General features: G+C 44.5%; 1 protein-coding gene across 2 annotated transcripts; it reads left to right on the forward strand.

Moving 5' to 3' along the window:
* Window positions 1–40,321: 40,321 nt before the first annotated feature.
* On the forward strand, window positions 40,322–58,071 carry DMBX1 (diencephalon/mesencephalon homeobox 1). Of its 2 annotated transcripts, XM_065746281.1 has the most exons (5): window positions 40,322–40,480; window positions 52,062–52,227; window positions 55,524–55,702; window positions 56,849–57,203; window positions 57,671–58,071. In XM_065746281.1, the coding sequence occupies exons 1-5, from the start codon at window positions 40,322–40,324 to the stop codon at window positions 58,069–58,071; spliced, it is 1,260 nt and encodes a 419-aa protein (XP_065602353.1). The 2 variants fall into 2 exon arrangements, with proteins under 2 accessions (XP_065602353.1, XP_065602362.1); XM_065746290.1 differs by lacking the exon at window positions 40,322–40,480 and having other exon boundaries at window positions 52,074–52,225; window positions 55,507–55,702.
* Window positions 58,072–68,653: the final 10,582 nt, after the last annotated feature.

Here is a 68,653-nt window from a genome sequence, read left to right on the forward strand (position 1 = left end):
TTCCTGCTCTTTAAGATATCTGTACGGTTGTCAAAAGCAGTCACTTTTGCAGATGTTGGGGCTTTTCTTACACTAATCTCCGAGGAAAGCCTGAGCCTCAGAGATCACTTAGCAATTTTTAGATTTAAGGAGATGAGAAGAAAAAGCCAGAGAGCTGGTCCCTCTTAGGGTTAAGTCTTATTTGAATTCAGAGATCTCTTCGTCTGACGTGCAACAGTGTCGTTAAAATGACGGCTAATTAATGCAAGATGACTTCAAGAGATTGCATTGAAAAAAGAAAAAAAAAAGTGGAACTTAAAGAAAAACCAAGGCTGGCTCCTCCCCTGGGAAAAGCAACACCACAAAACTGTTTCCACTGGGTCACCAACAAACCATCACCAAAGCTAAGAGCCTGCAAAAACTATGCCTTACCCAAATCAAAGGTGGATATGTTACAAAATGGTTTCACTTGGGCACCAGCTCTCGGGTGTTCTCTCCAACCCATAAATGACAGCAATGCAACCCTTCATTTTGCCTCTAGTTGCAAAGGAATTAGGCAACCGTCCTTATTTTGGATCAGTATTAGTTCTGTATTTCTAATTTGTCAAGTCTTTAACACCTTTTTAAGCTTGAGGAGCACTAAGCCAGATTGGTTCTTCTCTAATCACATCCGCTTATTTCTGATTTCCAGAAATTACAAGGAACACAGCCAGAGGAAAGGGCATGATCTGTTGTAAACATGTAATGCTGTGTTGTTCCTGTCCCAGTCACCCCACTCTCATCTCTCTCTTTGCACTGCTGGGAGTTCCTTCCCTCCAGTGGGAGCCAGCAGGGAAGCAAAAGCAGCACCTGACCCTAAAGCCATACCCAATGTGCTCGATACTCAAGGCACTTGGGAATATTTGCTACCAGTCCAATCCCTGCAAGCAGATGAGCTGCTCAGACTGACAGATAGCTCACTAACCCCAGCATCCTCCTCCTCCTCTTGATTTTATTTTATTTATTTATTGTTTTTAAAGCAACACAGGTTAAAGGAAGCGTGATTCCATTTGGTATCCACTTGCAAATTAGCCATACTTTCCTAATGTTACTGTTATTGAGTATTTTTCTCCCACCTCTTCCTTTTTTCCTCTTACCCCATCCAACCCAGACATTTAAAATGGAATAATAATAAATACATATGCACGGTAACTGTATATACATGTCTATGTAACAATTAAAACCAATCCCAAACTATGCCCAAATGTATATTTCTCCCTGTCTCATAAGTCCTTTAATATCTGATTAATGTCTATTTTACTCCTTCCCCTGGAGTATTTAGCGTGTGCCTCACTGTATAAATCTGCATATATTTTGCAAATCTAGCAGAAGAACTGAAAAAAAAGCTCTTCTGGAAAAAAACTTGCTCAGAGGAGGCAGGTCATAGGATGGGAGGGTTTTTGAAACAGAAGTCAGTGACATGCCTACATCAAGTGTGTAATCAAATAATTAATTGATTATAATTAATAAGTGTAACATTAACATACATATTTTCCTTTTTCTTGGAGAAGGATAGGAATGGTGCTTCCCATCTCTTGTCTAATTTGGCAGCAATGGTTATTGAGGTCAGTCCCGACACAGCATGGTGGAATCTGTACATCAGTGATACTTCACTATGTGATTTTGTGAGGAGGGAAGGAGCAGTTGGGTAGGGGTGCTGACATGTGAAGTCACACACCTTTCTGTGTCTGCAGTACACAGTGGACTGCAAGGAATTGGATTCTCTCTGGGTGCTGCTGCTTGCAGCTTAGATCTCAAAAGAGAAACTCTGATCTTTGCACTATTGATATTTTCAGTGGCAGCCTCCTATTAAATGATTTGTTCCTTTCGATATTCTTGGTCTGATTCTTCTCTGTCTCAGTTCGAAACAAGCCAGCACATAAAGGTGAACAATAGCTCCTCCTCACGCAACAAAACACCTTGGATGATTTGATTTTTTCACTCTTAATAACATTGCAATGAGCATAGTATTAAAAAATAGCCTTACAGCAACTTCTTCCAAACAGGCACTTTGGAGCCACCAGCTTTGGGAATGTGAGTGCTCCCACTGACAGACATTTTGTGGTCACACCATAGCATCTGTATCATTACTGCTGGATCTGATCTCTTCAAAACCACAAAGTAGTTTCACATTTCAACTGCTTTATGACTGTAGAACTACTATCCTTTCCTGCAGGAAATTTACATTTTACATTACAATTTACAGGGTAAAAGCGATAGGATGAGAGGTGATGTCCTCAAGTTGCAGCAGGGGAAGTTCAGGTTGGATATTAGAAAACATTTTTTCTCCTAAAGAGTAGTGATGCACCAGCACAGGCTTCCCAGGGAGGTGGTGGGGCCATCGTCCCTGGAGGTGTTAAAGAAAAGGATAGATGTGACCCTGAAGGGCATTGTTAGTGGGCACGGTAAGGTGGGGTTGGATTGGATGGTCTTTGAGGTCTTTCCAACCTTAATGATTCCATGATTGTCTGATTTACTGCACCAGTAGAAGTTTAAAATTGCCACCATTATCTTGTGATTGGCTCCAAAGACCTTCCCTATGCCCATTTCATCCCAAAGCTCTTCTAAGGTTGGACTGTAAATACTCCAGAGGTCACTAGAAAAGTACAGCTAGCTGCAAACATTCCTTTTCCTCTGAGTCAGTTTACAGCAATTAGCAAATGGCAACTGTAATAACAATTGCGAGATTACTTTAACTATTACATGCTTTTCTAAGCCAGTTTGGATGACTTCTAATTTGTTTCTCAGATGTATATGTGATACATGACACTGGGAAACTCATTTTTATACAAATGCAAATTAAGTTTACTCAGTTCAGGAGGCTTTTAGATACATATAGCCATTCACAAAACTCACAACAAAATCCAAAGTGTTGGCAGGTATTAGAACCACAGAATATCCCAAGTCAGAAGGGACCAATAACAATCACTGAGTCCAGGTTGTGATTCCATGCAAGGAAACTCTGCTGTTGTCCTTTCCCACTTGCCTGTGCCACACCCCATAGAGGGAAATTATGATTGCGTCCGTCACAAATTAGGTGTGGGTATCACTGTTCTACATGCATCTCTCCCAAAGGAAACCCAAACCTTGAAGGGCTTTGCATTGATCTCCATTCTCCAGAATGCTCTGAACATCAGTAGGAGGAACCCCATCACCCTACAGGTCCTGTTCCTCAAAGGACTGAACTTTGTCAAAAATCTTAGATCTTTTAGTAAATAAGTTAATGAAAACAAAGAGACTAGACCCTTGGAGGTGAAAAAGGTGAAAGGAGGTGATTGTAGCTGGTTTTACCTGTCCTCAACTTGGGTGTTAATGGAGTTAAAGCCATATAGAACACCTAATAGATGTACAGAGATAAAATGAAAGTGGAGAGCACAGTGCTGTCAGTTCATCTCTGAGCCAGGATAAATATTAACATTATCAGACCACTGTGAAAAATCCCAGAGAGGGATTACAAGCAGAGATTCTTTAGAAGAAGCAGGAAAATAAAAAGGAGAGAGATAAATGGATGCCTTTCTGAATGCTCAGAGCTGGTGAGTAACACTTTCTCTCAACACACTGTCAAGCTCTTTCACAGAGCAAATAGGGCTTTCATTTCACAGCCTCTTCTCCCCACTCAAGGGCCATGGGCAGAGCCTGGAAAGAAAGAGGATTTCGGAAACTTGTCAAATGACAGAAGGGGTTTTCAATTGGTGTTTGAAAAAGACTTAGTGAAATCTGATCTTGTGTTATCACAAGCACCTCTTTCCTTCCCAGCCCTTGCTCTTCTTCTCCTTCCCCCAAGTTCTCCTGTCAAAGGGAAGTTCAGGAGAGCTATGCAAGGTGATGGGGTCAGGTTTGGGCATTGCCTTTATGATTGAATGAATGCTATGATCGTGGGCTGAGGGCCACATGTCTGCAGCTCTCATAGCTGAATGGGAAGGTCCTTGCCCAACTGTTGGAGCTCCTCACAGCCCTCCCACCTGGAGCAACACTCTGCAGCTCAGAGTAGCTAGAAAAAGAAAAATAATTTTTCACCTTAATGCTGTTCAGTCTATGGAGCTCCTTGGTACCGAATGATTAAAGGCAACTGGAGAATTTAAAGTAGAAAATAAATCCATTCTAATTACATGAACAGTCCCTTGGGCACACTCTCTGGGGGTCTTGGGAGAGAGCATTCTGGTGAGGGAGGTCTCTGCAGGTTTATTGTGCTACATTCTTTCATCAGGATTCACTGCTCTCCATGTCTGGAGGGTTGATGCTGATGTGGATAAGTCTTTGAATAGATATTGTCTACTTTTATTGGCATTTTAAAGATCTACTAGAAATGGTACTGCCATTTAAGATTGCACTAATAGATAGCATGCTCATGTCCATGGTTCTAGCAAAGTCCAGGTCCCTCAACAGTTATTCCAACTGACACTACACCCACCAACTTCAAATGCACAGCTCAGGAGTGAAATGAGCTCCCTCTTCCACACCCTCAGCTGGCAATGTGCTCCTCAGTGACAAAGGAAGATCTGGATTTCCAACAGCCTCTGCTCTCTCACCGATCATTAAGCAAAGACTGATTTTGCTAAGTGCTGGGTACAAACAGCCTCTACTTAAGCCAAAAGGAGCTGTGAGCTTTCAGGGCCTTCCATCCATCTCCAGGAGCAACACAAAGTTCGTCCTATTCAGATAAACGTTCTGTGGAAAATGGGTGTCTTAGCAAAGCAGGGCCTGCTCAACATGGGGACGTGTTTTGGATCCCCACTTCTGAGGAGGAAGGGTTGACTTCAGGCTGTAGCATTAAAGATTCCCCACCGGAAAAAAAGGAAAACTTTCTCCCTTGTTTGGTTCTGTACTACCCCATAACATTATCTTCTCTCCCTTGCCTCCAAGCCTCCCTTGTGCTCCTCCCAGAGAGGAGGGGCTGACAGCCTTCTTTAAAAATCCCCTCCTTCTGTATTTACTTCGTAACCCAAATGCCAGGAGACGGTCGACAGCTGGCTTAAATCTCGCAGCTCAGGAGATCAGTCCTCCCCCACTACTTTTCTAATAAAAATTAATTTATTATGATCCAGAGAGTTGAAATTAATCTGCCTCCGGAGAGACTGTGTCTGGCGAGGCCTGGTGAGGAGGGAGGCAGAGGGCTCCGGAGGGCACATTAACAGTATTGTTGTGCTTAATGTTGTGTGGCCACAACATCTGCTAATTTAATGCACGAGCAGCCAGCTGCCTCCGACAGCTCCTAACAAGAAGTGGGCAGTGGGGAGAGGGGGAGGTTTGCAGGAGGATGGAGGTGCAGGAGGATGAGGCTGCACCCTGAGCACCTCTCTCCAGATTTAACATCAAGTTTTGCTGATGGACCCATGATTATATCCATGGGAAATCACCCCAGCACAGAGCTGCTTGTTGGGCAGATGGAGGTTTTAAATATCCCCCACGAGATGTGCTGCTCTAAGAACAAGTGCTTGTCACACCCAGCAATGCTTCCATTTCATCCCAGCTCTCCATCTTCCAGGAAAGGCCCAACGGTTGACTCCATGTGTCCTATGGTCAGAGGATCCAGCACAGACTGGGAGATAACAGACACTGGAGAAGAAGCCAGGGTTGAAGAGTAATTCTGATTTCCACTGGGAAACAGAAAGCCTTTGAGATTTGAAAATCAGGACAAAGAAGTCACAACACATTTCCTGGTATTCCAGACACAGCTGTGTGTTGTCGTATAGAAGACCCGGGGCAGGTCACCTTGCATCAACTGCTCTACTCTCAAAGAACAGATGATAAATCAAAGCTGCTTGCTATTGTTGTGGAGGAGGAATCAGCTGTCTAGTGCTCCAGGACAGGTTGGATGGGACTTAGGGCAACCTGAGCTAGTGGAAATTGTCCCTGCCATGAAAAGGGGGGTTGAAAGTGGGTGATATTGAAGGTCTCTTCCAACCCAAACCATTCTGTGATTCTACAATTCTACCTGCAGTATGAAGTAATCCAACAGAAAGAGTGGATGGGAGAAGCCAAGGCTATGAGAATCCAAACAGTTGGAGTACACATGCCCAGATATGAACCCCTATAGGAAAATGAGGTTCTTGGTCCTTAAAATTACTGGGATACTACCCCTCCCTCCCCCCGCCCTTGGGATGAACAGTTTGAGGGCCCTGGAGGATCCTTTCTCCAGACAAACCAACAGCAACACAAACAGAGAGCAAAGACATACTTCAATGGGCTCAAAGACTATGGTAAACCTCTTAGGAAAGGAAATGAAATGATTTTTCTCAAATAACCAACATAAGGATTTGAAAATGAACATCTCTTAGTATTAATTTAATTAAAGCAGCATGCTGTCGTTACTTATAAAGCTAGAAGAATCAGACTGTTTAATGGGTTCTCAGCTAATCAAAAATTAATTAAGCGTTTAGTAGGGATTCCAAATCCCTGAATTGGATTTAAAGAAGCCTGTTTCCATGTCTTTTTCAAGTGTTGCTTGTTTTACTATAACAGGAGACGTGTTTGATTGTGCAGACCTCCCATTATCCCTGGCTTGCAGGTGATCAGCCTTGAAATTCATTCTTGTTAGTTGATAGCTGCTCCGTTTCCCGAAATGACTGTGACAGAGCATCACTAAGTCTCTGCCAGCCCTAAAAGAGAGCTCAGAGCTTTCCTTTGAACACTGCACTGCACATCTTCTTGCAAGCTCACAGGTGACACAGAGCAAATGGTGCTGAGAATGGGGAAGAATCCCCCTTATTTCTGAGGGTGTTGAGTTATGCAGTGCATTAGGTAGGGTCTCTTTCTCCACATCCCTGCCTGCCCTCCTGCTTGTAGATGTGCTAATTCCCCTAATGTCAGTGAATATTGCCTATTGCAGCCTTATTCCCTTCTCTTTGAGGCAAAACCTACCACTGAGGGATGGAATCCACTTGCACCCAGGCAACAGTTACCCAAGCCTGGCCCTGAGTTGGAAGAAGATGATTTGCAGCACCAATGCATATTAGAAAAATTCTTTGCCCAACAACTTCTCCCTCACCCTGCCCACCAACTGTGCAATCCCTTCACCTCAGTGCAGGAAAACATCCAGGGATAGGATCTGGCTGAAAAGCACTGCATCCATTAAAAATAATAAAAGTAAATGATTTAAAAAGATGCTTCAGTACCTCTTAGTTCTCCATCCCATTTCCCAGTGCTGCACTGGGGGATGCGGTGCTGCCCGAGCTACCCCCTGCAATCACTACTCCCCAGCCCACACCTTGCAACAGAAACCAGAAGCCTACTGCTGCAGGCAGCTCCATTTGCCTTTCATCTCTGAAGATCTTTTTTAGCTATTCAGCCTGCTGACAATGTAAATAATACCGATAATAATCATCCTAAAAAATATCTGCATCAAGTGTCGAGCAGGATGCAAAATTTTCCTGGCTCTTTTTTTGGCTGGGGGGTAAAGGGGTGGAAACTTAATAATGCTCTACCTGAACCCCTTAAAGCACAACATCTTTGAAGTAGCAAACTGGCAAATACACTCAATCAATTATAAATGAAATAATCTTCTTAAAATATTAGAGATTTGGGTGCTAAGCAATACTGGAAGATTACGGAGAGAAAATCAGTTTTAGAGCTTCCTAAAGTGACAGAAAGAGAATAATCGGAAGAAATGGTGAGAAGTTTAAAACGATTATGTAGATTTGTGTCAGTGAAAATGTCCCAGCAATCCTTAGCCGATCTCTCGTACACTGGAAATAGATTACGTTCAATCCTTTCTTAAAGGGGCAGGTTTCTTTCAAGTGTGGGGGTTGTTTTATTATTTTTTTTATATATTTTATTTTTCTAAGAACTTCTGCATTATTTTTAACCTCCAAATGAGGCAAAGCCCAAGGGCATGCCTGTGTTTTTTTCCTTTGCTGTCCCAGTGGTGGGCACACAACTCTGCCAGGCACATTTGTGGGCACAGTGAGCCCTATAGGACCTCCCAGCAGTGTGACACTCCACAGGAGCAGCCACAGCTGGAAGTGGCCCTGTTTAGTTGGAGATAGAACCACAGAATCTTTAAGGTTGGAAAAGAAGTCTAAAGTCATCCAGTCCAACCCCAGCTCATCACCACCATACTCACTAACCATGTCCCTCAGTGCACATCCACCCTTTTCTTGAAGGTTTCTTGTCTGATCCTTTAGTGGCTCTGCACTTAATATTTACAGACTCAGTGCAGGTGGTTGGAATTGTTTTGGAGTTCATACACATCTGATTTAAACACAAGCTGCAGATCTATCCCCAACACAAATTGTTGTCTGATCTGGAACATCAGGGCTGCTGTTCAGAATGATGCAATTAAACAGAAGGGTTGGTGAGAGCTTTCATTAATTGATAGCACAGGACAGGAGCCTGTCTCCAGGGAGAAGGAGGTAATGCAGGTAATCTTCAAAGAGGATTTGCCTAAAAAGATGGAGACTTGGGAGTGAAATTCCTGGAGTCAGGTAGGGGTGGGAGAGGAGGATGAAATCCAGCTTGTCAACAGTCACCCAGGAATGGACCCATGAATATTCAAAAATTATTTCAGTAGGGAAAAAAAAATCTGTTTGTGAATGAGACACTTCCAGTCACAAAAAAAGTGACAAAGTGCATTTTTTTTTCACTTCAAGAAGAAAAAAAAACAAGTTCTGGCTGCACTTCTGTTCTGCTCAGCCATAAACATCCACTGCTTCTGGGGTATTCCCATCTACAACAGCTCCAGGGATTCAGACAGCCAGAAATAGCAGCTCCTACCTGCTGCCAGTGGAGGGGGTGGGCAGAATTAGTTAATGTTTGTAAAGCTCTTAGCAGATGTCAGTGCTGTTGTGTGGTACTAGTCCCATAGTACAGCTGGATGCTGCTTGATCGTCAGGCATGGAATCAATTTTTGAATAATGGATAGTAAAAACATCAACGATGACACCCAGCCATAATGCCTGCCACACACTGAGTGCCTGTATATTGTTTCACACACTTAACATACAGCGGAGGCACTGTAATTACTCCTCACTAATCTCCACACTTTCTAATCTGCCCTTATGTTCAAAACCTGGCTTCCTCTTCCCACCTCTCTGCAAAGATTTCAGAGCGTGAGCTGCACCTAGCTGTCACTGTGTTCATACACCACTATCTTTTCCCCAAAATATTGTGAATTACCAAGCAAAGATTTACCAATTGCACTTATCTGGATCCCTACACCTGCTCTCATCCTGCATCTGTTACCGGCTGTCACTTAGCATCAGTGGGATGGAGCAATTGTCTATCCAGAGAGAAAGGCAGAGCTTCCCTCCCAGAGACTCTTAAATAGATATAGTTAGAAATACATTTATTTGCAACATAAGCTCTTGGCAATGCCATCGCAGAGGGCTCAGCCTCAGATATAGCTGTCTGAGAAGGGAACTCTGGGTCCAGGCCAATCTAGGCAAGTCGTCTTATCTTGGTTTGTGTTCGTTTGGGTGTTGAGCCAACCTCTGCTGCCAGTGTTTACTGTCTTTTCAGTTTAATCCTGTTTATGCTGGAACCCCCCCATTGATGTACAGATGAGACAGGACAGGGACACTGGGGTTAGTTGGAATTAACCATGAACATCCCTAGGCTAGGAAACAAGAAGTTTCCCAGCAGCAGAGATAGTTTGAAACAGGAGTTCCAGTTGGATAGACAAGTCTGAAACAGCCAGGCTGGAGCTCAAGCACCATGACATTCCTGCCCACTGCACAGGACACTACACAGGATTAGATGTTCCTGAAGCCAGCTTGAAGAGCTACAGTAACAGGAGGCACATCCTGATAATAGGACAGAAAGGGGAGAATTCCTCTGGGATGATGTCTGGATTCTAGACCTTGAGGTCCATCTCAGACAACACGCAACTCCTTGGAGGTATTAGGACTACAGATGAGGTGAGATAAGCTGCCACAGCCTAAACATAGAACCTCACTTGGCTTTCATAATAATCTGCTGTTGTTATGCACCAGAGAGGCATCACCTTTGTCTTAAAGTAGGGCAATGGTGGTGATTAACTGCAATAATAAGGGTAAGCTGAGGCACTCTATGATAGAGGAAGAATCATAACCTGAACCTTAAGCCTCAGTGTTTCATCTGCAACTTGCCTCATTTTCATTTTAGTGGAAATGTTTGTATTTTCATGTGATAATGGCCAGAGTAACCTGGGTATGGAGTGAGGCTCTGGGATTCTGCATGCTGGCACATAGCAGAAAGCCAGTGTACAAGTGTCTCTCATTCCTCAGCCATACTGATCATAGAATTGTCTAGCTTGGAAAATACCTTCAAGATCACCAAGTCCAACTAACAATCTAACATAAAGAGTCCCATCACAGAACCACATCCTTTAGTGTTGTTGAAAGGCTCAGAAAATGGAGAAGCCTACTTGCAAGACAGTCACAGAAGGAAGAGACAAAAATGCCTTCAAGCCTGTGAAGTGTACCACTTCTACACATGCTCTGTCCTCTGTGCTCTGCCTCCCCAGCAGGAAAGTCATGTATAGGGAAAGCCCAGCACCACAGCAGGCTGACACTTCCAGGCCTTGGATCACAGCAGCTGAGGATCTGACTGGCTTTACTCCAGCCTGGAGCTGGGGGCACAGGCTGACACTCGCCTACTCCAGATTAACAGAGCGGGTCAGCCAGCACTGCCGTGTGCAGTGAGACAGGCAGCACACTGGCCAGAAACAGCTCCCAGCTCAATTACTGCTTAACTTCCTTGCCAAGCCTCCAGGTCCTGCTGTGCTAAATCATTCCCCATCGATCCATTCCCATTATAAAGCTCCCATCTTCCCCCACGAGCATGTGACTCCATGCAACTTGACTTCCAGTGCAATTGAGCTCGGACCCTAAAAATCAATATTGCAGCAACCCAAGGATCAGAGGCCAATGAGGTCTTTAACAAACGTGTTTGGTGCTCTTGACTTGAGTAGGCTTCAGCCTACTTTGAGGTCCTTTCTGATCCATCATGGGTTTGTTCAAGTTGTCATAAAGCAAATTTGCAGGCATTGATCCAGGCAGAATGAAGTTGTGAATATCAGATGGGGGAGGGGGGGTGGGGGGGGAATAACCCTAGAGAAAGAGTTTTAATAGCTTATAGGCAACACATGTCTGAGCCAGAGGAAAGTAAATTAGGAAAATGCAAACGAAATAAGCTTTTTCTATTTTTTTTCAACTTTTCTTTTCTCCAGAGAGGGAAGCTGCATTGGCTCTCAAGAAAAACCAGAGGAAAAAATAAATATTATTCACTATACTATGGGTCTGGGTTGCTTTGGAATAGATGAGGGCTATGGGTGTATATACTTCAGTTGTTAGCTATAGAGCATGTTATTTAAGGACAACTTACATACATATATTGAAAATAATAGGCCAGATCCTTCTCTGACATGAAACCATGTGGCTCTGCTGAAGTCAAATCAGCTCCTGCCAGCAGATAGCACCCAGAGAAACTCATTTCAGAGCAAAATAACTGAAGAGGAAGGAAAGTTACTTTCCATAAAGTACGATTCTGATGACAAATGACCCAAATGCCTCTGAAATGTATTAACGAGGCTTCGCTATGCAACAAATTGCACAAAAGCCAATTGAATTTAATATAAGGGTCATTCATCTCCCTGGCTTTTTGTTAGTTTTAATTCAGCTCCAAATCTTTTCAAAACTCATTAAATGAAACATAATCAAAATTCACATTGCTGTACCTTTTCTTTGAAGTCCAAATCAAGACCCCCAGGAGCTGTTCACACAACCCCTGCCCTGGCATTTGCCATTCAGTGTGCCATGATATTTGAGACAAGGCAGTTCCTGATGGCAGCCTCCAAGGGCCTCTGGGAGGAGCCAGCCAGCATCCTCTCCATTTCTCCATGGATTGGTATTTTGGATGGGGAGACAATGTTGGGGCTCTGCATCCATTGCAACCCCAGCTCCACGATTACTTATGGATGCAGTTCAAGGTTGGTAGAACCATGCATCGTGAACCTGCATTATCCTCTTGTCCGATCTCTGACTGGCAGCTTCTGCCTGCCTGTGGCTTTCCCTGTCACTCAAGATTTTTCTCTTAAGAAGTCCCATTGAAACTACCCTTGGGTTCAGTAGTCACTGGTTAGGCCCAGAAATCCCAGTCCAAGAAAGCATTTTGACTTTTCTCATGTCACTCACTGTGCCTGAGTGGTGACAGGATTGAGGCACAGGTTTTTGCAGGAAAACCTGTGATTTCATTTTTTCCTGCCAGTCCAAAGCGTAATGAAAACAAAAATCCCTGAAATTTATAGTGCTGTTCTTTCCTACAAAATAGAAGTAAGCTAACGTAGATTAAATTAAGTTTTCTTTACAGTTTTGTTCACTTTCTTCACAATATGTATTTGCTTTGATGTTTATCTTAAACCAAAACATCATAGAATCTTAAAATCATCAAATCACTGAGGTTGGAATAAGTCTCCAAGATTGTCCAGTACAACCTTCCACCTACCACCAGTATTTCCCCACTAAATCCTGTCCCTCAGTACAAATTCAAATGCTTCTTGAACACCTCCAGGGACAGTGACTCATCCACTTCCCTGATCAAAAACAGTCTATTCTGTGTTAATGAGGCCAAAACACAGTTCCTTTTCCTGATAGGTTCTTCTCTAAAACCTTTTGTTCATGTCATATTAACTTTATTATATAAAATAAATTACCTGGAGATGCTTAAGGTCAGGCTGGACAGGGCTCTGAGCACCTAATCTAGTTATACTTGTCCCTGTTCATTGCAGTGGAGTTATTCTGGATCACCTTTAAAAGTCATTTCCAACTCAAACAATTATACGATTCTATGATTCAAAACTAAGCCAAGAGAGAAATTTCCATCTTGGAGCATTTACCTGTGCACACACCTGGCCATTCTCAAGGAGGTCATCTCCTGGCAGTGGGGCTGTAGCACCTGCAGTCTCCCTGGCTCTATTGCATATTGTGGTGATGAAGGAGCAAACAAGACCTCTCTTCCTGAGAGAGTTAAAGCTTGCTTTTGATGCCCTTGATCCATTCATCTGAAAACACTTTTGTCTCAAATGCATCCCCCTTTAGAGCCATCTTTCCTCTGTTCAAATTGCTCTTTAATTCCTCCTTTTAGAGTGCACCTGACTACAAGCTTTCCCCCATATCCATCAGTTCTTGTGCTCACCGTAATGGTCTTCAGGACCGTTTGCTGCTGCTATTACTGCTGCCTCCACCTTGCACTCGTTGCTCCATCTCCGTCTCTCGCTTTGCCCCGCTGCCCATCTGAGAGTGGCTGCACACACTTCTGCAAAATGTTATCTCATTATTTCAATTCTATCTGCTAAAGCGTTTGCAGAGACCGTGTATTAAAGACACTATATAAAAATAAATTGAATTGAGAGAAAATCTATATACCTGAAGTTGTAAAAAAAAATAGTCTCCCGTGATGACTCTATTTCCAGCAATGGTGTTGTAACAAGCCAGAACCCATCTCCCAGCTGAATTTTAAATAGATCTGCTCAAATGGAGAAGAACTGAGCAGGCTCGTGGGGCTGGGGGCTGTGTGAAAGAGAATAGGGGCTCAGGAAACTGGGCACGGTTCCCCCATCCAGCATTCAGTCCACCCCTAATGCTGAACCTTGGTAGCTGCCCCCTCTTCATCCCTAGGGAATGATTTTTAATTGAAGAGAACTGAGATTTAGATCAGATGGAAATTGTTCACTGAGAGGGTGGTGAGGCCTTGGCACAGCTGCCCAGAGAGCTGTGGATGCCCCATCCCTGGAGGTGCACAGTGCTGGATTGGGTGGGCCCTGGGCAGACTGAGCTGGTGGGGACACTCAGACCGTGGTAAGGGGCGTGGAATGGCTTTAAGATCCCTCCCAAACAATTGTAAGATGAATGGATCCATAGCAAACCATGGAATACTACCCGCAGCCCTGACAGCAGTGACTTGAGAAGTTTTTCCTGCACCCTTTCTCTTTCTTCCCAAAACCTGAAGTTTGGTGGCAAAAATACTTTTGCCATTTACTGACTTGTTCAGGGAACGCCTGTTTGTTGCCTACATCCCAGGAACAGCCCAGTTCTATGGCTTTATGGAGGTGGAATCCAGGGGATTATTCCCTGAATTAATCAGGGATATCCAACAAAAAACACTGGCCCTTTATAGCCATTCAGATTTGATTTTGCGCCAATTCAAACCAATTTATTAGGATTACTGTACTGTTCCCATCCTGCCTTATATGGCTATGCATTCTTGTCTGCTTCTGTGTGCTGAAAATGCGTGACATTTGTGTCAGTTCAAGGAACTGAGATTCTTCTGTTCCCTCTCCACCACAAGTCTCCCTGGAGGCATCACATCCTTCTGGACACGGCAGAAAGTGCAATCCAGGAGTCCATGTAGCCCAGAGCTGGGGGTTTTCTGACCATTCCACACATAACTGGTCTCCCTCTAAGGGGCTTATTCCCCCAGAGTTGTGTTTTTAAGGTCTCTGGAGAGTTTGAGACCTGTCAGAGGACAGCAGTGGTGGCAGTTTGTTGATATCCATATTGTTTGGGAGCTGAAAATAAATATTCTCACCTTAGTTTTAGTTGAAAACCTGTAATTTTCTGCTGCAGCCTTCACTTCTTTCCCTAATTTCCCTCAAGACCCATTACTCCATTTCCTTTGTTGAATTTCCTCCCTGCAAAACACCCCTGGTAATTTGTTTCCATCTATCTGTGACGTTGGTACTCCATGCAGTGGAGACTGTGTGTCTTCTTTGCATTCATGGCATTGTTTGCATCTGAATCTTGATTTGACTATCAAGGTGAGGGGCAAGTCTTAACAGGGTTGGCAGCAGAGTAAGCCTTTCTATTGGGAGCTCCTGGGACAGAATATTATCTCCTAGCTTTGTGTGAAATGCCTCGGAGAAGGGACTGTGCCAGGTTGCTGGAAAAACACTGTAATAAATTACATGCCTGATGGTCACAACAGGCAAGGGAGTACATATGACATAATCAGGGGATAATAAAGAATCTCACCAGGCTTTCAGGAGCGTGGGGCTCAGAAAGACACAGAGCAACAAGCCAGCACCACTGCTGGGCTCACTCCTCGCTGCCAGGAGTGAAACCACTTCATCGCAGTCACTGGGAGGTGGTTTGCGAAAGCCTCCGATATATTCACCAGGGAGAAAATTACCTGTCAAAAGAATGATAAAGTCACAGTGTGCTTTGCTCCTGGAATCCATTTGTTCTGACTGGTGATGGAGAAGGGTTCAGACTGCGTCACATTCCCCTACTAAGTCTGTTGCTGCCAAAAGGATGGATGCAGAGGGAGGTATTAAAATGTACTGTCAAAGTTTAGAGCACAGTGAGATATGTTATTGAAAAGTTGTTGAGTCGTTGAATCATAGAATCATTTGAGTTGGAAAGGATCCTTAAAGGCTGTCTAGTCCAACTCCTCTGCAACAAACAGAAACACCTACAGCTCCATTAGGTGCTCAGAGCCCGGTCCAGCCTGATCTTGAATCTCTCCACAGATGAAGCATCCATCACAATTCTTTATTTCAATTATGCAGTCTTCAGCATTTCTGTTCATAAGGTTACATGCATCTGCAAGTAGCAGGTACTTAGTGGGAAACTGACATGGTATCTTAATGTGGCTGCACCAGGGAGAAAGCACTGTGCATACAAACCAAACCATCTGCAGGCATCATTTGTTCCAGAAGAGAACAAGGCAAATTACATCCACTCATACCCTGTCCTGGAGCATCTCTGTTTGCTCCTGAAGATATTTCACAGGCAGTCAGGATGGTTATGCAGTGTGGGTCACAGCTCCACAGATGAGAGGGTGGCAGGCGCTTTAGGAAGTCACTTGGTCCCAGGTTTCTCCCATGCCAAGACCAGTCACATAGTGCTAATGGAGTTTGCATTTTTTTTTTAATCTAGACACTGTTGAATTAGCAAGAGGATAGAGGGCTCTTTTCTTTTCAGCTGGGCTTCTTTCCTCTGGAAAAAAGGACCAAGAGAAGGTCTAATGCTGCTCTCAGATAACTGGAGATGGCAACAAAGACAACACAGACAAATTTTTCTCTGAAGTGCCAAGCAACAAGACATGAATCAACAGCCAAATGCTTCTTGAGGATGATGCAGCACTGGAATGAGACACCAGAGGTCGAGGATCTCTATCCTTGGAGGATTTCAGGCCCCAGCTGTGCTCCAGGTAGGGCCCAAATAATGAACTATCTGAGGGTGAGGGGTAAAATAAAAGCTTCATAACTCAGATAAATGATTGGAAAATAGCAATGGGAAAATAGAATTCAACACAAAACTCTTCAGAGCAGCCAGGAGGAGAAAAATGAAAATGCTATTGTCATTCTTCCACATGGGAAAAGTGAGAAAGACCTCTCTCCTCACCCTTTTGGGTGCTGCCTAGATTTTCCAGCAAGGTTGTGTAAATAAGCAGTCAGCTGAAGGAAATGCTGCATTTCAGCCAACGAGAAGAATAAGCGGACTTTCTATCAGGATTCTTCACAACAGAGCACTCATTGTGATAAATGAACTGAAGAACAAGACTAATGAATACAACCTACTAGTGTGCAAGGATTCATCAACTCAGAGAAAGCTTCTGAGAGAGGGAGGGAGAGAAAAAGACTCTGTATAGAGAGCTTTGGGAGAAGGAACACAGTAAGATTGCACTGAGCTCCTAGGAAGCACATGGATTGAAAAGACCTCTGCTAAGTGCCTCTAGGGATATAGCCAGAAAGTAATGGAGGATGCCACTGGGCTGTGGCTAATCAAAGCCTGTGTTGGACAGTAAGGTGCTGCACTTCTTATAGGACAGCTCTTTGTGGCCTAATCTTGACTCTTCAATGTGTGCAAAGCAATCACATCAAAGATGGTTGTTCTTCAGTGGGCATAAGCATATGAAAATCCCCAGCAACTTTCTTCCCTATGCCATCCCATTGTTCTCCAAGTGAGCTCTGGGCAGACAGGACTCTTCATCCATAGATGTTCCCTTGTACCTCTTCTCTGCTGCTTCCCTTGTGCTACATACAGAATCAAAGTCTCCTTCACCTGGTATAAAGAGATAATCTAGATGACAAAGTCATAACACCCAGAGGTTGGCAACAGGTGTCAGGAACACTCAGACCCAAAACTCATGCAAAACTCATGCAGCCATGGCAATTAGCCACTGACAGTCAGGAAATCAAAACTGAGGGCTTTCTAAAAGACACAGCCAAGCTTGGCTGACCAATACTGTGAAAAATCAAGAAGGAGAAGGAGGACTTTTTTGTGGAGTGACCCTAGAAAATCACAGCAGGCCTTTCTGGTTCTTTAGGTGCAATACTGCTTGGTCTCATTATGCCATTCTGCAGTGACCAGACAACAAAGAGTTAGGAAGGAGTCAAATTCAACAGGAGTCAAACAGAAGGAATTGAACTTGCATCTATATCTAGGATTAAATATGTCTGTGTTTCACAAAGAAATTTAAATTCATACCATTGTAGTTCCTAGGGTGTTTTTTTCTTCATGGTGTAAAAATAGCCTGCAATGAGTCTATGTTTAAAGCCATGGAGTTAATTTTCTATAGTAATTGTTAACAGTTGGAATTTTTCTTTCTTTAAGCTCAAGGGAGAAGCATGGACAGATTTATTAATGGTGTCCCCCAAAGTGATTGATGGGCTGTTGAACAGCAGAACTTCACACCTGAAAAAACTTGAAACAAGAACACTTGTACTAAAAATAATGTCTGTGCCTGGTACCTCTGCAAGTCTCTGTAGCGACACGTGGCCTGGCCTTCCCAGGGGCCTCCCTTCTTCCCCAACAGTTCCTCTGTCAGCGTGGTGCTGCGGTCTGTGCTTCTGCTGCTACAGAGCTGGATATGCTCACAGCATCACAAATACAGAGATGGATGCCGTGAAAGAAGAGAGATCACCTCTGAAAAAAGCAGTGAGCAGACAGATGAGATTCTCTCTTGGGTCAATTACCATAGAAGATTTTCCTACAGCACTGTTGCCCATCAGAGCAAGTGAGACTCACACACAGTTTCCATGTGGGCACCTAGTGATGCATTGATTTATATTAATTTTTGTGCATATTCCTTCCACCGCCTTTGGTAACAACTGATAACAACTACACTGAGGTTTTGCATCTCTAGAACAGTTTACACACCTCTGCTCCAGAAGGCACCACCAGCTCTGAGGTCAGGTTGGGCTAGAAGGAGTAGGATAGCCAATTTCAGCAAGTAAGAGGAGTGTGGAACAGCTCAGGCCTTCAAACTAATCATAACTTCTGCTCCAATGGCAAAACTAATCTGTTTTAATAATCTTAATAATCTTCCCCCAGTATCCTTTGTCCATATGTCTGGTAATTTGGCTGCTTAGGAATGAATTAAAAAAATCCTCAAATAGGGATCTGATGGCTTAGCTCAGAGAATCAAAGAAATAATAAGCAGAGAAGCCCTATCAGGCCACTTAGCTGTACAGGGACCTTCGCCTGCTGGTGGTCTACAATGGGTTTTTAATTTATTTAACCATTGGTAAACAGATGTAATCAACATAACCTTCCCCATCTCTCTGGCACCACATGAGAGCCACAGGCAGGCTCCGCTGGGGACTGGCCGTCAAGTTAGGATGAGGCTGGGAAGCCTTGAGGTTATGAGACTACTGCTGTGAGTTTTGCCCAAATCTTTACATGCCCAGTTGGTCTCAGCAAGACACCATTAACTTACAGAGTAAGAAGAAAGGAGCCCCATCTGGAGCTTAGAAAGCACAAATCTGCCATTCTCTCTTCGCAGGCTGGGGCCATCTGAACAGAAGGTAAAGGTTGCAGGGAGATGCTTTCATAGGGAACAATGCATGGGAAACACAGAGACAATACGATTTTCTCTTTCCGCCCCCCAAAACTATTTATCCCCAAGAGCAGGTACCTACAACCGAGGGCAAAGAGAACAGCAAGTTAGCAACATCAGTCCTACTTTCAACAATCCTTCTTACACTCCTCTCTGAGCTAATATTATTTTGCAGTATTACACCAAGTCCTCTGATCAAGTAAAATAAAAACCAACCCAGAACCATAAAACACGTCAGCAGCAGTCACTGTGGGCAGTGAATTGCCCTGATTTCCTCGGATGCTCTAAATCCTCTCCTTGGTGTGGCTTAAGAAGTTTCTTTACTCCACCCCCCCCATGCTGCTCAGCTGATTGATCCAGGCTGAAATCTGCCCTAAGACCAAAAAAAAAAAAAAAAAGGAAGGAAAAGGGCATGTTTAAGCCATATTGTTTTGGCCACTGAGATATCAGCAGTGCCCTGGTGCACAGCAAGGCAGACAGAGGTGCAGGCAGAGGGGAAGATGTTGGCTTCTCAAACCAACACGATGCTGGTGGTTTCATTAAACACTGATATGAGAATTACGCTGCTTGTGTTTCAAAACATTCTCTTTTTTGCTGCAATTTTAGCTGCCAGGAGTTGCCAGATTCTCTATGACATATCTGATCTCAGCCAGGAACCAGCACCAGTGACTTCAGCAGAAGGTACCATAATGGTGCATGATGGCAAATGATCCGTGACCACATGGAACTACCCTAACACCTGAAGATCAGTTTAAACCCCAGAGCATGAGGTCTCATCTCCCTTGCAAATGTCTCGCTAACTGCAGACATTGAAGGTAACTACAGGAATATCCAGGTGTTGGCACCAAATACCAAGCTCCTTTTGATAACACATTGCATGGATGGAAAACACTGCTACTTATTCTGTTGTGTTCCTTTTTTTTTCCCCAAGATCTGACATACTCCTCATTACTGAGCTATAATTAGGTTTATTCAATAAAATTACACAGAAATATTGCTATTCAGAGTTTACAGCATAGGAAACTGAGGCAAAAGGCAACCAGTACTGTGCAAGCAACCAGCAAGCACATCAGTCCTCTTGCCCGTGAACAAACCCCAGCAAGTCCAATATAGTGATAGATAAAATTTGGACTTCCGAGTGCCACAATTCAACAGACCCCCCCCCCCCAAAAAAAAAAAAAAAAAAAACACAAAAAACCTAGAGGAATTCAGTAATGAAGCAGGAAAAGGAAAAAAAAGGGAAATCCGGATGCATATCCAGGAGGGGAGAGAGACCAAAGACAGAGGGATAATCATAAAAAATAATAATAATCTGAAAGTAAATGCTTTTTAATTATCATCATTTCAAGGGAGCACAGAACAACTCCACGTGGTCCCTCATGGTTGTAGAGAAAGATTCAGGTCAGGGCAGAGGGCAAAGCCAGGGTCAGATTCTTATTGAAAGTGAAAATTGTCCTTATTGTGCTTAACACCAGCTTTAAGAATATTAAAGAACAATTTGGGTTTTGTCAGTTAATACACTGTGGCCTGGCTTAATGTGGCTCTAAGATTGATTTTTCTTTCTTTAAAGGCTACTAATCTAGCAAACACCTCTGCAAATATAATGTGAGTCTAACATATTCCATCTAAAAATTACCACCAGCTTCACTGGCTGCTACAAATGTAATGGCTGTGATCTTCGGGTCATGTTCGCAGAGCAGTTACAAAGACTTTAGATGTTTATTTAAAGGCACTCTTGCTTTCCTTGTTTTTCCATCACCAGAAGAGGAGCAGTGGCTCTCGGAAAGCCTCCAGTCCTCAGCTTTGCTCAGATCCACACTCATCCTCACCATTGCTCTGACAACAGCAGATGCCATTATCAGTGGTAGTGTCTCTACAGAAAGCCTACTCCATTATCCAGGACATCACTTATCTCACAAAGCACATGGTTGGATGGGCTGATGAAGACATGAATAAAGTCAGCTTTGCAGCCATGTGTTGGTAGGTTCTGATTTCTAGACATGAACCACATTGGTTTCATCTTGAGAAGCAGCTCCATTTCCTAATGAGAAAACATAAAAGCAAGAATACAGCATAACAGTGGGCCCACTATAATCACTGCGAAGCATGGATGGCCCATCCCTGCTGCACCAGCAGAAGCTTTGGCTGGAAACGTTGCCAGTTCTCAGGAGAGAAGTACCACCAGAGGCTGAAATCCTGCCTAGGAAATCCTCCTGGGACTTTCATGCAGCACAATTTAGCACTGATAGTTTGTAAAAACATGAGAACAAGACCATGGGGAACGGACAATGGTTCCAGTTGCCCACCGTTTTTTTTTGTCTTCTACCATTTCATTTCTCCTCTTTCCCATAGCACTCGAAGCTTACATATAAACTCTCTTGGTTTCATCCTCAGCTGGGGCGCACACTGAAATTAGATGGTTAGTGTTGCTGGGAGCATTGATCTCTTTTTCCTTCCCATCTGTCTCTACTGCCAGAATTTTATTGCTCTTGCTTTTTTTTTTTTTTTTTCCTTCGGATCCACATCTCCTTATGGCACATCCAAGTGGCCTTAGAAATAAAGGATGAGACCTCAAAAACCTGTAAATAAACAGTTTGGGCTGGCAATCAATGGGCAATCTCTCTAAACCGTGGGATTGTTCAGTTAGATTAAGCCTTCCTAATGAATTCCTCATTGAGCCACTGAACAGAAATGAAGCCTTGTTAGCTCATTATCTTTCTAATTAACCCATTCTAAACCTGCTCCTTCCTCACCAGGAGGTAGCTGTGCTGTTTGGGTTTCACACTGAGGTTTATCAATGACCCCCTGAGAGTCTTTTGTATCAGTAACTGAGATTTATTTGAAATGACTGAGGAAGGCAGCTCCCAGTTTATTCCCTCTGCCAGATGAAGGTCCAAATACTGTTATCCTCAGGCTACAATTTTCCAAGGACAAGCCATGTGCTGTGAGCATCTCCAAGCCCTTTTCTGCCGTGATGAATGCTTCCCCCAACCCTTGTTTGCATGCAGATTGCCGGGCTCGTTAAGCTGATGAAGGGGCCTGCCCTGCCTAATGGGGGCACAGGGGCTGCTGTGTGTCTGCCTGCGGATAGCAGGAGTATTTCACTGCTGGCATTGCCTGCTCTTGGCTGTTTTTTGTGTTTACAACCAAGGTCCATTTATGGCCAAACACAGCAACATGTCTAAGAGATGGAGTGTCTTCCTCTCGGTTATTTGGAGCAGCAACCCCATTATTTGGGCCATTTGGAAGAAAGTAGACCATATAGTAATGTCCAGTGAAGACTAACCCTGCATAAGAAACAGGATGAAGCAATCAGCCCCATTGGTTCAAGCTTGCTATCCCCACAACCCATCAGACAGCAATCTCTAGTTTCTTGCTGGGAAGAACGAATACAGAAAGTACATGGGACTGTGCACTCAGAAGCCCCAGCACGGAGACCATCCTTACACACTGGCAGGCTCCAGTGTCTCACTGCCCTTGATGCTGTCCCAAGTGTTTATCAGCATGAAATTCTGCCAGACTCTCAGTATTCAGGACAGAGGTGCTGTCAGGGTTGGAAATCACAAGGGAATTCTCCTGGGGTTTTCTCCCCTTTCTCCTGATTTCAGGTGACACTCTCTTTCAGCAGGGTCTCTCCCCTTTGAGATCTCCCTTGGCTTTGCTCCAACTAGGTTCAGGACCTGACTGACAAACTTCCATGCTGGGTACTCAACTCTAGAGAGCACCTTTCCAAGTGAAACAGCAGCCATCAGCATCTCTCAAAGCAGCAAGAGAAGCAGCAGGATGCCTCCTCTCTCTCCATCTCTTTCTGCATCTCTACAACACACGCTGGACCTGCTCAGGAGTCCATATGCAGATACAGTTTGCTTTAGCCAACCTTCAGCCCAGCTTCGGAGGTACAGCCCAAGGCAGGAGCTTCCCTGGACATCAGCTGCAGCCACAGGCCAGCGTTGCATCTGCTTCCTCCCACACCTCCATCACTTGCCATTCCATGCCTGGATCCTCAGCCTAACGACTCTGGCTGATCCACCACGGGCATTTACATATGGATTTTAGCCCCTTGTACATTTTGAATTACCCAACATAGGTTTAATCTTCAGCAAAGTGAGGCCAGTCTGAAAGCTACCCATAGGATGGCATCAGAAACCCTTCTGATGCAAATTAAAAAATGAATTATTTCAATTTCCATTCTTTCTGTTGTTTTGAATTCTGTTTCTTAACCCTTATATTTCTTCCTGCAGCCCCAACTCAGCCTGAAAGGCTGTGACTGTGATCCATCTTTTCAGGTCTCTTCAGAACCTGTCTCCAAGAGCAGCATTTTAACAACCCACCAGCCAGGGATAGCTAGATCTCTCTCAGGAAAAGGGGTAGTGAGGATATAAACAAAAATATGCTTTGCCTAATTGTTTCTTATAGTCACGAGCAGTAGGAAACAGATCCTAGAGTGATAACCATTACATTTTGTAACAAAGGGCTCTAAATGAGGGAAGCCCAGGCAGAACAGCAGTCAGTTCTGGAGACAAGCCTGACATATAAATCTGTGCCAACCACCCCCACTGCAAACCCCAAATGCTCTCACAAGACCTGGAACCTGGCACAGCAAGAAAGAAATTCCAGCACGTGCCATGCTAGGCTCTCTGTTTCTCGGGATACCCAGGGGCTGCAGGAGCCCTCGAGGAGGATGCTGCTCATTCAGTCAGTCACGCTGTTAAGTTCACAACCCACACGTTCCCAATGGATTTTTACCGTCTATACCAAGGACTGCAGGCTGGCCAACAAGCTGGGAGCTGGGGCATATACTCCAATGGCTGATGTGTGGGGACACATTTTGGGCAGGGGAGGTGAAGAGGTGCATGTTGAGCTGCAATAAGCACTTCTCTGCTTACACTTCTCATATATTTTCTTCTAAATATTGGCTATAGCATCATCAGGACTTTAAGAACTACATTAAGACACATACTTTTTTTTTTTTTTAGTATTGGTGCACAGGAAAAACTGCAGCTAGGAGCTCTTCTGTAGAGCAACTTTGAGGGGTAGCAAGGAGAAGACAACACAGCGACACTAGGTTGGCAGAAAATTTCAAGTGCATTTTCTGACTGAGATAATTCATTATCCAGGGGATTTCTGAGTTTTAGATTGATTTTTCCTTTTCTTTTGCTTAATTCAAGGAGTCCATATTTGCCTGGGGCCTCTCCCTTCTCCATCTTTTCTTCTTTCCCTTCGCTTTCTTTTTGCTGTCCTATGATTACGATTGTCAAATAACCTTGCAACTGTCATAGATTTTCCTTAATGCTCTCCAACAAGATATCCTTGATATCCTCAGCAGTTGCCATACGCCCATTGACCATGTACTTCAGTGCCACATCCCCACAGTTCTGGAACACCCCCAGGGATGGTAATCCCACCACCCACCCAGGCAGCCTGTGCCAGTGCATCACCACTCTCAGAGAAAAAATGTTTCTTGATAACCAACCTGAATCTCCCCTGCCACAATTTACAAGGCCATTATCTCTTTCAGTAGTTTCAGATAATTGTTTGTCTTTTGAGTGAAGAGGCAAGGACTTGACCCTGAACCTCAAATATCAGGAGGAGCTTGCTCTCTCATTTCCTTTCTACCACCTTTACTCTAGGTTGTGTAGAAGGAGCTCCAAGTCAGTGGAGGCAGACTTTTGACTTCTATAGATGTTTTTTCTAGAAATTCTGTTTAACCCTTTTGTGAAGAACATCCAGCTCAACCAGGCTCCGCGTGTAACTGAAACAATATGTGTTGTTACTTCTATAAAAGGAGCAAGACAAAACGTAACACAACACCATGCCCAAATGCTGCAACAGCCCAAGGAAATCAGCCCATGTTCACTCTGACAGCATCCACCTCTTCCCCCTCTACCTCCTTTGCCTTCAGTTCCCCCCATCCCACCCCTCCAGACATGTCCAGAGGGATCTTTAAAACTCTATAAAAAACATAAGAAGCTGTTTTTGACTATTAAGAGAGACTGCTGATAACACAGTTCCAATAAAAAAAAAATCTATATATGTGTTTTCTACAGCTTCTCTTGGAAAATAATTCATTTCTCCCTGCATTATATTTCATGGTAACCTAGAGACTCAATATGTTCTGGATTACTGCATCCATTTCTGTTTCTGCTCTAATGGCCCACAGGAGTATGAACCTTCCAACCAGAGTCCCCTAAATCTGGTGACTGGGGAGCTAGTTGTACTTTCTTGTTTTCCACTTGATAACTAGCCCCTTCCAGCATTGCTTTTATGGCAGTAATCTTCCTAGGCTGGTTGCAGATTGCTTGTCCTGTTTTTTGTTTTTTTTTTCCTTCCTACTTGCTTTTTTTTCTTCTTGTCCTCCAGCCACAGGAGCCAATGGTCACTGTGGACTATCCATCACATTGTTTTTTATGTCAAGCTGGAGTTCCCTAGGTCTGTTTGCTCCTTCCCTTCCCCCCCTATCCAAATGCCACTGCAGAAACACAGTGACTTGGGTCAATGATCTGCCCCTGCCATGGAGGGGGAAGGGATCTCATATTGTCCATGCTTACCAATAGGTTGGGATATGCCAATTTTAATTATACAGCTTCATATTACAAACAACGTGGCACAACAGAGAAAGCTAAGCAAACATCTACCTTCCCTTAGTACTCTGGAAAGTACTAAGCATGCACCTGAGCCCCCCTGGGTTGTCCTGCCTTCCCACCAGGTGCTCAATCACTAGTTCAAGCCATGACTTAGCATCTCTGCTATAGATGGAAAATGCCAAGATAGTGGAAAGGAGTAAATGATGGCATAGGAAAGTAGACTGTAGGAAAAGCAGGGCTAAACTTCCGTTTATCCATTCAAGCTCAAATCTGAATGCACAATGAGATTTAAAAGTTATAGGTTAAAACTCTTTGCCCCCAAATATAGGATAAAAGAATACCTCAACTTTTCAGAAAATAACCAACAGTGATGGAGCTTACAATTTCTTTCCCGTAACAATTTGGATCTACAACAGTTTTGTCCAGTTTCAAGTCTGCATCTGAGCTTGACTTCTCCCGTCACTCGGTGCTGGTAATTCTTCTATTCAGGACACTTTCACAATCTGAGTTTTACTTCCCATTCAATTATGCCACTGAGGGTGGCAGAGAACCAGCTAAACTGATAGCCCTGCTCACATCTGCAGATTTGCCTTTGGGTCCTGCCCAATGAGATGTGTGACAAAGGCCATTGTTCAGCTCTTCTCAAGGCCATTTCCTGGGGCCAGGCTGATCTTAGCATCCGTACCATGTTTACAACTTCCATTTTCTAGAACAGGTTGAATTCATTGGCATTAAAAACTCTTTATAGTGCATCAATCTTAATCCAATTTCAAAAGGCAAGGCCAGCAACTGTGTTAAAAGGATTAACTCTTATTAAATATAGTGTATTTGTGTAAGCCCTAAGGGAAGGACTCCAGTTGCTCCTGTTTGCATGTGTGGAGGCAGTTGTACCAAGTGACATCCTAAGGACACAGCAGTAAGCTCCAGCAGTACATTACATCATATTACAGGCAAATGATTTTTGAAGTATGAAGCCACCCCTCCTACATCCCCGTGACTCCTTCCAGCCCATCTGCCCTTCACTGCAGGGACATAGACTGTATGGTGAGGAGATTCCCTGAGCTGTATAGGGACAATTCTTGTTAATTACACTAAAAAAAAAATGACGTGTTTATAAGCCCTTCTCACCTACCCCTCACGGTGTAGGAAGTGCATGGGAACAACACTTGGTACCTATAAAACAATGGGGAATTTGAGCCTAGATAACAAATCTCTGCTTATTCATTCCTCACGGGAGCAAAAGACAATAAACACGTTTGTGAGTATTTTAACCTAGCTAACAGCTGCTGCCAGGGAGTTTCCAAAATCAGAGCCCTGGAGAATGATCTTAATTCTGATTTAAAAAAAGAAAAAAGATTGCACTTTAAAGAGAAACCTGTCATCAGCTATTCCCCGTAATTAGTTTAATATGATCATCTCTCCATGATAACGAAAGACAGCATCAAAGCTGCCCAGAGAGAAACTTCCAGTGGAAAATAAATCCTGACAGATTTCAGCCAGATGGCTTTACCAGGCTGCAACATTGCAAGTGATTTTTGAAGCTCAAACATTAGTGCTTATTACTTAGGATCAGGCAATAGCCAGGAGAGGGCTGCAAATGCTTCCAGCTGGGGTTTAAAGACAATAAAACATATGGATTAAGACTTTGATTAAGGGGTAAAATATTTTTTTCTTTTCTTTTTTTTTTTTCCCCAAATGGCTTTCACTGAGCAGCCAGAGCCTTGGGAGCAGAACACAGTCCTCTTTGGGCTGGGACTCTGCCCCTACAGGTGGCAAGTAGCCCTGTGGGTGTACCCATGGAGACACAAGGAAGAGGTGGGCAGAGGAAGGGACTTCTCTGAGGTGCTGTTAGGACAGAGAAGCAGAGAGACTATGTGGTCTCTACAGTGATGACACTTTACCTCTGTCCATGCAAAGCTGGTGACCCAAGAGGACAATGACATATCACCATAGGGCTGCTACAAAGACAGTACTGCCATTAGAAGCAGCCTGGAGTTCTGGACACAGGGCTTAGCCAGGCTGGTGAAAGAGGAACAGCCCATGTGGAACAGTGGAGAGCTGAATTCTCCAGGACACCCACAGTTACGAGGAAAGCAGATCCTTCTCCCCTACTTCAACCTCCATTTAATACAAACCTCTGACATTTAAGTCCATGATGTGTCAGCCCACAGAACAGGCAGCTGGTGGCACCAGGACTGATTGCTGTCCAGGAGACATCCAACCACTTCCATTCCATGGGGGTCTATAGAAACACATCTTGCTGATGACCACATCCTGACAACATACCTCCAGACCAGGTAAAGAACAAACCCTCCTGATCTAGCACCAAGCCTGCAGTGTGATTGCATCCTCCCATCCCAACCACCTAACAGAGGACAGTCTCAAGCAGTGCCTCCTGCATGTGTGTGTCCAGACATGGGGAGGAGGGATGCCACAGCAAACTATTTTTTCCCCCTGCCTGAGCTCAAAGATACATTTCAGCTGTCTACTTACTGCTCCAGTCAGGTGAAAACTCTCAGTGTCTGAAGGGGCTTTCTTGCTTCTCTTGGCATTATGGCCAAAATATCATTAAGGCTCCTGTAGCTGGAACTGAGCTGTCAGTAAGAGAGAGAACTTGACTGAAGGCATTTTTGCAACCAAGGGATTTTAATTTTTCCTCTTTCCACTGCTTTATCCAAGAGAAAGAAATATAACAGAAAAACAAGACAGGGATTTTTCAGCTCAATTTATTTCTTCCAGCATTTGCTGCAATGGGGATGTGTTCGGGTCTGCTGCTAGCTTGCTTTTTGCAGGGTTTTTATGAGATATTCACATCAAATATTAAGAAAGGCAATAGGAAGTAGAAAACCCTGCAGAAGAGAACTGGATGCTCTGGGATCTGAAACCTGGGACTGAAATTCTGTGTCCTGTCATTTTGTTTGGGTAAAAAATAGAAGCCATAACACAGTAGTGGTAATACAGCAAACCCTGTAGATTTTAGCTACATATATAGACAACAAAGGAGTGGAGCTAATAATCTCATGAAGCCTGGTTTTCAGGCTACCAAAATGCTACCTAAGTCCCATCCTGAGGTTTGATTAAATGTAAAAACAGAAAGTCCAGCACCATCAGCAGGCTTCTGGACTTGGAGATCTGAGTGGGACTGCTGTCCAGACTGTAGGCTTTGGCAACTTACATTTCAGAGAACAGTGCCAGCAACGAGCTCACACTGTGTATTCCTGCATCCCACTCCTTTTTTCAATATGGGGAAATAACAGAGTCAAATCTAAATCGAGGGACAAATTCCATTACTCCCATCCTCTACCCTGCTTTTGAAAATGAATGAGATGCCCTCAGCTCACCAGATGCTTTTTGGGATAAGCTTTACCCAAAGAAATGTCCTTTTTTTTTTAGTACAGATCAAGCCCCTAAGACCAAGCCCCATTGCAAGTTCCCTAATGCTTGTTTGACTTCATTAGCACAAAAGCAAATGAAGGTGGTTTCCCTATTGTCCTGCTCCAGTGGAAGAGCACTGAAAAGGCAAAGCACCAGTGACCTGTGGAAACATTCCCATTCCCATTATTGCTATCCAGATCTGCATAGGGAAAAAACAGGGCAGACAAAGTTTCTTTGCAAAAGCCAGGTTGAGGGCATCCACCATGGGCCATCTCCATCACCTTCCCTTCCCCTCCACAGCAGCATGGCTGCTCTGAAGATCACCATGAAAAGATACCACCTCTCTTTGGGAGGAAGAAAAGAAAACAGCTTAGCCTCAGAGGGAAAGACGGCTACTATTTACTATTCAAATAGGAGTCATTTCTGGGCACAGGTCAATGAGAAAGGGAAACTTTCAGGCTGAAAGGATATGAACTTTGGAGATTTTCGTTGAGAAACGATGTTTACCAGTTTCATTCGCCATCAGCGTGCAAACACACCCCGCTATGCCGGGCAGACATCAAAAGGGCCTTTTCTGTGCAGCTCAACAGAAAAAAGCTGGTTGTCCTGGGGGAGCTTAGCAAAGATTATACACGTCTCTTTGGTCAAGGACAAAGCTCCTATGCTCAGGCACTTTGGGTTCTTGCTCCTCCTTGCAGACATGCAGTGGGTCAGGTACATCTGATGGGCACCAACATGTAGCAGCTGGTTTGCTCAAAGGTGATGATGACTTTGGGAGCTTGGTCCACAGGCATGCTCTGAGCACATGAAGGCAGGATCATTCCCCATCTGACAGTGATCAGCCAACACGTGGCAAGAACATGTTGTGCTCAACAACCTTTCAGGGCAGGAAAATATCCAAAGAATCTGCACAGATTTTCTCAGGATGCTGGGCATCAAAAGTGACACATTTCAGCAAGTTGCCACGTGAGGGGGAGCTCCCTTGCTTTATTTAACTTCTGCTTTTATGTTATGTCAATATATTCTCACAGCCGCAGTTCTATCCCATACCCTGTTCATGCCATATGCAGTATTTACTCATGTCCTTTGACGTCACAGCACCAAAATTACTGCAGATAATTCTGACTTCCCGGCAAGAATTTCATCAAACCACATTGCAAAGCAATGGGATTCCCATAGGGGCACAAATATATTTCTGTGCCTCAGGGAAGGCTCTGTGATCAGAAAAGGTCCCACTGGAACTCTGGGGAGGAGTCAAGGCATGGAGAAGGAAGGTGAGCACACATACATCCTTCCCTAAAAGCCAAGGTGTGCAGAAGGGCAAAGCCATGGCAATATCTCTTCTGTCAACAACAAGGTGTTCAGGCTGTATTGGACACGATGAAAAACTGGGTGTAATTTGTCCCTCTCCTCTGGTGTCAAGCAGGTGTAAAGAAAAAATGATGATACTAAAATACCCCCAGTGTTCCTGGGAGATGTTCCTTCATCTTCCTCCAGCTTGCTGAGTTCCAGACCAGACACTGAAAGAAACCCAAATACCCCTATCCTGAGAATTATGGAGACATAAACCAGAGGAAGAAGTGGATAGGTTCAGCTGTTTTCCCACAGCACCCTCTCAGTGGTTCCCCACTGCTCCCCGAGTTCAGCATTTTCCCACATCTGAAATGAAGCAGTTCTAAGCTACACACCCCAAAACCCCAAACCAAGTTTTAATTGCTTTTGTATCTCCAGCAGAAGGAAAAAAAATAGAATAATTCAAGATTTGTTTCAGGTTTGAAGTGAAAGCTTGGTCTGTCTGCTTAAGAGCTCAGTAACTGCTTGCTACTACATTACACACACACATCCTTAAATTAGTAAGGAACTATCTTTATTGCAGTCAAAGGGGCTCCAGATGTGATCCACTTCCACAGCCTATTATCAGCATCTTGTTTGTTTTTTGATATTGACTGTGTGCGTAATATAATCCTTGTTTATGATAATTGATTTTCCTTGGACTGCCTTCCTGGGAATAATATGCACACTTTTTAACTCTCTTTTTAAAGATCAAATGGCATTTCGGCCTGGTGATTTGAATCTGAGTTGGTCAGAGCATTTAATACAATAAGAGTGAGCTTAAAGGAAAGCAGTTAAACCCTGGATATTTTTCGTATTGCATAGACTGAAAACCCTTGAATTGAGAGGGAAGTTTGCATCTATTTTCTTGTCGTCTATTTTAAAAGCTGTCAGAGTTGGTTAGTCTCTCTTAAAATTAGTCCTTTGGATCATCTTCTTACTAAAAACAAAATCTGAGCTTTTTTTTTTTTTAAAGCGATAGCGGATTAGGGCAAGAAGCTTTGTTTAGCTAAAGCGAGGGATTAGAGGAGATTTGCCCCCATAAAGTTGTGGTTTGATGGTGCTTTTATCCCTGGATGTTGCTAAAGCTGTGTTGCTTCAGGATTAGGAGCATACAAAGAGTCTCCTTGTGCTGTTTCACAGCCAAGAGAATGACGGGGGGGAGAGGGAGAGACTGGGGAACACATGCAGCAGAACTGGGAATTCCTTGGTCACACAGATCTGAAGTTTAAACCCCCTGACACAAACGTTGCTGGACATGTTGTGCATACAAGATGGCCAGACCTGGTGGGAACAGTGAACTGCGGAGTGCGTGCTGTGAGACCGCCTGAATGGCACCTCCCAGCATCCCAGAGAGCTTTCCTCCCAAAATGAGGAAAATTCAGCACCAGTTGACAAGAGAATCATAGAATGGCTTAGGTTGGAAGGGATCTTACATTGAGAAGAGTGAGGGTAATGTAAGGCCTGGGCAACAAGGAGGAAATTAGACTTGGGGCATCAGGTGTGCTGCATGGCAACCTTCAGCTTTCCCACCTCTGAAGAATGCTTCCACCTTGCCACATGCCCATTCAATGTCTCCACTGTGTCATCCATCACCAAGTCCTGGGTCAGCTCTGTCATTAGCCTTAAGTGATAGAGGAGGAGCAGAAAAACCCCACGTAACAACATCCTTCTGTGTGCACACCAGGCACTGTTCTGTGCCCACCAGCATCTTTGGAGATTCTGAGTTGGCCTACCCAAGCAAAGGTGCATTTCCAGGCAGCTCTCCAAAATCCTGAAGCTTTATATCCATTCACAACATTTTTATCTTTCCCAATGCTCAGATGGCTGTCATGCAATCTTATCTCTCAAGCTTGAGATCAGAAAAGTCACCTGGAAATACACACAACGCCTTCTGAGAGGTGTAGGTTTCCCAGCAACACCAAGTCAGTGCATGCTCACACTGTAGAAATACAGCTCTCCTAGTGCAATTTGATTTTTCTTGACTTGTGAATATAGATTTTGCAACACTTTAGAAAAAGCTGCCAATATCCAAATTCAGAGAGAATCCCCCAGACAAGACCCACCTCTCCAGCTCTTTTTAGGGGAAATTGTCTGCATTTTCCCCTGTGACGGCAACTCAGACTGGGAAGCACAGATCATTGTAGACACAGCAAGCTCCATAAAGCTGGCATCTCGTTGCCACTGCTGGAGCACAGGATGGGGCTAGGACCCTACTGAGCTGTTGAACCCCACAGCAACCATATGGATATTCCATCTCCCTGAGATTAATGCAGTGGCAGAGCCCTATGAACTGCAGCCACTATGCTCAGCAGGCAGCGGGGCGGTGTGACTTAGGGACAAACCTCCTTGAAAAACAAGCATTTCTTCACAAGCCTCTTTGCATCAAATGACCTTCAAAACAAATCAGAAGGTAAAATAAACACGTAAAACCAGGCAGGGTATTTGGCCTGACTGAACTCCATCAGGGCTGCGTCGCGGTAGGAATGCATTATCAGTTCCCAGCAATTTTTGATTTTTCCCCAGTGTGGGACTGCAGAAGTGGCCTTATTGAAAGGCCAGAATCTGCTTCTATTTCAACCAGTGACAGGTACATTTATATTAAGTTGATTCCCCCTTGAAATTACCCAAGTTTAAAGAATTATCTGTCTGAAAGTGAAAAATAAAAATAAAAGTAAAAAAAAAGAGAGAAAGAAAACCATACTCCAGCAATGGCTATTCGGGATGTTGCTCTGGGTTTGGAAATTACCTATTTAAGTCAGGAAATGGGTTAGGAGGGAGAGGAGGGAAGGAAGGTAGAGTTTGTGGCTCTTAATCATAGCTTCACAAGGTTTAGCTGCTCTCCCACTGTTGAAAAATGTTTCAAAAAGCAAAATAAATTATCTTCTAGTTACTAAAGTATTGATTTTGCCTACATCCAATAATAAAGAGCAAGTCACCTGTAGGTAAAACTTTTGTAAAATATATTTGATACTATAATAGTCTGGAGATAGAGTTATATGCAGCTGAGAGAGGCAGAGGGATGGCAAATCATTCCTAATAAGGTGTTTACCCAACATATTTCATGTCAGGTGCCTCCCGAGCCTGCACAGGGCTCATTTTCCTTTCCCCACCTCTGTCCTCCACTGAGGAAATGGGGTGGTGCAGGGGCTGACATCATGGTGAGCTGGCACTCACAGTGGCATCCTCATGATGTGGACCGGGCTACAATGGTTTCTGACAGGGGAAACTGGATAGAAATGCTTCCTCTAGATGCTCAAAATGCAACACACAGGTCAGAACCACAATCCCAGTAGTGCTGGAGGAGGCGGCCACTGGGATTAGAGCTGTGTTCCTGCTCCAGGAGGGAGCAATCATTTTCCCCAGCTATCTCATGTCCTTGAAATTTCTCCTGCAGAAATCATGGCCAGCCCAGCTTTGTGCCTGGGAGATGGATTTTATCCCCCAGGAAACATATCTATCATTTTGCTCAGAGGTAGGTAGGAAATAAATGCAGTCATGCATTTGAGCATCCGTTACTGAAGGACCGAACTTAGTGCTAAATGATGTAAATCTAGATAAATACCATCGCTTTTGAATAAATTACTTTGGATGCACACCAAGGAAACTACACCCGGCTGTACTGCCAGAATAGGCAGAGATCTCATTGATGGCCGAAAGACCAAGAAGTTGACTTTTTCCTGGTAATACGGGGGGGAGGGGGGGGAGATCCAGTTCTGTGATGTGCTAGTTAAGGTATGGGTCTGTAGTGACAATGACAAAGCCCTCCTTTGGCTTCAGAGGTGTGAGATTGGGTCAGAAACTCCTTTGCTTGCATTACTGGCAAACATACAGGTGGGTGCATGGCATAGTTCCTGAAGAGAAAAACTCTCCTGACAACAAATGGCAATTGCCTACCTTGCTGGGTACTGCAGAGGAGAGTTTGGGCTTTCTCTGTTGGGATCAGGCTAAGACAACAAGATCTGATGCTTTCCACATTGGACACACAGTGTGATGCTTGTAAAGCCCTAGGAGATGTTTTCCCCTTAAGTTAAAAGATGGGAGAGAGGGCCACCAAAGATGATCGCCCCATTGCCCACCCCTTGAGGAGGGACAGAGCAGATTCCCTGGTTTCTTCTCCATCAGCAGAGGATGGGTTGACCCTTCAGCCTCTGCTCAAGCTCAACTGTGGCTCAACAGTGGGGCATTTTCAGATTCTCAGCAGCATTCAGATGAGAAGGGTCTGGAATGGCATTGGTTTAGTGTTACTGAAGACCAATATGTGAAGAACAAGTTCCTCAGAAGATCTCAAAATCAGCTAGAAGAGGTCTTTCTGTCAGCACGGTAGTTGAAGGTTCCCATCTCCCATTCCACCTGGGAGAGTTCCGCTGTCCATAGGGCCCATCGTCAGAGGAGGAAGGAGATGTCTTATACCCAAACAACACAGTGACAGTGGAAACAAATCAGAACTGTCTACACCTCTTCTCAGCTTAATAAATACTTTAAATCAAAGAGCAGCCTGGGAGTGGGGAGTCCCCATGGGAAGGACAACCCCAGTGCCAAGGTGCACCCGAGCATCACCTTCATGCCAGTGCTTCTACCAGGTCTGGTCCATCTCCCTGCCTTTCCCATCACCTTTCTTGCTCACATTCTCTGCCCTGGATGCCTTTCTTCATCTTGCTTTATCCTGGGCTTGAACAGGGCCTGGTCTGGCAGCAACCCCTGAGCACAGCCGGGATTCACAGAATAAATAAGTAAGCAGATCTGCTCATCACAACTATACTTTAAATTCCCTGCACGGGAGAGACTTCCCCTTTACATTCTCCCTGCTAACACTTTTACTGAGAACCAGAGGCTGAAAAAATTGATCTCTTTGGCTGTTTTCACCTAATACTCTTGGTAGATTTGATTCCTTACAGGTATTTTTTTTTAAATAGGCTAAACTAAGAAATGGTTTATGGCGGTTACAAACCGCAGTTAATAGCAAAAAGAAATTCCCTTGGATGAAGCCAGTGAGGGAAAACAAAGCATCTGTACTCAGACCTATAGAACTGTAGGACTATATGGAGCTAGTTACTATCACAATTAAGGAAGAGCAGAAGACCGAGGTTTCCTCATATCTGTGACATGCAGCACACCATCTCAAAATTATTAAAAAGAAATTATAAAACCTCATTCTTCTGCCATCCAGATACAAACATCCCACACAAGGTCTAGGAGGAAAAAGATCTCCTGCTCTCATCGGGGAGATGAAAGGGCAGATGGAGCACTGGAGGAGGTGGGAGAAGGGAAGTGGGAGAGAAGGTGTTAGGTTCCCTTTAAAGCAGGTACCTAAATCTGAGGATTTTTTTAAAACCCTCTTTAAGATGAAGGCTCTGCTAATAACATGTCCAGAAGATGGCTCCTGGCAAATTGCTTTGTTATTCTTGTCAAAAAAAAAAAAAAAGTCCCTTGGAAGCAGTCAATTTTAAACCATATATCAAAATGATTAATTGCCCTTAAATGAGCAGATGTTGAAGTACCCTTGAATGGGGCTAACGCCTTTTTGGACTGCAAACATAATGTATTCATGGACTTGGAAAAATATCATTAGGGCTATTAATTAGCTATAAGCACCAAAAGCTTTGGTGACTCCAAGGTGTTCAATTGTTTTTGGTTTTGTTTTGTGTTGGTTTTTTTTTTCCTTCTTTTTCTTCTTTTAAAGTCTTAAGGGGGAACAACTGGTTTTGCTAGATACGGTTAGCAGGTATTTTGTAACGCTGTGCGTTCAGTAGTGAGGAAATTGTACAAGATTCTGACCTTTAAATATGGGTAGGAACAGCCCCGGTGTGTGCTAAGGCAAAAGGACTCGGAAAGGAGAGAGCACAAATGGAGTGGGGCAAGGGAAGGGAAGGGAGGGGATAGGAGAGGTGGCATTGCAGGAGATTTGGGGGAATACATTTCTGCACTCAGCCAGCAGAAAATGTGTAAACAGCAAAGGTTGGAGTCAGTTTGGGGGAAAAGGTGCTCCACTCTTTCCTAATTCGGGGGAAAAAGGAACTTCTATAGCATAGTTGACCCTGGAAGGAAAAAAATAATAATATAAATTCCTCTTCCTCCTAATCTCACTTTCCTCCAGACCTTCAAGAGCAAAGGGAGAAATGTCGCAAGCTGTGGCTTGAGACTTTTTAGTAACAGAAAATCCCTAAATGTGAGCCTGTTTTGGTCTCTTTTCAAATGCTGCATCAAATATGTTTTCAATGAATTCACGGGGGAGGAGGGGGTGGGGGGGGGGAAGAGGGGAACAGAGGGGGGGAGAAGGAGGCAGGGGAGAGAAAAAACTTTTTAAATCTGTTTAAGTTTATAAACAAGATTAAAGAAACAATGTCAAGGGTCTTATGGAAATGGTGATAGTGCCCCTTTAAATAAGAGCAAGTGGAGATTTTCTATATCACTGTGCAGTTTAAATCTTTCTTGATGGACCGGACACTAGTCCTCCTTAAATCCTTCAGAAAGCTGCTTTAAGGAAAAAGGCTGCGAGGAATTTCTTCTCGCTTTAATTGCTTAAGAAACGGTTCCCACAATGAGCTGTGGCCTAGATTTGCCTCTCATTTAAGTTCTGATTTTTAAAAGTTCACAAGTTAATCCCCTTTCGGTCTCACACGAATGCTGTTGGCGTCGGGGACAAAGTCCTGGACAATGTCTGGGACAGTTCAAACCTCCCAAAAGATGCCCCATACCTAAAAAATAAAACAAAACAATACAAAACCCGGTGAAGTGGTCTTGATGTAGTTAAGTAACTATCTTAAGACCTCGTTGCCACTATAATTCGGGGCAAATATAAATCATCCTGCACTGTATTGCCGTAAATGCAGTTTTCTCCTTTGTCCATCTCCGGAGGATGGAGCTTTATTTCTCTTCATTCAATCTGAAATTAAAGATCCCTTCCCCAGCACACTTTGTCCCTTATACACTTCATCCCTGCACACTTTGCTGTCTGAATAGGTGGGATACAATTCTCAAAAACAAAGAGGGAGAGGAGGAGGAAGTTAATGCATTGGCTGTTTAAAACATAACCAACTGGGCTGTGATTTTAGTTGTTCTGGAACAAACAGCCACGATTTGGGGGCAAACACAGTTACATTCTTTTATTGCACATCTCTACCTATTTAGGGGGTGGGGAAGAAGAAGGGGGAAAAATACCGAACATATGGAAATTTTACATTTTCCCCAATAATGTGGGGAAAATACGGTTTTCTTCCACAACTACTCTCCGATCATTCCACGGATTTTAGTGTGTGGGGTTTTTTTGTTTTGTCTTTGTTTTGTTTTTTTTCCCCCAAAAACAGTTTCCTGCTGTCTGTCCTGTGATGCAGGTGAGGATGCTCAGTGCCTACACCCAAACCTGAAGTTCGCCGCTCTCTTCGGGAAGACATAAAAAATGGCATTTCGGGGGGATCTGGGGGGCTGCGCCCGGACCCTCAGCGCCAACCAGAATTTTATCGTTGATGTCACGGCAATGGAAAGCGTCCTTTCCGCTGGAGAGCAAACAGCCCCTCCACCCCCACCGAGTCGGGGTGGCAGATGTGTGCATTTCTACATTGCCCCTTCTTCCGCAGCGCAAAACTTCGGCGGAATAAAAAATCGTCCGATTTCTGCCCCCTTCCTCTCCTCGCTTTTTTTTTAATTTTTAATGATGATGATGATTTTACCGGCGGGGGAGGGAACAGTATTTTCTCGCCCCGAGAAGGAGAGCTTTGCCGTCGGACCGCAGCCGGCCGCGAGTTCCGGGAGGAGCCCGGTTTGGTGGGGGGCAAAAGGGGGTCCGGGGCTGCAACCCACCCCTCCTCTGCAGGGCTGTCCCCGCCGCATCTCTCCCCGCCTTCGGAGGATAAAGTCTTAGCATTTGCACGCAACCGTGCCGATTTCCCGATGTTTTGCTCGTATCGATACACTGGGGCTGGGGGTGGGGGGGGAAATTTGTGCAGTCAGTTGTGCGGACAGGCTGAGGACGTCGCCGAGCTGTGCGGAGTGCACCGCTTACTCTTTCCCGAGAAGGTGCTCTGAATTAAATGCGGTTATTCCTTTATGGGGTCTGTTTAAAGCCCGACTATAGAGAGCTCAGAAAGATTTTGTGAAAACAGAGAGGAGCTCTCATTAATTCTTAGGGAAGGGGGAAAGGGAGGAAAATTAAAACTAAGGAGTTTTCATCGAAGCAATCCCTAAATCTCCCGTGTTTATGGCGAGACATTGGTGACTCCGCTGTCGGAAGGGTCGGGATTTGTCGTGCCCGCACTGCCAGCAGCAACTAGGGAACGGCCAAGGAGACCTCGATCCCCCCCCAGCCCCCTCCCTGCACACGGAGGGACCCTTCCCCGTTAAATACAACGAAGGATGCTGCAAAGTTTGGCGGCTGCTCGTGCGGGTTTTTGTTCCCCGGGGCAACGGCTCTTGCGAGCCACAGGTCGGGGGGATCTGCTGGTTGGGCTTTTGGGGGTCAGGGGAAGCTTCCAGGCGAGCGGCCGAAATTGGGGCAGCATCACCAGCCCACCTCCTGCTCACCCCCTCCTCAACTCGTTGTGGTCTGCGGAGTAGCGATGGTGCTGCTTGAAAATTCTGTGTATGGGCTGGGGTGGTGGGGGGATCCCTGCGTAGAATCATCCCAAAACGGGTACTCTGTGAGCTTTGCAGGGTGATACCCACGCAACCCGAACAACGGAGGCCCCCGAAAAAAACGCCCTCGAAAAGCGATGACCGCAATGAAAGAGCCGACTTTCTCCCGATCGGTTTGTAGGACAAAAGCGAGTGGTTATCAATTATCGGGTCTGGGGGAAAGGCAGCGCGAGGGCTCCCCTCCTTCGTGGGGAGATAGGGCTGGGAGAGATGGAAGAGATTTAAATAGATTTTCCCCCCGAGCTCCCCTCACCCCTCTCTTTGCCGGGACAATCGGTTGGTTCCGCATAACCTCTGCAAAAAGTATATATACAATAAAAATAAATACAAGAAAGTGACATTCGGAGGCTCGGGTGCCTTGAGACAGACTGATTCTCTCCTTTTTTCCTTTTTTTATTCTTTTTTTTCTTTTATTTTGGTCAGAATTTGTACAAAATATCAAGCTCAAATTAAAAGGTCCTCTCCCCCCCTCTTATTCTTTCTTGTTCCCTTAATTCCTGTCTAAACGGTTTTGCTCTGGGAGAAGAAATCTTTTCTATAGGAGGGAGAGAGGAAAAAAAACCTTCAAGAAGAGAAGGGTATTATTGTTTTAATCCTCTTACCCGCAGTCATTTTAAAACAGGGTGTTTTTGAGCCTGAAATGGCGTCTTGTCTCCCAATCCCATCCTAAATCCTTCTGGGCTGGGAGAGAATCTAAAGGCAAGGAGCTGGCATCTATTAGCAATCTCTCTAAAGGCTTTAAACTGCTCTTTCTGCTGCGAAGGCATGGCAAAGCTGAAAAGCAAATAGAGCCACGGCTGCAGCTAGTGGGCTCTGCCAGATCCCAGCCCGGCCGCTGGACGGGGGTACCTGCGGAGATCCCGCAGAGAGGAAAAGAAAAGGGGAAGGACGGAAGGAAAAAAAAAGGGGGGTGAAGGAAGGGAAAAGGGAAATGAAAGGGGAATATGAAAGAATTAAAGAAAAAAAAAACAGGGAAAGAAAAAGAGGGGTTTCCTATTTTAACATCCCAAAAAATAATTCGGGTGTATATATATGTACATGAAAGAAAAATAAATCAGGGTGGTTAAGTGGTTGTTTCTTCCCTATTAAAGTGCCCCAATCTCGCCTCCTCTTTCTTCGCTTTTCCCGTCCTCGTCCTCACAGAGCCTCCCCCAGCCTTAGGGCTCCTCGCATTGTCCCCAATTTCATCCGTCCCGTCTCAAAAGAGGGGTACAGGAGGGGGCCAGGAGCAGCTCGGTGATCAACGCCGGGAGATTATCGGGGAGAGGAAAACTTCAGGGCGTGCTGCTAAGCCGGGAGGGGGGGGGGGGGGCACAGATTCCCTCCCCTGAGCCTTACGGACCCCGTCAGCCCCCCACCTACGGATTCAGCCCTCCTCCTTCCAGCAGCATCCCGTTCGCTCCCAGAGATTTAATTAGGCGTTTACACCTCGGCTTGGAGTAAATGACTGGTAAGAAGCGTTGGGGGGGGGACTTAGAGGGGGGAAGGCGAAGGGGGCAGGGTTGGGGGGGGGGGGGGGAGATCTACCAGTAGCCCTGTTTTGATTGACAGGGTGGAGGACCATTGAAAATCCTGCTGGGTAGCTCCCGGGTCGTTCTGAAGCTCCTTTTAAAAATCCTTCTTCAATGCTACCTCCCGGTAGATGGCAGCTCCGCCGGGCGCGGAGGCAGCGCGGAGACAACGCGAACGGATGGAGTAGGGCGGGCCAGGGCGCCGCGCCGCGCCCGCTCCCCACGCGTGTCCCCGCTCCCACTGCGGGCGGAGAGGCAGCGCCGCCGCCCCAGGTAAGACCCCAACGCCCCCCGAGTGGGTTTCGTGGGGGAAGTAAGGAGAGTTTGGGGATGGCTGGGTAGGATGGAGGGGAGTTCTCCGTGGGAGAATTCGCGGAGACGCGCGCACCGCGAGAAAGTGAAACGCAGCTCAAGTCCTGTTCCCTGCGGTCCACGTTTTCTTTCTTTTTTTCCTTCTTTTTTTATAGCGCTTTCTTAAAGAAAAAAGGCAAAAATAAAAACACCTAACACTCGGCGAAGGGCCGCGCTGGGGTCGGGGACGGGGGGGTGCTCTTTTTGGCAGCCGGGGAGGAACGGGATGGGGGTGCGCATCTCTCACTTGCCGCGATACGGGGAGAGAAGAAATACTTTCCCTTATTTACATAACTATGTTTTAATAAACGGCGCGGCCTCCGGAGAGGGGAAAACATCGCTGAGTGAGAGCGGGCCGGGACGGGGCGATGCGTCCCGGAGAGGAGTGTGGGGGGCAGCGGGGTTTCTTCCCGGAGCCGCTGAAGTTAAGCAAAGAAGGGACAGCGTCGAAACTCCGCAGCGTTAAGATGTTTCTACGGGAAATCACCTCCCCCAACCCCCGCAAGGTTGGGCAAAAGGGACGGGCACTGGCTCCTGAAGAGCTGGGGGGGGTCCTTTCCCCTCTTTCTCAATCGAAGGGGTACATAAATCCCGGCCCCGCGCTGTCAGGCTCGGTTGATGAATGAACGGTTTCGCAGTCGAAACCTATTTACACCTCCATTACGGGGCTGACCAAACGGAGAGCAGCATGCATATTTTTACCGCCAGAGATCTCATACATCTCCGCCAGGGCCGCCCCTCGGGCCACGGGATAACGGCTCGGGGGGGGGGGGTGGTACGAGTATGGGGGGGAGGGAAGTTCGTGTGCCCGTTCGGAGAGACCGCGGGGACAGTGGGACCGCGGCCACCGTGAAAGGGACACGTAGAGGGCGAGGAAACCTCGCCGGGGTGGGGGTCCCGCCAGGGGAACACGGGCTCCTTCCTGCAGGCAAAGCGAAGCGCTCCGGGAAGAGTGCTCCGGGGAGTCCCTCGTCCGATGGAGATGCGCTTCAACCCTGAGGCTTCTCGCGACAGTCCTTTTTATTATAATCAGTAGTAGTAGTATTTTCCTCTTTTTCCTTTCACGGAAGCGTCCCGCCCGGAGCCCCGTGCCCCCCACCCCCTGAGCCGCGGCGTTCCTCCGCTGTCGTTCCCATTTATTTCCAGGCACACGTGCAGTCCTGGGGGACCCCCTCCAGCTTTAGTACGACCCGGCTCAGCACATCCCTGCCCAAATCTTCGTTATCCTCCGAGATCGTCTCGGTCTCAACCCACCCGACAGTCCGAAAGGGGAAAACTCGCTTTATCCCGATGGGTTGCGGGCGCTGCTCGGTCCCTTTCCGAAACGAAAAGTGGCGGAGAGGAGCGCGGTGAAAGCGTGGGAGCCGCGGAGGGATCAGCCCCGCACCCGCGGTTGGGGGGCTCCGGCGGATCGGGCTCCGTCTGTGTCCGGTACCAGTGGGAGGAAAAAAAAGTATAGTCTTCTCCTCTCGGCCCCATCCCGTCCCCTCCGGCGGCCCCCTCCAGTTCCACTTGGTTAGCTCAAGTTTTCCATGTAAATGACAGTAATAAATATCTAATCATGTCCCGCAGCCATCGGCGGCTCGCCGAGCAGCCGGTATTAATGAGACATCCCAGGGACGTGAGGCATGGGGGTGGGGAAGAAGAAAGAGAAGAAAATTAGCGAGGAGCAAAGGGTTTATTTTTTTTTTCCCCGCTCTCCTTTAAACGGGTGTCAAACGCGGAGCTGCTCCGTGGGATGGGAGGCTGCGGTGCTTCACTTTTCCTCCGGAGCCAACGTACCTGTGGGTCCCACCGGGACTCAACCCCGTCCCCTCCAATTAACTCTTAGCAATTAACCCACCCGGCTCGGTCCCAACCCCACGGGGCTGCGTGCACAACCCATCTCCCCCCCCACCCCCCCCGCGATTCCCGGACAATGAATGCAGCTCCATTCGAGCTGCGGTGAGCGCTTCTTGTTGCTGGGGAGGGGGGGGAGGATAGGGAGGGGTTAAGGCTGAAATTAAACCGTGAGAGTTGGATTTGTTCTCCTAACGCTAAACAAATGGAGTGATTACCTTCTTTCCAAACGCATCAGTCATACTACATTAAGTAGCAGAGAGCTAATTATCCCAATTAGGAGGCTGATTTATAATTAATGGCTTGGACCAAGTGATAATTGGATGTTAATGGATAACAGTTTTGTCTGCAGTCGCCTCCCGCTCCCCCAAGGCAGAGCTGGAGGGGCTTTTCTCTCCTCTCACCTCTGCCCGACAGCACAAAGCAAATGAGGAGGGAAATCTCCCTGCAGAGGCCATCCTCCAGGTCTCTCTGAGCAGCGTCCGTAGGGTGACCACTAGCATCCCTCTCCCCACCTTTCCAAGCCGTTCCTGCCACTTTTCATTCCCTTTCCGAGCCCTGGGCAACTCACTCAGACTGGACTGTCCCATGGCCCCGTGTGGGACAGCCCTTCGGCTTTTGGATGGTATTTCTAAGTTCAGTTTTTCCATTGGGTGCTTAAACTACAGAGCAGAAAATTCCTGAAAGACTACAAGCAGCTTCAACTCCGCTATCCCACGACTGTCGAGATGTTATGTTAAATTTCACAAATGTATTCAGTGCAAAAATGTACTCAAAGTTACTGAATGGAGGCAGTTAGGGCAGCTTTTCCTGATAATTTAAAGATAACTCAATAGAGTAATTTAAAGATATCTCAATAGTTGGGATGTGCTCTGTGTTGCTGCTTCTCCTACCTGCACCAAAGGAGCAGAGCAGCTCCTGCAGGTCAGGGAGAAGCAATGTAGTCATAGGGTGAGTGAATGCAGAGGGTCTTGTTTCTTGTGTAGTGAATTTCTCCTTTAAAAGAAGGAGTTCTATTGAGAAAGAGGAGATCCTGAAGAAAGGAAGTGAGAAGGAGCAGGGCATGTCTCCATTCTGTCATCCCCACCACCAGCTCTGCCAAAGCAGTGATGGTGAAGGAAGGGTCCGGGATGCAGCTCTCCGTGATGTGGTCATTGCTGCAATAGGGCAGTGCTTCAGCTTGAAGCAGTGTGTTCTGAGCCAGCAGGTATATTCAGCTGGAGAACTGATGGATGTCAGCTGGGGTTCAGCGCTGAGTTCCAGTGCTCGTGTCAGAGCAGGAACACTTACAGCTTCATTTGGCAAAAGCATAAAGTGAATGACATCAAGAACACGGAAAGCCCAAATGTTTTTATCCTAAAAGCTACTGATAATTGCCCTATTTTGGGGTGATGCACTGAAACGTGTTTGTTGTGAAGTGTGGAAAATTCTTGAAATGTAGCTATATACATACCAGAATTAATTCACAGTGCAACAGGATTGCTCAGTCCTCAGCCTTTTGCCTCCAGCCTGCGCCAGCTCCAAAGCCGCTGGGATTGATCATTTCTTATTTCTGTTGACTCCAATGGGTTTGGGATCGGGCACTTCATTTATGGGTTCCAAAGTGCAGCCAAGGCCCCTGGGAAGGGGAAGGTCCCCAAGGGAGAGAGGGAGTGGGAATGGGGCTGAGCAGTGCTTGCAGCCAGGGCTGTGGGTGGGCCATGGTACAGACTGTTTCCTCCTGGTAGCTGCTGCATGGCTCCTTAGGGAGAGATTGCAGCCAGAGCAAACACTGCTTGGGGGAACGCTGCTTTAATCTGCCCCGATGACAACGTGCAAAGTGTTTTATGGGAAGAGGGTGCTTGGGCGTTCAGCTGCTCTGCCTATCCTGCGGGCTCAGATCACCTGCTGGTGGCCAAAGCACATCGCTTACCTTGGCAGCTGTGCTCAGTTCGATGCGTGTAGCCAAGCGCTTACGGGAAGGGATGAATCACCGTGCCCACAGTTCTCTCAGGTTCCCACCGGTGGTTTCGGGGGGACAAGGCTCCCTCCAGCCCGTGGGAAGTCATGGTGCAGAAGTAAAGGTTTTTTTTAGTGGAAGGAGGAATGTCGGTGTTATCCCTGTCAAGGAGGAAAATTCAAAACGTCTGCCTTATTCTTTTAAGGTATTAAAAATGCCCCAGAATTGTGTGACTTGCTGGAGCTGCCTTTCAGGATTATTATTATCATAAAATCATTGAGGCTGGAAAAGACCACTAAGATCATCTAGTCCAACCGCCAAGCCATCACCACCATGAACACCAAATCACATCCCTCATCATTTGACTCGTCTGTCATTTTGCCTTGTAGCCAACCTTGCACCTGGAAGAGCATCTAAAAAAGATATTTTTGTGCCAAATTGTGCCAAACTCTTAATGACGAAGCACAAACCTGATGCGTGTCACAAGGGTGCAGTGCCCATCTGCTCTCAGTTTAACACCCAGAAACTGTGGGTCAATGGATGAGCAGCATTGGTAGCTTGTCCCCATCATCTGCCTGGAGGGAGAGCAGAGGTGACACAATGTGTGTTCATGTCACCCCACAACGGGTAGGAACCTCCCAGACATTGTTCCAGGAGCTGCCCCTGGTGCTGCCAGGGTTCCCAAAGGCACTTAGGGATCTCTGGGTCTCTCTTGTTGTTGGGTTTGGAAAACTAACTTCGCTAACCTTAAGGCGAACAAAATGGTGCTTCCCAGGCAAAGCCATTTTCACAGCAGCGAGGGGAAAGGCAAAGCCAGACAACCACATACAAGTACAGCTGAGCCAGAAACATGCTTGTTTTGGAGGAGGCAAGGGGGAAAGGACTTTTTTTTCCCCTCATACAAACAGACAAGTTAAACGCTTCAAGCAGCTGCTGAATTCAGCATCCTCAGGGTTACCCCACACCCAGGCTCAGGGCAGGTTGGAGGCAGGGATGGGCTGAGAGGTGCGAGTGGTGTGGTCTGCTGGAGCCTGGCTCGGTGTGATGCTGACATCCACGGGCAGAGCACAGGGCTGTGTGTGCTCCTGTCCTCGGTGCCAAGCTGGGCTGCAGGGTTCGTTTCTCACCACAGTGCTCATCAGAAGAAGTCTGCCTAAAAATGTAATTTAATTTTTTTTTTTTTTTTTGGCTGTTGGTTGAGCTGGAAGCAAAGCAAAATCCTGAAACTAGAGATGTTCATATTGAGAGCTTATTTATCCAGGAAAATGCTTTTGATTCAACATAAATTGCAGGATCTCTTGTTAAGGGTTGAATCCCTCCAAGGGAGCCGATCTGCAAACACTGATTTTCACCTGTAAATCACTATGAGCACAATGCTGATGTTTAGCAATCCAAATCTTGTCTCTGCACTGCATATCATTGGGATCCAAGGCTTAAAAACTGTGCCTGACTCAAAAATAGAGGTAGTGAGGGTGTCTCTTTTTTATTTTATTTTGTTATATTTCATTTTAGAGTGGGAGAGGCTGCCCTTCAAAGGGCACACCTCTGCAAGCACAGACCCTGGAAATTCCTTAGCCAGGATCTGTCCGATCAATCACTTGGTGCTGATATCTGGGGAAGGAGGAAAGTTATTTCCCCAAAGCCTTAAATAAAAATCACAGCCATCAATGAGTGTTTCTGCCACAGCCGGGCTCAGCTCTCGGACACTCACATTTCCATGTCCTGAGACCCCTAAAACTTTCCCATCTCACCAGAATGCTCTCAGGCTTAGTTGTGAAAACCTACAAACCTAATAACTCTGGTTTTGCTTTCGTTGGGTTGTGACTTGTCCAGACAGACCAGATGCAATTAAGATCTTGCTCTGCACTTAGAAGGTGGCGGTGTTTAAATCCAAGAATTTGAACAGATGTAAAAATATTACTTTAGAAATGGGGAATCTTGATTCTTATTTTACTTTATTTATTTATTTATTTATTTATTTGAGCTGTTCTCATTCCCTTTATTTCAGCCCTCTGGAAGGGTGGTTTTACGGTGCATGTTGCTCTCGGACTTGATGTCTGAATGGGAAAATATGATGTGTTGCAGTATTGGAAATTATTTATATTTCATCCCCTTCAAAGGTGAGATTACTGAATGTCTGAGGGAACAACCTCATGTGAGGCACAAAACTGATTTATGGCACACTGGTTATTATCTTACATGATTTTGGACCTTTACACAAAGATTTAGGGATATAAAAAAAAACAAGATTGAAGAAAACCTCTTGCAAGGACCATTTGTTCAGAACCTCGTAGGCATGTAACTCATTTAGCACCAAATATATATAAAACATCTGTCTGCCTATGGATGGAGCCTCTTTCCCTGTGCTGTCAGATACACAGGGGCAGAGATTTGTTATCCATCTTGCTGATTTGAAGCGTTCCTGTGTAAGGACTCAGAGCGTGAAATCATAAAGCAGAGGAGCCCTCGGAGCCGGGGAATATTTTGTTGTGATTTTGGTTTTGATGAGGCTTATTGCCAGCAGTAATAATGGGGACACTGTCAGCACAAACTATTTTCTGTTTTCCCCTGTTAATAGTGACCAGATTCCCGTGCTTGGCAAAGAGAATGCAAGCAGGAATTTGCATCTACTGAGCAGATTTGCTGGGCTTCAGGACTGCAACTTTGCTTTTACATGGCAGTGCTGCTCCTATATTGCTGTCACCTACAGGACCCCAAATGCCAACAACAAGGCATAGATCCCCAGTGAGCACCAGACTATTTTTCTGCATTTCTACTTTTTTCCCATTCCCATGCAGTGTCTTGCTTCCTGGTACAGACCTGATGCAGTGCAGAGCTCTCCCAAACCTCACACACATCTCTGGTTCCTCTCTTTTCACCAGAAATGAATGATGGTGTTGAAATTCACTTACACCAGTGAGCTGTCAAAATCCAGATGACACTTGTTTAGTGCAGCTTACTTTCTATATAAGGAAGCCCTTATACATTCCAGTGCTCCCCAGTTTTTGGAGTGTATGAATTGTAATGAAATGAGAACACCCCACAGTATCCACCAGCTAAATGTGGGCTCCAGCATCCTATTCCTGACCCCTCCAAGAAAACTTTATTTCTTATCATGGAGTCATAGAATCATTTGAGTTGGAAGAAATGCTTAAAGGTCATCCTGCCCAACTCCCCTGCAATGAACAGGAGCCTACAGCTCCATCAGGTGCTCACAGTCTCCTCCAGCCTGACCTTGAGTGTCTCCAGGGTTGGGGCATTCACCACTTCTCTGGGCAACCTGTGCCTTGTAGGTTTTATTACCCCATTCTTCATGAAGATGTCTGAGGATCCTGTGCAAGACAGTCAGTTTAGGAACCTAGGATTGCTTAGATTAGGAGGGACCTCAAAATTCTTTCAGTTTTAAACTACCTGCTGTGGGCAGGGTTGAAATTTAGTCTCAGTAATTCCTTGAGCTTGGGATGTCTCAGTATTGGGAGGAGCCAATTACGGAGAAAAGTGAAAAAGGCCCAAAGCCCTTGCAAACCATCCTATTCCCAACCTCAAATCTCTCTCACCCAATGTCATTTCCATGAGAAGGGCAAAAATCTCCCCCTTGTCATTTCCCACTCTTGCCTAGGAAAACTGGCCAGAATGAACTGTGGAAGAAAATCCTTCCATGTAGACCCAGATTTGTTCAGGTAGGGGCAGGAAGCGGTAGAGGTGTTTATCCCAGGATAACAAATAGAAGGAAAAGCACTGTCCTGATTTGGCATTACTCTCCTCTTACAGCCAAGCTGCCATGCACATCTTCGCTCAGCACAGCTCAGCATGGGGACAGCTCTGTGGCACTGAGGTGAGCTCAGCAGCCAGCACCATGACACTTGGGCTGTGGCGATCGATTCATTTCTGACCTAACAAGTTTTGTCAGTTGTGCATTTCTGTTCAGTGCATCATCTGTGGCTGGCATGTGAAACCAGAGACTGGCTGGTGACATTTTGATGGGGGAGTGAAGGGGTGAATGAGGAGAGCAGCAAGCAGAAAGCGTCCCTCAACCCAAATTCTTCAGTGAAATTAGTACAGCTCTAGGACCTTTTAAGTATTATTATTATCACTATTACTATTATTACTATTATTATTTTCCCTCCAGAGGGGAAGGATACAGATGTTTTGTTACAAGGTACTTTGCAGAATACTTTGATATAAAATTTTAAAAATGTTCTATTCTTTTCAGACTGTTTCAACTCAATGCATACAGAAAAATAGACTACCAGGAATGGGAGTTTTCACCTGGAAAGGAAGTGGGTGGTTTTCTCCTCTCCGTATCTGGTTTCAGGGCACAATGTTGTGCCTCGGTACAATCTTATGAATGGTTAAATAGGGGATTTTCAAGTACTTTATCCAAATGTGCCTGATCATACTGAAATTCAGAGCCACATTTCCCCTCTAAGCTATATTAAGTGCAAAAAATCTTACCACTTGTGCTATGAATTCATAGGAAGTTGAGGCTTCTGGGGCTGATGCTGGGAAGGGAATAGTGGTAGTGCTCAAGGATAGCACAGTTCCCATCCCCAGTCATGAATTTGTACATTGCCTTGCTTCAAATTAAACAGCAGTGTTAGAGGAGTATTTAATGTTAGAATTTAAAGGAGAGGAGCATGGAGCTTTCCCTACAACACCAGGCAAAATGCAGTATGCAGGTGGCTGCGCTCATCCTCCTCACAGTCCCTCCAACCACTCAGTCACATAAAAGATGCATTTGCAGATTCTGGAAATTAAAACCATCTATACACCCAGTGGGGAGGGATCAGCTTATTTGGTTGCTTAATGAAATATAAAGATTATTTTAACCAGTGTAAGCACTATTCGACAGCTTGTGAAACACAGCGGTGGCTTGATGAATGGCTTTCTCCATTAAAAAAAATTGCAGTATGATGTCTTTTAAATATTTAATTTATTGAGGTTGGAGTGTGCTCAGAGCTGACAGTTAAATGGGAGCTGTTTGCTATCTAAGTTAACGCTGCCTATGAGTTTGAATTGTATCACACAGTAAGTGTACGATATAGAATCACAGAGGGTTGGAAATGACCTCTAAGATCTAGTCCAGTTGTCCACATACCATTAATGCTGCCCATTAAACCATATTCCTTAGTACCACATCTATGTGTCTCTTGAACACCACCAGGGATGGTAACTCAACTACCTCCCGGGCAGCCTGCACTAGTGCATTACCACTCTTTGGAAAATCATTTCCTAATATCCGACCTAAACGTTCCCTGGCACAAATTGAGGCTACTCCCTCTTGTTCTTTCACTCTTACCTTCTTTCCCATCTCACCATAACATCCTTTCTGGCAATTGTAGAGGGCAATAACATCTCCCCTGTGTCCCCCCTTGTACAGACTGAACAATCCCAGTTCTCTCAGTTGTTCCCCATAAGACTTGTGCTCCAGTCTCCTTACAGCTCCATTGTCCTTCTTTGAATGCTCTCCAGGGGCTTGATGTCTTCCTTGTAGTGACAGGACCAAAACTGAACGTGGTACTCATGGTGCAGCCTCACCAGTGCTGAGTACAGGGGGATGATGACCTCCCTGCTCCTGCTGGCTGCACTATTTTTGATAAAACTGATACAACTGATCCTATTTTCCCCATTTCTGTGTGGAACCTGGGTTGATATTCATACTGTTCAGGTGACAGGTAGTTATGCCGAATGCTGTTCTGTGTGTTGACACAGGTCATGAGTCAACAATTATTATTCTCATATCATTCATTATTATTATTTTTTAAATGATGCTCTTTCTTCTAGTCCACTTGGAAGAGTTTGTTCAAATACATGTACGCACACAGAAATATCTTCTAAGGCTCACATAACCTGCAATCTCCCTGGAGCAACAGTTCCAGTGGAAGCTGGAAGGCACGCCACTGCAGTGCCCTCCAGCACTGATGCTATGGGAAAGTTACCCTCCTGCTCTTTCTTCCCTGAACATGCAAAATGACAGGATTAAGAATTAAAAAGGCATTTCTGTGTGCCAGGGAGCCAAAGCCACTTGGCCTCCCATGTATCTCCTGGCCAGACTGAGCCCCAGTGTGGATTCTCTAGAAGTGTCTGTTCTGGGGACATGCCATGAGCTCCAGCCCAACCTTCCTCCTCTTAAGTGATGGGACATGTCTTCTGGTGGCCACAGGAAGGCCCTCAACTCAAACAGTTCTGGCATGGCTTAACTCTTCCCTAAGCTCAATTAGCACAGGGCTGAGGCATCCTTGTGTTTAGGTCAGCATTTGTACCAAATATAGCATCATAGAGTCGTTATGATTGGAAAAGACCTCCAAGATCATCCAGTCCAACCATCAAAAATATAACTGTTGTCACAGTGACCCAGCTCAGAGAAGCTTTGATTTTTCTCTCCCACTGGAATGAACAAAATCCTCAATAAGGTGTAGATGAAGGTTGAACCAATTGTTTTGTTTTGGGGATAATTTACTTTAAAAAAAATAAGCTTGGGTGAATTTCAAGTTGAAATATTTTGAAAATGAATTCAGATTTGCCTGGAGTTGTTAATACAGAGCAGATCTTTTTTTTTCCTCCCACTTTCCTCAGCTAGATACAAGTTACATATCTGCACACCTTAAATGCATTATTCAATAAATCAGCTACTGATAATGACATTGTCCGACTGTATTTTAAATAGATTAAAGAGTCCTTACTACTGAAAAAAGCAGATCATAATTTTTCATCCTAACAGGATTGCTATCTGCTGCATCAGCTTCCATCTGAAATCACTGGATTCAAGCCACCGCCAGTGATCAATGATCAGAAATGTTTTCTAAGAGGCTGCCTACACATCCTACCTGCTTTCCTTCAGCTTGCGCAGCTGAGCCTCTTTCTCTCAATGGCCATTTGTGGCACTGACTTTCCAGATGATAGTGGAAATTGAAGTTTTGACTTTTTTTGGTGGCAAATGTTTCACAACTTCCTTTCTGATGTCTTATGAGCTATAGAAATGACATCCAGGAGGACCTCAGTCATTCGTAATGTGGATGAATGAAGCATCACTTGGCTTTTGGGATCAATGTTCGCTCAGTTTTACAGATGGCACATTAGGAAAAACAGCTTGAAGTTTCATGCAGTGCCCACCATGGGAAAAAAAAAAAGGCCATTTGTTTTTTTCAGAATAATTTCTTTGCTGTTGAGCTATGAGACTTCAGTATCTATTGCAAACCTTAACTCCCTCTTTAGCAGTAACATTTTTGGCCCTATTAAGCTCCAGATTTATTTTCCTTTACACCGCATGCTTTTTTTTTTTATTTTCCTCCTATAATTTGGGTTTTGTTAAAAAGAACCATAAGGAAAATTGGTGGAAATATATTACATGTGAGTAGATTCAGATAAAAAAATATAGTTTGACATTATTGCAACGGGTCTGAGGAACAGCCTGCTGTAGGCAATGACAGGAGGAAACAGCTAATTCTGTGATGGAGCTGGGTTGGTTCATTAAAAGCAAAGATAATATGATTTATTTCATTATTATTATATGTATGTTACAATGCTGAAAAAATCCTTCTTGCCTTTTGCTCTGCATATCCTGTGCAGCGTGCAATCTGATACTGATCTCTAAACTTGGAAGCCTGATTGATGCTATTGGTGTTTTAGGAGCTATTTTGATACCTTTCCCCAAACCTGCAGGCATTTCAAGGTTGGGAACGAGTTTGTGATCAGCTTTCCAAAGGTTTGGCTGCTGTTTTGCAGGTTGATGTCGCCATGCAGCACTATGGGGTGAATGGGTACTCTCTGCATGCCATGAACTCATTGAGCGCCATGTACAACCTGCACCAGCAGGCAGCCCAGCAAGCTCAGCACGCGCCTGACTACCGGCCCTCGGTGCATGCCCTCACCCTGGCAGAGAGACTGGCTGGTAAGAACAACCCACGGCTTTTGCTCTTCCCTGGGAAAAGCCCTTGATTCTTTCTCTCTTCCTCAGCAGGGAACACAAACCTTTGGTTTGACTCGCTTTCCCCTGATTTACTGTGATTAGAACAGCATTATCATTATACTGCCATTAAGAGGAAGTGCAAAGCCCACATAATGTTCTATGTTTTGGTAGAGGGAACCGTTAAAAAATAACTGATAGAGATCTGAATATATTTACTTGTCCTGCAGTAAAACAAACACATTTCCTTTGTTTTTCAGCCTACCATAAACACCCAAACCTGGCTGAGACCATCTAAGCCTTCTGCAGTTCAAATGGCTAACAGCAGACACATTAGCACTTTGGTCAGGGCCTGGATATGGTGTGTCAGGTCGAGTCTGACAACAGGATAGATGCAGTACTATACTGAAGCTGAAGCAATAGGTGTCTGTGGATTCAATTCTAGAGCCCTTTCCAGAACAGACATATGCTTCCTGACCATCTAAAAATTGTTTATCTGCTTTAAACAAGCCTATAGCTGTCTGATATATTGCTGAAAAAAGAGTGCATTTTCAGGGCAGTCCACTTAAGTGAGTATGCCACGGAGGCAAGATGGTAAGGGTCTCAGTCTCTTTCTATCAGTGAATCTCTCAAGTCTTCATGGCAGTAAATTTCCCTTATACAACTGTTGAATGTAAAATCATTCCTCACTGCAGCCTATGGGATCTCTGGGAGGCTGTAGGGCAGAACTGGGAGTTGCTGTCTCATAAAAAGGGACTGAAAATGGAGAGATGGAGAATAATTCTGGATCTATCAATGGCTACAGAGTGAGAACTGGTGAGCATTTTGCTTGTCCTGGTCACCCATTCTCTCCTCCCCTAATCATTCCAGCACAGAGGCAGTAAGAGGGGAGTGGATGATCCCAAACCTACACTGTGCCTCTCAGACCTTGGGTCTCAAGCTGCCCCCTTTCCTAGACAAAAGGATCTCATGAAAGTTTCTTGTCATTACCTGTTATCTTTAACGCTGCAGCACGGAGGACGTAATGTTTTTTACCTTAACTAGGGTAAAAGAAAAGGGAGATAAAAAGATAGAATAAAAAGCTCTTCTGGTATTGTTGACCAATTGGTCTTCTGACCTCTTATCGTTAAAATTAATACCCCACCTGGAAGCCTTTCTGAATTAAATCCCACAGTCCCCTTGTCTGCTTATCTTTGCCATTACATACCTATGAGCTGGTTCCTTTGCAGTTGCTTCACATTCTGTTACTTCTGAATATCTTTCAGTGCAGGGTTATAGATCTCATTTGCCTTCCAGGGACAGTCAGAATAAAGCAGCACAAAAGCAAACGACCTTAAGTCAGAAAACAGAGGTTTCTGATTGTAACAGCAAGACCTCGCCTGCAATTTATATTCTCCTTCTCGTACAAAGCCTGAAAACATAGTTAAAACATTAAAATAATTGCTGGTTAGCTCTTATTGGAGTGGCCAAACTTAATGCATGAGCTGCCACCTCTGGGGAGCTGATTTGTCTAATTCTGCTGTAGAAATTTGGGAATATTGCAGCCTCCAGGTAGGGTGTTAAACTGATGTCCTTTCTCCTGCTTTCTTCTTCTTGAAACACAAACGTAAGCTCTGTAAAACATTCAGGAGTAGCTTCGGCTTCACGTCACTGCCTCCAAAGTTGCAGCTTTTACCAGTTTTCGTTCCCCAAGAGCTTGGATACCTTGAATACAAAGGTATCTTGTATGCACCCAGGATAACATTGCATTTGGCCAAAGCCCTTTACCCCAGCCAAGTCTTCCAGGTTGCCAAAACCACATTGCTTTGGCAGTAGCCCAGAAAGGCACTGCAAATGCTGACCTAGAATGAAGCAGCTGGAAGCTGGGAAGAGGAATGCTCGAGCGGTGCAGTGCTGATTTGCTATGCTCATTAGCTGACATATTTGGAAGCCAGCTGCGTGGTTCTATGGCTGTCCTGACAGCAGGTTTTCTTTTACTGTTTACATTCATGCCACGATACTCATGACAAAAGCACAAACAAACAGCAGCGAGAGCCTTCATCTGAGAGCCTCACATTGATAATGCTCATTTTTCTCCCTGGTGGGTTGTTTTCTAGTGTGTTTATCCCTCTGTTCTATTGGAAGTCACATTCTTAACTGAATTAAAAATGATACCAGACACCACTAAAGCTCTTCCTGCATTTTCCTCTTGGAGACCAAACCTCTCGCCAGACTGAGTATTTCACTCCAGCACTGCAGCACAACATGTCCCAACTTGAGTAATATAGGGATTTTCTTTTTTCATTTTAAAATAACTTATTTTCGTTGATTTAAGATCTTTCTACTCCCACCAGCTGTTGTGCAATAATAGTGCCTGTGGTAAAATAATAAGCCCTTAAATGTGGGCCTCAGATTTACCCCAGCCTGAATTTCTTCTCTGCCCTCAATTTTGTGAGCATGGTTTGCAACGTCAAACCCTCTGAGCAGCTTCTTTACCAAGAAGGGTTTAGCACACGAGCTCTGGGCTTACAATCAGCAGAGCTGGGTTGGGTTCCTGGCTGCCTTTTCTAACCCTGATGCTGGAGTGTGTCCATGCTCAGTAAAGCACGTGCTTTCAAGCTAAACACAAAAGCACACGAGCTTAAGTGCTTTCCTGAACTAGAGCCCAGGACAGCTTTCTAGTGTCATGCCTTGAAGACTACAGCAAGCAACACAAGACATTGCAGAAAAGTGAGCTCAGCCTGGTTTCTGGGAAGGTGTCTGTCTTCTAGTACAGGTGCAGCCAACAAAACAGACTTGGGAAAGCTGTGTTTGAGCTGCATGGACTCTTCTCACTGATCAGCATCATGGCAGCATTGAAGCCTATCAGAGTTCTGCACGTGGCTTCAAGAGGAACACAATGCTGGATTCCTTTCCCGATTGACACAGTGAATCCACACACCTTATTTTCAATTGTGTTTCTTAATGAAAGAGCCTTATGAGGTCTATGCCACATTTAAGGATGCATATCTCCATGTTCCGCCCTGCTGACACTGGCTTATTTCAATCAAATTTGGCTCAGGAGTCTCAATAGTTCCTACATCTGTGTTAGACCAGACGAAGCTTTCTAGTCAAAAGTTTACCTCCTCAGACACCTCAACTAACCATCAAAAAGCATGCATGGGTTTTATTAGATCTAGAGCCCATGAAAACACCATTGTGTTGGCTCATCTTGTATTAGCAAGTGCTTCATTCAACTGCATACAAATTCCAATAATTAAATTGGCCACTTTTCTTGTCTTCCAACGGCTGTACATTTCAAGACATCATTTTGGAGGCACGTTATGGATCCCAGCATCGCAAACAAAGGCGAAGTCGCACGGCCTTCACTGCCCAGCAGCTGGAGGCACTGGAGAAGACCTTCCAGAAGACACACTATCCAGATGTAGTGATGAGAGAGCGGCTGGCTATGTGCACAAATCTGCCTGAAGCCAGAGTCCAGGTACTTCTGTTTTGTGGGTTTGTGAGTGGGGATTATTAAATGAATGTACTGGGGTTATAGAATCATAATATAATTTGAGTTGGAAGGAACCTTTAAAGGCCATCTGGTCTAACTCCCCTGAAATGAACAGGGATGCCTACGGACGGCTCTATCAAGTGCTCCGACCTTGGTCCAGCCTGACCTTGAGTATCTCCATGGATGGGGCATCTACCACCTCTCTGGGCAATCTGTGTCAGTGCCTCACCACCCTTACTGTAAAAGCCTTTTCCCTTACATGCAATCTATATCTCTTTTCCATTTGAAACCTTTTCCCTTTGTCCTGTCACATTGGACCCAGGGGGCTGACCAGCTCTCTCAATTTTTCAAGAAATTTCTGATGTAACCAAAAATGTGTGCCAGATACAATTATCAAAGAAGAGAGAGAAACAACAACCAAACAAAAAAAGAGCCCCAACTCCTAAGCCATTCAACTGAAGTCACAGCATATGCTAAAGAATTTCTGAATCCACAGCGTATTTTTTTAATTTAGGGTTGTCTGAAGTGCACACTGGTTTTCATCTGTTCTTTCAGATTTCTTTGGGGGAAATTTTAGAAACATCAACAGAAGTCTACTTATTTATTTATTTGAGAGGCTTTTCTGGCTTTCTCAGAGGAGCAGAAACCCAAGTAATTCCATCTGCTCTTTTCCACCAGTGTCAATAATTGCAACATCTCAGACCAAGGTTTTGTTTTATTTTATTTATTTTTTTTTTTTTTTTTTATGTTCCAACTATCATAACCTGCTGGTGGGGTAGTTCCTGCCTTGTTGGGCTTTGAAAGACAAAATAGTAAGCTTCTCAGTGTGGACAAACAGTGGGAACCAATAATTATTTTATATAAATGTAAAGATATTCTGACTTTCATGATTTTTGTTTCTTCATCTAACAAAACAAACAAACAAAAAAAAACAACCCACCAACATTGTGCCATTCATAGAAATGCTAGCAACAGGTTAAGATGCAACAAAGTGGAATGAGGTTTGGGCACAGTGGCATTGCAGTATCTCATTACTTGGGGATCTCCTGAAGCTGCCCAGCTGAATGATGCTGAATTTGGAATTATGTGTGATTTTCACCATTTTCCCCTTTACCATTTGTGGCGCTGAAGGTTTGGTTCAAGAACCGAAGGGCCAAATTCCGGAAGAAGCAGCGTAGCCTGCAGAAGGAGCAGCTGCAGAAGCAGAAGGACTGTGAAGGCAGCCACAGCGAGGGAAAGACAGAACCACCTGTGCTGGAGACCCAGTCCACAATACCTGACTCTGAGAAGACCCAGAGCCTCCCAAGTGAGGTAAGCACGGACCTCAACCTAACCCTGTCGGAGCAGTCAGCCAGTGAGTCAGCGCCCGAGGACCAGACTGACAGAGAGGAGGAGTTTAAGAGCAGCTTGGAAGAGGCTAAAGTGGACAAGAGCCCTGGCGTGGACAGCAAGACTTTGAACTGCAAGAGAGCAAGCCCAAAAGCAGGTGAGGGGCAGAATCTTGATGGTGATTGGGATCAGTACCTTGGTGTTGCCAAAGGGGATGCTGGTGGTTGGGTACAGATCCTTATTCCCTATGGTTTGGGTGCTACTTGTGGGCTGCCCAGACTTGTTCACATGTCCCCAGTGCTACGTGTGTCCCATGGAGGGTATGATGTCTATTGAAGCAGGATGGCAGAAAGAACAAAGACTCTCTGCTCAGATTACAACTTGAGAAGAACAGTGTTCATTAAGAAAGGGAAAGCTATAGCAAAGATATCAACCCCATTTCTAAAAAATAAGATGTTTGGCCTGAACATGTGTTTTAGCCATTCTGTGCTAACGCAACTCTTCTCTTTTGCAGCAAGACTGCAAAAGAGAAGAGCTTGTGCAGTCTGAACCCTACTGGGTGCATATCAGCACCCACAGCTAGCCTGCCAAAATAACCTCCGTTCCCTCTATCTCCTGATGCAGAGTCTCCTATCAGTGCGACTGTGACACCTTCATCCAGCAGTGGTCTGGCTCAGACTCACTCCTACTCCTCCTCACCCTTGAGCCTCTTCCGCCTGCAGGAGCAATTCCGCCAGCACATGGCAGCTACCAACAACTTGGTCCACTACTCCTCCTTCGAAATGGGGACACCATCTGCCATGCCCTACTTGGGCATGAATGTCAACATGGCACCTCTGAGCTCCCTGCACTGTCAGTCGTACTACCAATCGCTCTCCCACGCTCAGCAGGTCTGGTCCTCACCCATCCTGCAGGCCTCCAGCTCCCTTCCAAGCCTGAACAGTAAAACGACGAGTATTGAGAACCTAAGGCTCCGGGCAAAGCAGCATGCAGCGTCCCTTGGGCTTGACACCCTACCCAACTGACTGCCAGATGGGCAACCATGGCCCATAAGAAGATGCACCAGAGGTTGGCACCAGACATGTCACTCCTGTAACCCCTTCCACCCTCATCTCTTCCTGGAGTAAGGTGCTCCCTATCAGGGAAAACTTTGCATTTACTAATGTCTTACTAGCACTGCAATTGCATCAGACATTGCTACTGGCTTGGTCTTTAAATATTTAACAAGGAAGGGGGAGAGGATGTGTATTTAGACAGATGAACTGTCCCTTTGGACTGCTGTGAGTTAAGTCTGTAACATTCAGAAAAAGCCCCCTTACCTCACCCCGATGATAACGTGCCAACTGTGTTATATACCCCCTTTTTTGTTGTTGATGCATTCTTTGGGAAAACAAAGAATCCTGCTTTGTCTTGTACATAGTTTACAATGTTGAAAGCATCCACCGCTCATGTGTTACTGTCAGTGTTACAGAACTGTGGCCTCTTTTGCTTTTATTTCCCTTTCTCTTTCAGTTTTGGTAGCTAGTCCCTAAGTCACAAATCATCCACGCTCCCGACCTCAGCTCACAGCTAGTTGCTCTTCTTGGGTTCAGAGTCTTAATGGTGCTTATGGCGAAGAAAAAACATTTTGCAATTCACTGCTCCACTTCTCTGCTAAAGCTGATATTATAGCAGCCAGGAAATGATGCAACGGTGAATTTCCTGTTTAAGCACTTCCAAAAAGGCAAGCGTTCTTTCCTTTACTTTCTAATAGCACTTGTTCACAGACAGAGGACAAAACACTGGCCGAATGCTGTTGGCTGGGGAGAAAAATGAAAGCCAAATTCACATGATTACTTCTGACTTGATTGTTTCCTCTTTGGTCTTTCAGTGAAGTGTAAACTCCCCTATTTACAAATTACAAGGTTTTCTTTTTGGAGAGCATTTTGGTCTAGCTTCGACAATAGAGAACAATAAAAACTTTGTATGAACTCCCACTGTGTTCATACACCATGAATTATATGGTTCCTTGACAAAACCACGATTAATGCAAGCTGTTCTTAGAAAAACGCTCGGATCACCAAATTCTACCCTCAAGCTGTGCAGCTTCAGATCCTGGTTGGCAAGTGAGAATGTAACAAGTGAAAAATGCTGCAATGCCGGAGGCCAAGCAGAGTGATAATCAGGGGCTTTCTACTCTCTGCAGCAAGGAGGAATAGATACCAAAAGTAACCACGTCCTCATGTAACCAAAAGTCACCAACTCCAAAGTGATTTCAGTCGACAGCTTTGGCCTCATTTCTCTGGAATGACCCTTCATTTTAGTAATCCACTCAGAGTTTTTCCTTCTGGAGAAACAACCTTTCTGCCAACCCAAAAGACCATTTTTTATTATTTTTTTCCAAACCAAATAAATCCTTTGAACTCACTGTGCTAAGCAGCAGGGAGGGAGGAAACCCAGATCTAATCTAATATTGCCTAGAACCAAAAATGCAGACTGGCTCTGTGGCAGGTGCTAGGCTGGAATCTAAAGGGTGTCAGCCAGGTCAGCCACTAACATGCAGCAGAGCCGTGCTAATTCATTGCAGGCGATCATCTGGTCCCTACTTGATTTAAAGAAGAAATGTAGAGGCAATGTGTGTGTAGCCTACAGCCCCTCTCACTCCTGCCTTACTTCATACTGATGCAGAAGCCGTGGGTCATGTTACCTCTTTAAACACGAGGGGGAAATGGAAAGGGTGTTTACAGCCCCACTAATGCGCCCTAAAAAGCGCCTAAATCCCTTAAACTGAGATGTAAGAATAGCCAAATTTGGTGGGAAATGATGTTTTATCCCTCATAAAATTGTAGCAAGAAAGGGAAGGGCAGCTCATCTACCACACAAGCTTCCAAAGTAAATGGAATATCTTCCCTAAATAGTTGTTCTGTCAAACACTTCAGTTTTGGGCTTTCTTTCCTCCCTCAGTTTTCATGACTTTGTCAGATCAGGTCCCGTGACCAGCAGAATTCTATGCTTTGCCAAAACCAAATGTATTTGTACAAAGTCAGTTTTTGGCTGCCACTTTCAAAGGACTCCAACTAAATTAAAACCACCAAAGCATATTTGCTGTCTCCAAAAAGATCCTTTGAACATCCCAGCTTTCACTTCAGTAGCACTGGGTGCCTGTCATCCAAAACAGGGACATCAGAACAAAGCTTTTGTTTTTGTCCTCCCCCTACTCCAAAAAGCCATAGCTATCCTTTTTGTCACTGGGGCAGATGCAGGCTTTCCATGGGATCTCCCTGCTCATCTTCCTCCATTTGATGCAACCACATCACATTTCTTATGTTGAGGTTGTTCTGAATTAAAATTTAATTATCTAATATTTTAAAATAACAGAAAAAATACACCACACACCATTGCCTCTAATCTATATAAGCACACTGAAACATTTGATGCAGTTTTTAAACTTTATTTTTATTTTCTTATGGCCAAAGTCAACTAAAACTACCACAATTAGAGTAAGCTTAATGAAAAAACTGATTTGGAAGCTAGAATTCAGGCTCACGGCTTGCAAAACTTCCATAAAGAATTATCTGTCAAAGCAGAATCTTTCCTTCAAATTGTTTTAACGCCTCAGGGAATTTGGACTTCTTTTCATATTAAAAAAAAATCAAAAAAACTCCTCAACCAATTTGAGGCTATATATAGTGTATAGTATATACAGTGGAAAGACTGAGGGGAATGGTACCATGTGTCATTCCTCTTCAAATTTTAAAAGCCTGAAAACGTTATCGACTGAAAAGGACAGATACAAACCTCCCCTGGTTGCTGATGGTGAAGGTCCTCATTCCCTGTCCTTTCTGAGCTACTTGGGAAAGTGAATCTGTTGATCAAGTCTCAGAAATAGAACAGAAAGAGGATTCCCTCCTCTTGCTGTCCCAGCAAAGATCTGATCCACATCCTTTCCTTGGTGAACCAGCCATGGCATCAGCCCTTGCTTATAGAATTTGTAAGGCTTTTAGCTACAGTCCATGCAGCAAAAGGGCACATGAGAAAACAAATCATGATATTCAGGGTCAGAGTTTACAGCAAAATTTCTCCTTCTCTGCCAGAGAAGTCTGATAGGTATTAATAAAATGTAAGGGGCGATTAAACAGTGCAGGTGAAATACCAGTAAAGATGCTGGGAGGAATTAAAAACCTGCTTGTTTTCCTTTTAAAATCATTTTTCTTTTAACATCAAACAAATGGAAATATACTCTATGTATAGATGTATACATATATATCTATGTATAAATATACTCTTTATCCTTTGTTCCTATATGGGGACAAAGGGCAAAACAAGTTTTTCCTCTACTTCCCCCAGCAAAAATCATCATTTAATATGTAGGTAGTACAAAAATGCTCCAAAAGGTAAAAAATAACCATCAACAAATGAACTGCTCCCTGCATCTCTTTTCTCATTGAGGTATTTCATAATGTGAGGAATTCTAGCAACTTCAGGTCTGTGTTACTGTTGCAGCCAGACAAGGGCAGATGGACACAGAGGGGACTGGAACTGTCTCTGTCCTATGTGCTGTGCATGGTATTTCCACTGGCATGACAACTTAGAGCAACTTCAGGACATTTCTGAAGAGTTCACATGAAAAGGATTAAATAAACCTCTTTAAAGAGGAAATGTAAATTCAGATCTACCATATTCTATTAGTTTAATTATAGTAGCTATGAAACATAACTCAATTAGGCTTAAAAAAATTCAATTACAGAAAATTCCTGCTGGTTTTTACAAGCCGTGTTGATTTTTCTATCCCTCCTTCCTTACTCCTCCATGTACCCCTTGCTGATTTTTTATGATCTGCCCCAGAGTGTTACAATATACCTCCTGTGTTTATTATTGAGTGAAAAATCTATTTCTATGAGTAGATATGCTCTCAATCCAAATCTATGATGGAAGCACAAGTAAAGGCTGTTGCAAGAAGCCTAAACAAAAACAAAAACAAAATTTCCAGCAAAGCATGAACAAACAAACAAAAAATTGTGTGTGAATCTCAAACCATGCCCCCAAATCAGCCGAGTGATGATGAAACATCTTTTGCTTTTCAGACCTCTCAGATGCACTGTTTAATCCACAGCAATGTGGACAGCGATAGCCACGTTGTCCCCTGGTTTCTAGTGCTGCTTGAGGAAGGGATATACAAGACAAGCTGCCAATGTAACCTCTTCCATATATGTATGCCTCTCTTTGATGAGGGCTCCAATTAATGCCAACACTGATCATGGCATTGGGACCTGTAAGTTCAGATATGTTCCAGGTCGTTTCAGAAGAACCTACCAAGAAGCTGCATATGCCTTGTCCCTGGAGATGTTGAAAGCCAGGGTGGATGGGACTCTGGGCAGTCTCATCTGGTGCCTGCTTTAGTGGTTGGCAATCCTGTCCATGGCAGAGGGTTGGATTTAAATGATCTTTGAGGTCCCTTTCAACCCAACTCATTGGGAACCCCAGCGCTGCTCTGAACTGCTCTGATGCCATGGTGGAGCAATTGCACTGATTTCAAACAAAATATAGCCCCAAAATTAATTTGTAATGAATAAAAATGTTGCCATATATTAATGGGATCATATAATAATAATTTTTTTTTTTTTGGAGTAATCTGGGCTCCAGGCTGAAAGTCTTCTGCAAAAGCTCAGAAAGACACAGACAAAACCCATAGTGCATCTGCTGCCCTACAAATGGACAAAGCCTTTTTAAACTACTCTACTTATTGAGTATGTCTATCTCACACTGGAGAAATTTAGGTGTGTTTGTGAAAAAGAAAACTCCTTCTTGGTTTATTTTCTCATGTCAGGAGGCAATCAATCTTTTTTTCCAAGCTTCTGACCCAAGGTATACAGTTAGCTCCAATGTGTAAATGTGTTTGTGTGTCAAACCTATCTTGCAAAGGAACAAAGGCTTCTAAAGGAAAATCAAAAGGAAAACAAAGTAATATACTGTACAGATTGCTGTAAATTTGAGCTGTAGTGTAAGAACTTGTGCTTTAGAATTCACTATCAAGGAACTCAAACTTGTATCATATTTATTTATTCTGATAGGTAAAAGAAGAAGAAAAAAAAGAGTTTATATTAATTTCAGAAAAGCTGCAGCATGACGCTATGTACCAATTGTGCCAGTCCTGCTTTCTGTAAAATTATTGCCTGTTTTCATACACCACTAATAAAAGGGGAAAAAAAAATAAAGGAAAATTTATTTTGCGCATCCTTCATTGACAGCTACCCAAGAAGAAGCTACCCATGGGTGAAAGCAGGCTGACCTGACAGTGGTGGCTGTGAGGGCTTTTCAAACATGGGTCAGGCATTGGTGCCCACATCAAGACCTGTGCTCCACTGCCACACGCCACCATCTTGTCCTTGCTGGTGGTGACATGTGCCATCAGCCATCATTAGGGGAAGGCAATGAATGGCCAGGGATTGAGGAGCCAACATCTTGCTGTTAGAGTCCACTGCCTCCAGTCAAGGTAGCAAAGAAAAGCCCCCTTTGGCTGCAGGACACAGACACTACTGAAAGGGCAGGCATCTTCCAGCACAAACCAGGAGACGAAGTCATGTCTGATGGGGTGGTGGTGGTAGAGATCTGACCAGAAAGAGAGCTTGGTTTAAAGGTTAAATCTGACTGTTCTCAAATGGTTGTGGCTTTTCCACAATTTGGGGAATTTTCTATTATTTTAATGGAAGATCTGTCACCTTTTTGAGGTCAAGCAAGCCAGGATGGGCTGTGCTTGACAAGATGGCATAATTCCTTCCTCTACAATGCTACTCTGATTAATTGAACATCACAGAGATGGAGAAGCACCAATTTGGGCAAGAAGCTGGTGATGATGTCAAGGGTTTTCTATCTTGGCTACAGATCTAATCTGATGTTTGATGGACCTAATGGAGAAAAAGTGTTCTCCTGAAATTACCGAGATCTTATTGATCTGTGAATGAAGCTCTTTATAAAGAACCAAACTAATCAGAATGTCTTCTGCCTAAACTTGACCAATATGACTTCCTAGATTCTTTTCCCAACTGCAGAAATATTGCAATGGAAAAAAATGCAGTAGGGAAAAAAATAATTGGGAAAGAAAAGCAAGTTCATTTGTAATAATGATTAATGACTTTTCTGACATTCTCAAGAAAAGTGATTTTCTCTTAGACCAGGCAGAGACAGGAACAGTGGGAATATGAACACAGTCTGAGAACAACCCGTCTACAATATTTTTAGTTGATTTCTTTGGCCCATTTTTATCAACGTCTTTGAGGACCATTTGATCACACACACCCAGAATGTCAGTCATCCACCACTGCTTTAGACTGCAACTATTTCTATTTGTGCCCACAACGAGAGGATGGGTCACATAGTTTTATTAATCACTAGTTTCAGTGATTTTTCAGCCCTGTTGCAGGTTTGCTTTGAGTATCATAAACCCTTTGGGAAAGACAGTCTGGAAGCTTCAAGGCTGTTGAATATCACACTCACTATCTACAGGCATCCACCACGGTTCTATGCAGTTATGAGTATGACCTGATTTTGCCTGAGGTACAAGGTCGACAAGGTAAATTCTGCCACCTGCTAAACCTGGAAGCCAAACTTCCAAGAAGTTCAAGGTGATATTTTGGCCCTAAGAGCCATGTCCAAAAGTTTGTTCCAGAAAAATACAATGTGAGGGGAAAAATAAGATTTGAAAGAGCTCCAGAGCTCAGTATTAACTGCACATGTGGCATTCTGATCCATTTCCATAAAGCATAACATAATATTTGCTAAAGAAGGAGGAGGAGGAAGGGGAAAAAAGACCACAGTTAATATTCTCCTTCGGATCCCCCATTTGCTGATTACTCTGCAAGCTGTGTAATTGGGTGTCTCTGGCAATATGATGAAATGTGCCACAAACATCAAAAAACGGTACTGTATTAAATCTGCTTTTCATAATCTCTTCTCATTTCCCAGACCTGAGACATTTTATTCAATTTTTTTCTGACTAAGTTGATATGTAAAGCCATATAAACATATCAATGCAAATAAATACATATATATTTTTCAAACAGTCATCAAAATGCACTCATAACAAAGATTTGCATCAAGGGTCTTTCACATTGCTATTACCCAAAGTAACTCATTTTTTCACTATTGCATTATTTTTAAGAACAGTTTAAGGACGTACAGGCTACTTCTTTGTATTTCATTAATAACCCCAACTCTATCTATCATGTTTCAGCCTTATCTTACCTGATTAAAAAATCATTTCCCTATTTGCATTAAGGGCAAAAATCTATGCAAAGTCACCATAATGTTATTCAAGCCGTGGCATAGCAGTGAAGATCCTATTACACACTGGGGCTGTCTCTGTTTTCCGAAGCTGCAAGTCCAGAAGGGACCATGCTGGTCTTTTATTCCAACCTGCTGCAAGGCACATGTCAGAGAAACCTATTTTGCCTTTGACGACGCAAATATTAAAAATGCCTAAGTGACTTAAGTACCTGCAACTTTTGTCCGTCTATCACTTGAGGCTTTTGCATACATTTTACTCGGTGTCTTCAGGATTTGTAGGCTCTTTTCTGATGAAGGCTGGCTTTCTATGCAGCCCTGGGAAATTCATCAGCTCTGATGTCTCAGATCTGTCCTGCTGGCACTACAGATAGCCCAGTGTCCCCAGGTGAACATGACCCCATGAGGCTGAAGCCCAGCCTCCTCCCCATCAGACAGCTCATTCTTTGCCTGCTGAAGTCAAAGGAGGAAAATATTTTAACTCCTCTAGTGTCAGGATAGCATCCAAGTGGATATGCAGAAGGACTGCTTCTTGGCTACCCTAGGCATGCCAGGTTGGACTCAGCATAAAAGGCATTTAGCTGTTTGGTTTCCACAGACTTGAGACAAGCCAAGTCTGTTTCCCAACTCCTCTTCTGCTGGGAGCCACCAAACTGATGGCTGTGCCTGCAGACATTTGAGTCCCTGCCCAGAGCAGCAGCATCTCTACAGGGTCCTCTGCAATGTTTCTCTTGCAAATCTTCCCAACAAGTCCCAAGCAGGGAACGTAGGGACCCAGGGCAGTGTAAATTCACCCACAGCCAGAGGGCAGACAGCATGCCTCATCCACTAGAAAGGTAAGGATTTCCTGCAGTTTGGACTTCTTTCAAACGCATTCTCTCTGCATTAGAAAAGCAAAATATCACAGTGTTGGATTGCACCGTATCCACAAGAAAACACATGGGAGTGCTGATAAACAGCGGTGTGAGGTTTTTTCAATAAACATAGCAGAAGGTCCAATAAAAGATGACGTAGGTAGGATTTTTCATCTCCTTGGAGATCAAACTTCCCCTTTATGTTTTTCAGAGGGATCATAATGGAAAAACACATCATGGAATGACTGCTGTGCCCTAGGACATGACTGAGGAATCTGGCTATGTTTAAAACAGCCAGCGTAAAACAATATAAATGAATACAAAGTACTCTGCACTGGTGACACCATCCGTGTAGTGCTGATTTCCAGCCCACCACCCACCATGACTGCCCAGCTTGCTCACAGCCTTCAGACCCCAGAACTATGGGGTTGAGCTCTTTGCACTGGAAACACTTGGGTCTGTTCATTTGGGGGTCCAAATGAATAGACCCAAGGTCTCTACAACATCTGTTGAGCAAAGAATGAGACATTTCACCAAGTGCGTTGTTACTTGAGGAACTCATTTCCATCAAACATTGGAAGGCTGCAAGTCCACAGAATACTGGACATGGGAAAGTGCATGGGGAGGAGATGGGGCTGGAGCTATTTCCCATGAAAAGATGCTTCATCCAGCCCACACGTGTTCAACCAAACACAAGGAAAAACAGATAAGGCACCTGCTATTCCCTGACTGATACTGGAGCCATCGTTTTTGCACAGTAAACTTAACTTTATGCCACAATTCAATCAGAACTGCAACACTAATACTAATTTATCCATTCTTCTTCCCTTATGGAGTCGATTAATAGGTGACAAACACCACAAAAGCTGAATTAATTGTGCCAATGGCCATCTCCATGGCTCCAGCCTGGGTGGCTGGCAGGTACAGGAGACCATTTCTCCAAGTTCTCCATGAAAAGAAGCAGAGGGAAACAAAGCAATCTAGAAGCCAGTTTAAAATCTCCATGCAGGTGTCTACATCTGTCCAGGGAAACACACTGGGAAAAAGTGAAATCCAGTGTATAAAAAGTTACTGATGGATTTCCACGTATACAGACTTCTTATTCTTTAGTTAAAAAATGAACTTTCCTATAAGAAGACAAATCATTCACTTGGTGGAAGTGGCTCAGCCCCCTTAAGCTTTTGGTAGTTCAAGGTAAAAAATGTCACACAAAAGTTATGTTTCAGTTTCATTTTTGCAAAAAAAATTTAAATAAATAAAAGGTCTCAACTGACACTCACCCAATCTTTTCCCTTCTCCAAGTAAAACTGAGAGCTTTTACCATCTAGTAAAACTCCTTGTGACTGCCTTGTGGAGACCACCAAAGATGAAACTATTCCCTCCAGGAGATTACCTGCTGCCGACGGACCCACTTGAGGAATTAAGGACATATTTATTGAAGAGCAAAGTGTTATGGCTTCCTGAACACCCACCCTGCTCCACCTCAGCTCTCTCCCCTTGATAAGCCACCTAACATGTTTGCCCAATTTCCCCATAACAGGCATTTTAAAGGAAGAAAAAACTCTTTCTGATGTACTCTGAAATATGAGATATCTCTCAACCCTCAATAACTTCTTAATTTCCTCTCCCTGCTCTTCATGCTGCAGACTATTGCTCAGGCAGGAATGTTTCTGAACTAAGTCTGAAAAAAATTACGTTTGTGGGGAACAATGGAAAGGAGAGCTGATGGAGCAGAAGGAGGGAATTTATCTTCGGAGACATCCAGAGAGATAAGAAAGGTGTCTGAGTTGTCAGAGTACTTCCTCTTTGCTATGTCTAAGTCCACTGTTGACCTGAGAAGATGCCATATTTGAAGCCCTCCAGTACCTGGGTGATCCATAGCACAGGGGGTGGGATGGACAACCACTGGTCCACAACGGCTGTTCACTTCACTGCACTGTGGATTCACACAGCTACATCACATAGAAGGTTTTGCACAGGGAATTTGGAAAGACTGATATTCCAAACAGAGATAGTGTTTTCTAAATACTTCCTAGGTCTGAGCAGATTAGTACATTTTTCCCCATTTATTTATTTATTTATTAACTGAAAATGTGTTTCAATCCAAATGTTTCATTTTGGCATTAAGCAGAACCTTGCTGGTGGACCAGATTTTTCCCTTTTTCCAACAACATCTGCAAAGACACCCCCACTCCTGTCAACAAACAAACAAACAAACAAACAAATCCTCTCTCTGTTTGCCTTCACTAAACAAAACGTTGAAGCTAATTTCCCAGAGCATGTTGCTGGATGAGGACCTCTGCTTGCCTGCTCTGGTTGGCGTTGCTTTTTGGCACATCTCAGAGGGGATGTAGGGCTGTTATCTGGTGAACTTTCAGTCCATCAGGACCAACAAAAGTGAGCTCAGCTCTCTCTTCTTAAGGATGAAGTGGAACACACACCAGCCAGGATGCCTCATACACTGAAAAATTCCTGTGCTGTCACGCTTAACTAA

Source organism: Cyrtonyx montezumae, unplaced genomic scaffold (genome assembly GCF_038088225.1).
Source record: "Cyrtonyx montezumae isolate F1298 unplaced genomic scaffold, pur_monq_1.0 scaffold_1, whole genome shotgun sequence".
Lineage (NCBI taxonomy): Eukaryota > Metazoa > Chordata > Aves > Galliformes > Odontophoridae > Cyrtonyx > Cyrtonyx montezumae.

Bases quoted from the DNA above. Each gene is read 5' to 3' on its own strand.
- DMBX1 (XM_065746281.1), top strand. From the start codon at position 40,322: ATGCTACCTCCCGGTAGATGGCAGCTCCGCCGGGCGCGGAGGCAGCGC. The intron at 40,481-52,061 runs GTAAGACCCCAA...GCTGTTTTGCAG, and splicing joins AGGCAGCGCCGCCGCCCCAG to GTTGATGTCGCCATGCAGCA. The intron at 52,228-55,523 runs GTAAGAACAACC...GTACATTTCAAG, and splicing joins CCTGGCAGAGAGACTGGCTG to ACATCATTTTGGAGGCACGT.